This window comes from Spinacia oleracea, mitochondrion (assembly GCF_020520425.1).
Source record: "Spinacia oleracea mitochondrion, complete genome".
Taxonomy (NCBI): Eukaryota; Viridiplantae; Streptophyta; class Magnoliopsida; order Caryophyllales; family Amaranthaceae; genus Spinacia; species Spinacia oleracea.
Genome location: NC_035618.1, coordinates 210308 through 281063, shown reverse-complemented (window position 1 = coordinate 281063; position 70756 = coordinate 210308). Strand labels below are relative to the sequence as shown.

General features: G+C 43.6%; 7 protein-coding genes and 6 non-coding genes across 13 annotated transcripts.

The window, feature by feature from the left end:
• Positions 1-5905: 5905 nt before the first annotated feature.
• trnM-CAT lies at positions 5906-5979 on the top strand. The gene has a single exon. It is a non-coding gene; the product is annotated as a tRNA-Met (tRNA).
• A 636-nt stretch (positions 5980-6615) lies between these two features.
• rps3 (ribosomal protein S3) lies at positions 6616-8298 on the top strand. The gene has a single exon. It carries the CDS (start codon positions 6616-6618, stop codon positions 8296-8298), a length of 1683 nt encoding a protein of 560 aa, YP_009414562.1.
• A 3364-nt stretch (positions 8299-11662) lies between these two features.
• Positions 11663-12142, top strand: atp8. Its single transcript has one exon. The coding sequence runs from the start codon at positions 11663-11665 to the stop codon at positions 12140-12142; it is 480 nt and encodes a 159-aa protein (YP_009414561.1).
• Positions 12143-13118: 976 nt separating this feature from the next.
• On the top strand, positions 13119-13916 carry cox3 (cytochrome oxidase subunit 3). The gene has a single exon. The coding sequence runs from the start codon at positions 13119-13121 to the stop codon at positions 13914-13916; it is 798 nt and encodes a 265-aa protein (YP_009414560.1).
• Positions 13917-22003: 8087 nt separating this feature from the next.
• On the top strand, positions 22004-23785 carry ccmFn. The gene has a single exon. It carries the CDS (start codon positions 22004-22006, stop codon positions 23783-23785), a length of 1782 nt encoding a protein of 593 aa, YP_009414559.1.
• A 2040-nt stretch (positions 23786-25825) lies between these two features.
• Positions 25826-28065, top strand: ccmFc. Its single transcript has 2 exons — positions 25826-26593; positions 27502-28065. The coding sequence occupies exons 1-2, from the start codon at positions 25826-25828 to the stop codon at positions 28063-28065; spliced, it is 1332 nt and encodes a 443-aa protein (YP_009414558.1).
• A 7271-nt stretch (positions 28066-35336) lies between these two features.
• trnC-GCA lies at positions 35337-35409 on the bottom strand. Its single transcript has one exon. It is a non-coding gene; the product is annotated as a tRNA-Cys (tRNA).
• A 5652-nt stretch (positions 35410-41061) lies between these two features.
• nad4 (NADH dehydrogenase subunit 4) lies at positions 41062-46606 on the bottom strand. Its single transcript has 3 exons — positions 46146-46606; positions 43640-44577; positions 41062-41150 (listed from the first exon to the last, which is right to left on the bottom strand). The coding sequence occupies exons 1-3, from the start codon at positions 46604-46606 to the stop codon at positions 41062-41064; spliced, it is 1488 nt and encodes a 495-aa protein (YP_009414557.1).
• A 2995-nt stretch (positions 46607-49601) lies between these two features.
• On the top strand, positions 49602-49675 carry trnD-GTC. Its single transcript has one exon. It is a non-coding gene; the product is annotated as a tRNA-Asp (tRNA).
• Positions 49676-59818: 10143 nt separating this feature from the next.
• trnC-GCA lies at positions 59819-59889 on the top strand. Its single transcript has one exon. It is a non-coding gene; the product is annotated as a tRNA-Cys (tRNA).
• A 2349-nt stretch (positions 59890-62238) lies between these two features.
• On the top strand, positions 62239-62310 carry trnN-GTT. The gene has a single exon. It is a non-coding gene; the product is annotated as a tRNA-Asn (tRNA).
• A 438-nt stretch (positions 62311-62748) lies between these two features.
• trnY-GTA lies at positions 62749-62831 on the top strand. The gene has a single exon. It is a non-coding gene; the product is annotated as a tRNA-Tyr (tRNA).
• Positions 62832-63391: 560 nt separating this feature from the next.
• Positions 63392-67197, top strand: nad2 (NADH dehydrogenase subunit 2; one part of a trans-spliced gene, as the record gives it). Coding sequence (YP_009414537.1) covers positions 63392-63550; positions 64964-65518; positions 67006-67197 — 906 coding nt within the window.
• Positions 67198-70756: the final 3559 nt, after the last annotated feature.

Genomic DNA, 70756 nt, shown 5'->3' with positions numbered 1-70756 from the left:
CTTTGCCCAAATAAGAGTTAGCACTAGTAGGGCTAGTGGTGATCTTTGCCCAGGTCACACAACTCATCTATAATACGAGACACCAGCCTTTGAGTTCCACTTTCGGACATGACAGAACGAAGATGAGATTTCATACGTGAGATCATCCTTTCAACCAAGGGGAAAGAAACCCTTATTCTGGAATTACCCTTTCTTAGCAGGGATAGGGAGAGTAGGAAATTCACCAAAATAGAATAGGAAACAGTGCTCAAACACTGCATAATCCATTCAGTGAACCTTTCAGGGAAGCCAAGTTCACTCAGCATAGTTTTGAGAAAAGGCCATTCAATAGAGTCATAAGCCTTTTTCAAATCAACTTTCATCATGCATCCAGGGGAGCTATTCTTCCTAGAATAACCTTTTATCAGTTCAGAAGCTAACAAGATATTATCAGCTATGGATCTTCCAGGAATGAAACCAGCTTGAGCACAATTGACCACATTACCAACAACAGATTGCATTCTAGCAGTGAGGATTTTGGAAATGAGTTTATAGACTACAGAGCAGCAGGCAATAGGTCTATAATCCCTAATACTAGAAGCATTCTGGATCTTAGGAACCAAACACAGTGTTGTTGACTTGTTTAAGCATTTTACCTGATTCAAAAAACTCCTTCACAGCAGCATATACATCATGTTTAATAATACTCCAGGCTTTCTGAAAGAACAGACTATTCAATCCATCGAGCCCTGGTGCCTTATTGATATCAATACCATGCAAAGCTTCATCAATTTACTGGTTTGAGACACTTCTGATCAGAAACTCAGCATCAGCAGCTGACAGTTGATTACCTCTCCTAACAACTGATCAATTCCCTGCAGACTCTTAGAAGCTGTCCCAATCAAACCTGTGTAGAAATCCTTAATTTCCTTTTTAATCCGTGTATCAGTTGTGAGCTTTGTACCAACAGCATCATAAAAAATGTCAATACTATTCCTGGTATGCCTCTCCTTCATAGCACTGAAGAATAATTTTGAGTTTGAGTCCCCACCAAGAAAACTATAGCGCGTGAGCGCTACTTCGCCCCAAAAGCTTCGCCTTAGCTATTACATTCGTTGCTTGTTCCATTGTATTCTCGATTTCTGTTTCAGAGCAGATTCTCAAATAAATAACCATTTCTTCAACTCTTGACTAATGTTCTTTTCCTCCAAGTGAAGGTTACTATGATCATTTGAAGCTGAGACTGTACCTCATCTAGGTCACTTCTGAGCATCTCAATTCTATCATGAATGTGCCTGAATTCCTCCTTATGCAGCTGCTTCAACTCAGCTTTCACTCTTTTCAGTTTATGCCAAACTTTTGCCATCGCAGAACCAGAGAAAGGACCAGCCCAACAAGCACCAACCACACTATCAAAATTGTTGTGATCAGCCATATAATTTAGGAATCTAAAAGGCCTCCCTCCTTTATCTTCCTCCACTGTACAATTCAGAATCACTGGGCAATGATCTGATAATGCAGGATTCATGTACTTAGCATGAATATCACTATACTTCCCCATCCAAGCATTATTACCCAATGCTCTATCGATTCTACTCTTCACTCTTCCAACTCCAAGGCCTTTATTAGACCATGAGTAATACCAACCTGAACTATGAAGTTCCTTTATATTATTAGTGGTAACATATTCTAAAAAGTCTCTGGTTTCAACCTCTTGACCATTAATTCTATCTATCGAGTAAAGAATAGAATGAAAGTCTCCAAGAGTAACCCAAGGCTCGTTTATCATACTCCCAGAGATTCTCTTCAACTCGTTCCATAGGGAAGTTATAGTAACAATTGAATGCAAACCATAAACTATGGTAACAAAACAAGAAAACTTTTCTTACATTGCACATAACAATGAAGGATCTGCTCATGAACAAACAAAACTTGCACATCCACATCCTAGCCACCCTCCACCCTTCATTAGCCTCCTCTATAGGGACTTGAACATGGTGATTAGGTTGAGCACCAGCATGCTGAGACTTCTTAGCCACCCAGACCTTCTTAGTTTTAGCAGCAACACCTTGTAGGAGCAGGAACCCATTTCTCACATGAGTGTCCTACCATTTGACAATCCTGACAGAACGGAGGGGTCCAATCATACCTCTTGCTTGAACACATTCCCTTTCCCGTCCTCAATCCAAATACACTCAGGAAGAGCGACAGTAACATCCATTTCGACGAGCAACCTAGCAAATGAAACTCTAGCCTGAGTAGTAGTGCACTCATCTGCATACAACGGCACACCCAACAAAAAATTCGACTAAGGGAATCACTCCCCCAACAGTTCAGTGGTAAATTAGGGAGTTTCACCCAGATTGGAATCACTTTAAGAATCTCCTCATAGAAAGAAAAATTAGCAGACCATGGTAATCATTGGTTGACCAAAAAACGGATGAGGTCCAGAATAGACAATCTCATTTTTATCATCAACAGAACAAAATTGAATGAGAAAATTGCATCATGCAGATACACAGTAGGCTTCTTAACATGAGTCCAATTGCTTGAAATATATCGATTAACAGATGCAATTTTAGGAATATCACCAACCACATACATGACAATAGAGGCAGCCCATTTTTCCGCAAGCAAATCTAACTCACATTGTTGTAATTGCGCTATTTTTTTACCATCCAAAAGCATAGCTTTAGCTATTACAAACCTTAAGCACAGGAGCAACAAAACCAAGAGGCATACCTTTGGAGGCCAATTTTGCCCCTGCAAATAACCCTGACCATGGCTTCTCAGGCAAGCTAGAAGGCCCCTCCATCTCCAATCGTCGATTCACCATCCTCTGAGAAGGCATAGTGGCTCTGTGCATAGCTTCAATCGCATCTAGCACTTCATCAGATACCTGACCTGCACTGGGGTGAGGAGGCGCAGCTAAGCGACTTGATTGCCTTGGATTCATTGTTTTCCGAGTTCGCACCAGCACTACTCGAAGAACTACGCCCTAACGCTTGATCAATCGACCCAATCATCACTCGTAACTTCTCTACATCATCAATAATCGGAGGATTAGCAATGGTAGCGGAATTGGGGGTTATCACGGAACTCGCAAAAGTGGGTGGCATCATATTTTCTCTCTGAGGGTTTTCCGGCACAAACTGGGGTACAGTGGGTGTAGGAATTGCCGTCGGAACTACCATCGTAGGATTCTCAGGCTGATGTTTCTTCTTCCTCGCCATTGGAGATTGGGCGCACGATAGCAGAGCACCCTAAACGTGCGCTGCCAGAGCTCCAAGGAGAAGAGCGTGGATTTTCAAAATGATAGAACTGGGATTTCATCCCCGCTAGGTATAGATTTACCCTGGGAAAAGAAATGCTTTAAATAAGCTTTAACCTCAGGATCACTGCAATTTTCTTTTATCTCGACTAGAAAGATTCCCCTTCTGTGCAATCCCCGTGAATAGTGTCCCCCACCTTCAAAGAGAATCAATAACATCTTCTCCTGGTAGGAAGTAGGTTTCGAAGCGAAAAGACAGAGTCAAGAAAAGGTTGTGAGCAGTCTCAAGGGAAGCCCTAATAGCGGATAGTTTGAACGGTGGAAAGCAGCCTAGGAAAGACCAGGTAGGATATATATAGGATTCTATAAGCGAGCACGAGGAACGAAGTCGCTTAAGCGAAGCTTTCGGGTAGTGGCGTCGACTTTTGGAAAGAAAGTAAGCAGTCGACTTCTTAGCTGGTCTTCAAGTAATAGTTCTTGATTTTACTGTGTTCTTATTTCGCCTTACCATCTTTCTATAGTCCTGTCCAGCACTCTTCTTCTTTCCTCCCCGTACAGCCATACGCAAGTCTACTTCTCTTCTTCCTGTATCTCCGCTCTTCCAGCTGTCTTCTGCTTGAACTATCCTATCGGATATGAAATGCCCTTCCTTTTTCCCTTTACAGATCCAAAAACTTCGCTTAAGCGACTACGTTCCTTTACCCCATAGGGCAATAAGAAAATCTGCTTAAAGAAGAATTTTCATATCGCGAATGGTACGCTTTTAGGGGTGGAGTTCCTGTTTATTACTCTGGTATAAGCTTTAGCATCCACAATAATGGGTAGTTTAACATACAACTGGCCCCTAACGAAATAGAAAAAAATGAGGTATGTAGTCGCTTAAGCGAAGCTTTTGGACAGATGGAAAAGAACTGGAAGGCTTTTAAGAAAGATGAGGACATTGTGGGCACATCCTCCTTGGTTGTGTTCCCAATGCTGGGCTACCCCCGAAGTTGAAAATGCCCGACATGGACAAGTTCGATGGAACGGGATGCCCTAAGACACATCTCCTCATGTATGCCGGGAACATGCAACCTTTGGGTGCTTCCTTCGGAACCCTTGCTCAGTTGTTCCAAAGGACACTGACCGGCGCTGCCTTAAGAGGGTTCCTCTCCCTGGATGACAAGTTCAAGAAATTGGGAGGACATATGCAATGAGTTCAACAATAAGGATAGTTATAACATCGAGGTAGATGTAACCAAGCGTGACTTAGAAAGCACCAAGCTGCAACCTAACCGAGACCTTCTCTGAGTACATTACCATATGGAGGAAAAGGGATTCCCAAGAACTCATCGCTAAACCTCGTTATAGACCTCTATAGGGGGGGCAACCGGAAATTTGAGTGAAAACCCTCTTGCCATAGTATCAAAAGCATATGTATGCCCAATACCTACCCGACTTCAAAGCGATCATAGAGATCGGGTAGAGAATTGAGGATGGAATCCAATCAGGCGTATTCCAAGACAAGTCCTCTAACGCCTCAAACAGGTATAGGAGTAACAACAACTCCAGGAATTACAATGCTCAGACTTCACAAACCGAAACCTTTATTGCTCTTGTGTTCGCTCCAAAGCTTAGTAATCGATTCCATCGCTCACAGGAAGAAATTGAATTCCCGCTTGCTTTCCATCCTCTGCCTACTCTATGGTCTTGTAGCCGTTCACTTACATAAAATCAAGATGTATTCGAGAAATTCATCCGCAAGAAAAGAAGAAGACTTTCTCATTGCATTTGCTGGCCTATCCCTATCTGTCGACCTTAGTCCTCTGCGAGCAATCTCATACCTTTTAAAGCAAGCGATTGAATACCTTGAAGGAGAGGTTACGAACTCGAACAACGTACGTAGTCGCTAAAGCGAAGCTTTTGGGGAGAGGTCAAACAATTTTTCTTAGGCGCGGACCAGCTTTAATCGAACTCAGGTTCAGCTAAAGAAGATCCTGTCAAAAGATTGAGTCTGGAAGGCTATCTCTAGAAAGTCTTACCGCGTTTCCGGCTCTGCTTGCGGCATCGTCCCACACAGAAATGCCTTAGAATAGAATCAGCAACTCCCATCCTCTCTCTTCTCTTACAACCAAGTCAATCTTAGCGCCCTTTTCAAGATTGAATTCCATTCCAATAAGAAATGACATCATATATTAATAAGATTATGTTCGTTAGCTCCGTAAATAAAACAAGCTTCTTTCTTTCTCTGTTGCTACGCCCTTTCCAAAAACTTCGCTCCGATCGCTTAAGCGACTACGTTCCTTCACATAACTTTCTTTCCCACGTAACTCAGAATAAATGAGTGAAATTCTTAGCCACATCCCGGGTCAGCAGTCTCATCTCTTTCTTAAGGGAACTTTCCTATCGTAGACCCATGCCATCTTGTCCAAAGCAAGAGAGCCCCCGCCCGTTTGAAGTCGTTGCGAGCCGGAAAGCGTACCGGCAGTTTGAGTCGCTTACTTTATTTAGTTCATTTTTTGGTTTAAGATTGATTTATATATTATAAACAATTGAAAAAAAAAATAGATTTTCCAATTGTTCATTCCTGGGAAGCGGAAGAAGCAGATAGAGCAAAGGCCTTCTCTTTCCGTCCGCTCTTCCCGAAGTGAGATAATTGCATGTAAAGATCCATAAGGGCTTATAGTTTAATTGGTTGAAACGTACCGCTCATAACGGTTATATTGTAGGTTCGAGCCCTACTAAGCCTACTACCCTCTTCACCCGAAACAAGCGAAGTCCCCGCCACCCAAAAGCTTCGCTTTAGCGACTTCATACCTGCAGATCTCAATCTAACGGAAGCTCCTGGAACTGCTGCCGCTGTCCTTCGGGCATGCCTCCTACGCTTACCACTTACCTACGCTCTTTCAGCATCCCCCTTCGGGGAATATTTCGTAATACGCGAAGCAGCTGAGCGATAGCTCTTCGATCGCTATATTCTTGCAATAGCGAAGGCATGGTTCATCCTCTAAAAAATAGTAGATGCGAAGGTTCGGATCGAAGATCTTCGCGAGACGGCCCAAGCGAAGATCGGCACTCGATTGAGGAGCAGCCCTCAAAAAAAGGGAAAGACGCGGAGACGGCAGACTCGCCAGTCAAGCAAACCGTTAAGGCTGACTACAGCAGACCGGGGGTTCCAATTCCTCTTTTCCCGTTTCAATTCCCGGGAGTGAATGTAGGACGTGCAGACGGTGCATAAAGTGTGAACATTCAACCAAAAGCGTTTTAAGGGAGTTGACTCGCTAAAGCTATGCTTTTGTTTACACGCTAAAGCTATGCTTATGGAAGACCTTCGAAAAAAATATTGAACCGGGAAGAAAAAGGGGAAAAGTCAAGTCTAAGCATATATGGCACGAAAAGGAAATCCGATTTCGGTAAGACTTGATCTGAATCGTAGTTCGGATTCAAGTTGGTTTAGTGATTATTATTATGGTAAATTAGTATATCAAGATATCAATCTGAGATCTTATTTTGGTTCGATACGTCCACCTACGAGACTTACCTTTGGCTTTCGCCTCGGTAGGTGTATTATTATACATTTTCAAAAAAGAACATTCATTAATTTCTTTCTTCCTCGTCGACCACAACGACGGAAACGACGCACAAAATCCAGACCCGGAAAGAAGAAGGGCCGGTGGTGGGAATTGGGGAAAGTCGGGCCAATCGAGTGTCTTTATTCAAGCGAGGGTAGAAAAGAAGAACGAAACGAAGTGAGAGGCCGAAGGGCCGGGAAAAGAGTCGGGTCGATCAGGCTCGACGACCAGAAAAAGCAAAACGAAATCAGGGTTTGGCCAAAAAAGAAGCAACGCTATGGATACCATGACCGATCACCATCGATAAAGAAGAATCTTTCTAAATCACTTCGGGTCAGCGGGGCCTTCAAGCATCCGAAATACGCCGAGGTTGTAAATGACATAGCCTTTCTGATAGAAAATGATGATTCCTTCAAAAAAACGAAGTTATTCAAGTTCTTTTTCCCCAAGAAGTCCCGCTACGACGGCCCGACAAGACATCTACTTAAAAGGACCCTCCCTTCAGCGCGCCCTTCCTTGAATTATTCGGTCATGCAATACTTATTGCATACAAAGAACAAAATTCATTTCGATCCCGTCCTAGTTCTCAATCATTTCGTGGCACCGGGCGTGGTTGAGCCATCCACGATGAAGAGAGCTAATACGCAGGGAAGACGCTTAGATAAGAGAATACGTTCTCGCATCGCTTTTTTTTTGGAAAGCTCGACCAGCGATAAAAAGTGTTTGGCCGAAGCCAAAAAGAGGTTGACCCACTTCATTCGCCAAGCGAATGATCTTCGCTTCGCGGGAAGAAGAAAAACCGCCATCTCGCTCTTTCCTTTCTTCGGTGCTACCTTTTTCTTTCCAAGGGATGGAGTTAGAGTTTATAAAGCCCTCTTTTTTAAAGATGCCCGGGAACAACTCCTAGGTCAATTAAGGAGAAAATGTTGGAACCTCTTGGGTAAGGATAAGGTAATCAAATTGATAGAAAAATTCATAGATCTAGGTGGGATAAGAGAATTGATAAAGGGAATAGAGATGATGATAGAGATCATACTGAAAAACAGAAGAATTCCTTACGGGTATAACTCTTATTTGAACGAAGTGAAAAAAATGCGATCTTTGTTGTCTAATAGAACAAACACTAATACCTTAATTGAATCGGTCAAGATCAAATCTGTTTATCAAAGTGCTTCTTCGATTGCTCAAGACATATCTTTTCAACCGAAAAAGAAAAGAGGATCATTTCGTTCTATTTTTAGTAAAATAGTGAAAAAGATTCCATTAGTAATGAAAAAGGGGGTAGAGGGGATCCGTATATGTTGTTCAGGTCGATTAGAAGGTGCAGAAATTGCTAGAACTGAATGCGGAAAGTATGGAAAAACATCCTGTAATGTATTACACCAGAAAATTGATTATGCTTCTGCGGAAGTATCTACTCGTTACGGAATCGTAGGTGTCAAAGTGTGGATTTCTTATAGTAAAAAAGAAAAAGGACGTGCTATATCCGAAACGTAAAAAATAGAGTCAATCTCGTAAAGGCGGATGTAGTAGAGGTTGCAAACCGGACGGTACACAACTTGGATTGCTCGTGTGTCCACGGGACAAATCCCATTTTTAATGTATGGTGCGAGTTTGTAAAATGCTCGACAAGCCCAACAAGTGGTCGATGGAAAGAGATAAGGAAATGAATACGGCTCAAGACTAAGAAATCGGCAGAAGGCCGATCTTCGTTCTAAGATAGAGCCTCTTCTCACCATGGAGAGGGCCCGTCGTGACCTTTTCAATTTCCTCCCGAAGCCCGCGAGCAGTACGAGCTCGACCGGGAAAAACAAAGAAAAAGATTCGAAGGCGGGGCGGGCGAATCTTTTTCTTTGTTTTTAGGAGTTGGCAGGCTCCCGACCCGCAGATGTAGGGATGAGTTCCGAACTGCGTTACCAAAGCGACTCCTCTTGCCGGAAGATAGGAAAGATTCTTTTTCTGCCAGTTCGAGCCCGGCGAGTCGCTCCTTTCTCGTGTGGGCAGTCTTCAATGCGAGTTGTGCGTGGAATGCCGCCTAAAATGAAGTGACTCATGGGTGTGGGGCACAATCGTGTTTACAAGGAAGTAGTGCTTTTTTATATTGTGCTATTCTATGGGTATTCTCTAGCCCAGTGGCAACGAAAGCGGACTTTGAGTTGGTGCTACCTAAGGTGTCGCAAATTCGCTTCAGCGGATCAAGATTTCTTATAGCAAGCCAGTCACAGTTCCGGTCAGCTCAGTCACCTTCTCCTATTAAGTTTTCAGGCAAGTAAGCCAATATTATGTAATAATAGAAGAAAACTAATAGCTTTGAAACTCTCACTTCTGGTTGAATCTGTTTCCTTTGGTATATAGGATCAAGGCAGATTAAAGGAAGGAATTGATAGAGTCAGATTCATCTGCAGCTCCTTACTTATTCTTCTAAGTGAATAGGAATTACCTTTCATTTAATCAGTCTATTACTTCTGAGTAAGGCACTCTCCTAAAAAAAAGGAAACAAGAGTTAACAGCAGGCACAATAGAAAGTTGGAAGCAGGCGATAGGCTTAGATCAGATGCAAGCAAGGAAAGCTGCCCATTAGAGGTATGAATAAAGCTCTTGGTATGAAGTCGCTTATGCGAAGCTTAAGGACCAAGAAAACTATAGCGCGTTAGCGCAACGGCTTTCGCGGTAGCTCTGCCCTTGCTTGTTTTAAAGCTAAAGCTCTTCGAGCTTTTGAGCTTAAGCGACTACGTACTTCGACTTTACTCAACTCAACATCCTTCTCTGGGTCCAGCCAGCTAGGTTCTCTTCTCTCTACTACGGGCGGAGCCAATGCTTTAGATTGTTGCTTTCTATTTCTCTCGTACTGAGAAGGAAGATAAGCGAATTTCAGTATATAAGTGCCAGTCACGGAAATGCGATGATCACAACGCGAAACGGAAAATCAAACTGCTAAGGAAGTTGACCCACCTCAGAATTGGATTTCCTTGATAATGGGATGTATTACTACCACCTAGGAATCTTTCACACCTGGCAGGGGCCTAAGATAGGGAGATCCCCCGTCCCCCCACCTGTTTGTATTATGTTTCGAATAATTTGAACATATGATCCAAAAGGGAGTTGTCGAGCTCCCTAGCGTCGCGCTTCCCATGGTACTTAGGCGGCTCGAGGACTTTCATCCTCGGTCCCTCCCGCACAGTGGCACCCCCTGCCACAGCCGCCTTACAGAGATTGACGTCCGCTCGCACGGAGTCAAGTTGCTCCCTCATCGCCTGGACCCATCAGAGTTTCCTTGAGTTGGGTCATCTCGGACCGAATAGCATCAGCCACCTGATTGACGAGCAGTTGTGTCTCGCCCTTTGTTTCCACAGCCCCCAACTCAAGATCGTTGACCCGGCTATCGAGTCCCTCAACGTCCTCCGTGACGCCGGCAACCGTCCCATTGAATCCAGCGACGGTCTGCTCCATCTCCAAGACGCTGTCTTGAAGATCGGCAACAGTGAGCTCCGTCTTAGCAACACGCTCCTCAAGCATGGAGGTCCGGCTTACCTTCCTTCCTGTCTCCTCAATCACGGACCCGATAGCAGCACTCTCCTTATTCTGCGCCATAGTATTGCTCCGCACTTACTCAAAGTATGCACAGCAGCTAGCACACCGCAACGTCAACGACACCGCCCCTACGATCGTCGCTGCTCTGATACCACGTGTCACGTGCTGACTATTTTCCTTAGTCTCACACGCTGCCCACTAGCGTCACACTCCCGTCGGACTAACTAGTCAAGGCACTTGGATGCTTCGGCTAAGCCTAAGTGATGCAACGAAAGCTAAGTGTGGAAGAAGAACGTAGGCACAAAGTATGTAGGCTTTTAAAGAATGCTTGTATTGCTTGAGTTTGTTTACAAATGCTTGGATGATATGTACAAATGAATGAGGAGGCCTATTTATATTATAGGCTCCTTGGATCCCTAGAAAGTTCTACTCTAGAACAATCTATAACCTCCTCTTAAGGAGTATTCTCTAAGATTCTAGAAAGTTCCCACCTCCCAAGGAACAACTAAATACAAGGAGGCTTCTACATCCTTCTATACAAATCTGTACAAGGGAGTTCTAGACACTTCCATGCTAGAACCTTCTAGGCAAAACCAAGCTAGAATGCCCAAGATAACTCCGGAGCACCACCGAAAAGCTTGCTGCACCATCGGTCCGGGCCTCAACAATTCTGGCCCGACCATTCAAGGAAATAGACAAGATTGAAGCTCCTTGCTTGGGTTCGGTTATCATTAAATGTATAGCTTTGGGTATTGAAGTGAAGATACTTGCATAAATAGAAACTTCGGGCGTAGAATAAACTTTCTGATACGTCAAAAAAGAGATTCTACGCCGTAAAGGAAGCGCGTGCCCAATCACTAACCAGGAGGTGGTGTTCATCAAGCCCTCTCTCCGGACTTAACCTAGACCTTTATCCGGCCTAAAAACCCTTTCTATCTAAGCTAGAGTTCCAAAGGCGAAAACTCAAAAACTAGTAAAGGATGCTCGTGTTGTGGTTTTGAGCTCTTTGGCTTGTGTTCTAATAGTAAGCACAGGAAGAAAGCTGAGAGCCTTCTCTAAAAAATAATGAAAGAGCGGGTTCATGGTCCCTAGTCTCCTTTTTTTCTATAATAGAAACCTTTTTTAATTTGATGATAGCAGATATATAGAAAGTGTGCGGTGAAGGATGTTTCGTCAGAAGCAGTCTTTCTTAACTTGGAAAAAGGGCTCAAACAATGCCTGTCCCATTCCGTTGTTGGTCAACAACCAACAAATTTGAACCACCAACTCATTCTAGAGGCTTGACGGAGTTAAGCTGTCTGGAGGGAATCACTAAAAAGAAAACATTATTATGCCTCAACTGGATCAATTTACTTATTTTACACAATTCTTCTGGTCATGCCTCTTCTTCTTTACTTTCTATATTCTAATATGCAATGATAGGGATGGAGTACTTGGGATCAGCAGAATTCTAAAACTACGAAATCAACTGCTTTCGCGCCGGGGGAACAACATCCAAAGCAAGGACCCCAAGAGTTTGGAAGATATCTTGAGAAAAGGTTTTCACACAGGTGTATCCTATATGTACTCTAGTTTATTCGAAGTATCCCAATGGTGTAAGGCCGCCGACTTATTTGGAAAAAGGAAGAAAATCTCTTTGATCTCTTGTTTCGGAGAAATAAGTGGCTCACGAGGAATGGAAAGAAACATATTCTATTTGATCTCGAAGTCTTCATATAGCACTTCTTCCAATCCTGGATGGGTGATCACTTGTAAGAATGACATAATGCTAATCCATGTTCTACACGGCCAAGGAAGTTTCAAAATATGACCATCAGAATGATTTTCTATTGGTCACCTTCTTGGTTCTTTGACTTTTGACTTATTTGAGGTATTACCACAGGGTACTTTTTTTTTTTTCCAAATAACTCTTGAATTATATTCCCCGGTGCTCTTGCTGTTAATTAGTGTAATTTCTAATGTAGCTTTCGCCGATCCGCGCGGGTCCTCTTATGACCCCGCGGAGTTGAGGCAGCTTATCCAAGCTCAAGTCAACGAGCCCTATAGAGTGGGGGCAAGATCCTGTTGTTTTTGTTCCGGACATTCCTGTATTGGAGCAGCCCTTACTGAGCGATGACCTTAGACGAGCTCAACTTTCTAATATAATAGGCTAGCTCCGCATTCTTTCGTGCAGCAGCTTCCCCTTAAGACTCTCGTTGATCTCGTCTATCAACAGGCGGAGGTCGAAAAAAAGATCGAGGCTTCCCAAAAGCTTCGCTTTAGCGACTACATACCTTATTATCGACGGAATTCGTCCAATACGCTTTTTAGAGGAATTGAACCGCTTAAGGGGAGTTTTTTTTTATCCCCAGGGTACTCCCCTTTCGCCAGCCACTTTAGCTCATTATATATGATAAACAAAGTCCGTCAAAGCATTCCTTACCGACGGGTCTACAGGGCAATTCGCAACTATGAATTGTTCATTCAAAAAATGAATAATAATCAATAAAAGGCGTATATGTTGTTCAGGTCGATTAGAAGACGCTTCCAATACTTGCTTGCTGAAAATAAAAGAAAGAAGGTCCATTTTCCCACGTAGTTCGTCGGTCAAACCAACGATTTGATTCTCAAAGTAATAGAGAGATCTTTTTCTAGTTAGACTTCTATCAATGCAATGAAAGAACCATCCCTTCCTATTTCTTTGTCTTGTCAGATAGAAAGAAAATGAGACCCCAAAGAGCCCCTCTTTAACACTTTAGGGGGTGGGGGTGAAGGGGGGTTTACATACAACTGAGACAAAGTGCTTTATGATTGAATCTCAAAGGCATTCTTTTCATTTGGTAGATCCAAGTCCATGGCCTATTTCGGGTTCACTCGGAGCTTTGGCAACGACCGTAGGAGGTGTGATGTACATGCACTCATTTCAAGGGGGTGCAACACTTCTAAGTTTGGGCCTTATTTTTATCCTATATACCATGTTTGTATGGTGGCGTGATGTTCTACGCGAATCCACGTTAGAAGGACATCATACCAAAGTCGTACAATTAGGACTTCGATATGGTTTTATTTTGTTCATCGTATCGGAGGTTATGTTCTTTTTTGCTTTTTTTTGGGCTTTTTCTCATTCTTCTTTGGCACCTGCGGTAGAGATCGGAGGTATTTGGCCTCCAAAAGGGATTTGGGTTTTAGATCCTCGGGAAATCCCTTTTCTTAATACCCTTATTCTTCTTTCATCCGGAGCTGCCGTAACTTGGGCTCATCATGCTATACTCGCGGGGAAGCAAAAACGAGCAGTTTACGCTTTAGTAGCTACCGTTTTACTGGCTCTAGTATTCACAGGCTTTCAAGGAATGGAATATTATGAAGCACCCTTCACTATTTCGGATAGTATTTATGGTTCTACCTTTTTCTTAGCAACAGGCTTTCATGGTTTTCACGTGATTATAGGTACTCTTTTCTTGATTATATGTGGTATTCGCCAATATTTTGGTCATCTGACCAAGGAACATCACGTTGGCTTTGAAGCAGCTGCATGGTACTGGCATTTTGTAGACGTGGTTTGGTTATTCTTATTTGTCTCTATCTATTGGTGGGGAGGTATATGAAGGAACGAATCAGTGGATTGAAGAATGAAAGCTCGAAGACAAAGAGAATCGGGCTTTTCCAAAGAATTACTGCAGCTTTCCCACTCCCTTTGATTATCATATAGAAAAAAGTCTCTTCCACTTTCCTACCCAATCTCTCTGTATTCTGGCACATAAATGAAAGAATCGAAGAGATTATGGCAGATCATGTTCACCAAGAAATGACCCGAAATTGGATCTTGGTCTATTTGATCTTTTTTTTTTAATCGTAATCAAAGATGTTTTATTGTCTCTGGTTTCTTTTCTGAACAAATCGAAGAACCTAATGGATCGAACTCATAGAAAAAACCCTCTGTTATAGCTATTCAAGATAGGAATTAACCTATCTCCACTTTAAAGCATATAACGGCCGGTAGGTATATTAAAAAGGTCGAACTACTATACTAAGCGCTTACCTAAAAAAGAAAAAAGGTATGTATATGGTATATCTCATTTTCCAGATTCTATCTACGGAATGGAGATAGGGCAGAGGGGGGGCATAAGCGCGAGAAACGAACTCCGTTAGGACACCTCCTTCTTTTCTTAATACTCGAGTTACTCTAGCTGCTGCCATAAGCTTTGAGTTTAGTGCTTGCTTTCTCAGACTCTACTATCATGGATAGGCTTACTTTGAGAGGCGCTTGCTGGAATAGCTGCTAAGAAGATAAGCTGCAAGAGCGAACTTCCCGCTGCCCAACTCCATAACTAATCTAACCGCAGGGGGAGGAGGGGAATAAAGTGCAAGAAAAAGGAGAGAACACTCGTTTGCCTTAGTCAATCTAACAGTAAGAGTAAGCGCCTTTACTCTTCCCCAAAGAATTTTTTATGCGAGTGCTTGCAGGTTAGCTAAGTTTAGCATTATTGAGCGGGAAAGCTGGAACCGTGCTATCTTGAACCCCGGCTTTCTCACTTGTTTTGGTTTTGTGCCTTTTAGATATTTCTTAAGCTTAAGCAAGTAAACTACCTTAATGCACTAAGCGTGTAAACAAAAGCTTCGCTTAAGCTCAACTTCGAGCTTTAGGGAGTCAACTACCAAAAGCTTCGCTTAAGCTTAAGCAAGAGAGAATTTTGAGCATCAGAAGCTCTGCAAGCTACCTTAAACATGATATCATTCAGAATAGCCTCTGGATTCCTACAGCTTCCTTTTCATTTTCATTCCTCTGCAACCAGAGATGATAGACGGTCTCAGCAAAGAACATCACGTACAACTTATGCCTATCACCAGTTTTCTTACTCATTTTGATCACAAAATCCAGCTCAACAGTAAAGCTATCAGCTTTTCTAGAGAAATTCTAGAAGGGTAAGAACCTTGTTCCAGATACCAGCAGAAAAGGAACACGAGAAAACGAAATGGTCAACTGATTCAGTTACCACACAGGCAGCAAACATTATGACTCACCACTCTCCATTCAAGTAATCTATCAAGGGTGGGAAGTCTTCTCCAAACAGTAAGCCAAGTAATAAACAAGCTTCTAGGTGATTGTTATTGCAGATCATTCTACCCCAGTTTAATGTGATCGCCGAGCAAATTTCTATACATTGCTTTAATTGAAAATGAGTCATTCTTCACAACCTGGTCCCATCCACCAGCATTAGTCACAAGTGCGAAACTGCCAATAATTTTCTTCAAAGCCCAAGAGCAATTAGTAGGACACGTCAAATCATGAAGACTTCTACCTTTAATGTAATAAGTATCGACCCACTTGCACCATAATCTGTCCTTTTTAAAAGTAATGGCCCAAAGTAGCTTAGTAACTGCTGCTTTGTTCCATAAGCCTATGTCTTTGATATTCAGACCACCGGCAACCCTTGGAAGACATAACTGAGCCCATGAAACTAGAGCTTTCTTTGAAGGATTTTTTTCTCCGGTCCAAAGGAACAACCTGCAAAAAGCTTGAATTTCTTTCATCTTAGGGAGTATGAAAATTTGACACCAGTAGCATGTAAACAACCTAAAGCTCGAAGAGGTTTTGAGCTTAAGCGATCGGAGCGAAGTTTTTGGATTGCAGACTGAGAAGAATCACTTTAACCAACTGTAACCGGCCTGCATATGAAAGAAATTGGGTTGTCCAGCTTTTAGCTCTACTTACCACCTTGTCAGCTAAGGATTTACAATGAGCATACGGAAGCTTCTTAGTAGAAAGAGGCACGCCTAAGTACCTGAACGGGAATTCTCCCATAGGAATCCTAAGAGCATCCAGAATCTGCTGTTTGTCATGAGTAGACACCCCTCCTAGGTAGATGTTACTTTTCTCAATATTTGCTTCCAAACCAGAAGCATGAGAGAAAAGTTGGAAGGTTTCAAAAAAAAAGCATTGTTACTGAAATGAAATCAGCTCTAGCAAACATCAAGAGATCATCAGCAAACATGATGTGATAAAAATTTCTCACATTTTGGATGGAAGTTGGGATTTTTGTACAGTTGCTGCATGAGACGAGTGAGGTATTCCATTCCAATTGCAAAGAGAAAAGGCGCGGCTTGCCTTAGTCCTTTTTTTGCCTCAAAAGGAGCACAGGGCCTGCCATTGATGAGAATGCTGTAGGAGACAGTTGTGATACACGCAAAAATCCACTGCACAAAAGTCTCAGGGAAACCCAGTTCCTTCATTACATCGTGAAGAAAGGACCATTCCAAAGAATCATATGCTTTCTTCAGATCAATCTTTAGCATACACCTAGGAGAAACATTGGCCCTCCCGTACCCTTTAAAAAATTCCGTGGCAAGCAGAATATTCTCAGAAATTGGTCTCCCTGGGATGAAACCAGCTTGACAGTCCTGAACAATCAATAATGCCTTGCATTCTTCTAGTGAGAATCTTAGAAATAATCTTAAAATATTGCAACATGCTATAGGTCTGTATTCCTGAACCCTCGTTGGATTAGGAACTTTAGGAACAAGCGTGACAGAAGTGACATTAAACAGTTTAGACATGATACCAGTTCTGAAAAACTCCTGAATAGCAGAGTAGATGTCACCTTTAATAATGTTCCAGCTCTGTTTGAAAAAAACAGCATTTAAGCCATCCAATCCCGGAGCTTTATCATCTGCAATACTCCACATAGCCAGATCAATTTCTTTTCCAGTAACCTCTTGGGAAAGGTATTCTCCAGCCTCCTTACTTAATCTAGGGCCACTTCTGAGAGCAGGAATATTGACAGTAGGCAGAACAGAAGCACATGAACCCAGCAAAGATTTCTAAAAGCCAAAAATTTCACGTTGAATATCATCTGCATCTATCAGCCTATCCCCCTGATCATTGATAAGCACTGACATCCTGTTTCTTCTTTGCCTTTCTTTAAGAGAGGAGATTGCGTTGAGACAATTTTAAACCAAGCAATCCAAAAGCATAGCTTTAGCTATTACATTCCTTGCCTTTTTTCTCAACGCAATCTCCTCTACCTTTGACCATTTCCTTAGCTCATGAATACATACCTGCTCTTCCTCATACAAATCGTTGCATGTTGCTGAATTTGAGTTTGCACTCAAAGAACTCCTTGCGTGTTCCATTTTTGCAACAGTGCCTCTAAATTCTTCTGAGTGTAAAGTTCAGTTTTTAACTGCACCTTGACCTTTTTAAGCTTTATCCACAGTTTATATGATTACCATGATTAACAGGAGCCTGCCAAACATCCTCAACAACCTTAAAAAACTTGCTATGAGTAGCAAGATAGTTGAAAAATGGGAACTGTGTTACCTCCGCTAGCTTCAGGTAAACAACTAATAAGAAGAGGAGTATGATCTGAAATGGAGTGATTCAAATACTCGGGAACAACATCAGTCAAATTATGCATCCAATCAACATTTACTAAACACCAGTCAATTCTGCTTGAAGTTTTTCCTTCACCAATTCCTTTCTGCCAAGAAAAGAGATTGCCACCACTACTAATAGGAAAGAGAGCTGCATTTTCAATACAATAATGAAAATCTCTGATTTCCTGTAATAGGAGCTCCATGAATTCTGTCTTCAAAAGAAAGGACAGAGTGAAAGTCTCCTGCTAAAAGCCACGGCCCTGTGACAGAGTTTCTCAAACCTATAATATCATTCCACATAGGTTTCCTTGTGTCGATAGTATGCAGACCATAAAGTGAAGAAGAGATAATTGCTTCCATGCCTATCTTTTATGATGCAATGAATAAACTGATCAGAACTAGCTAAAATTGTCATATCAACATCAAGATGTTGCCATCCAACCCAAATCCTCCCCTTATCACTATGAGCGTAATTTGTTTCCCAAGTCCAATGCAAACTTTTTCTCATTTTTTGAGAGACTTAACTCTAGTTTCTATCAAAGCTATAATTTTCATATTGTGAATATTAATAAGGTGTTTAACCTCAGAGACTTTGAGAGGCTCATTTAAACCTCTCACATTCCAAGTGCACAGATTAAACCTCATTTGACAAGGAATTGCAATCCAGCTTGCCCTGAAGCAACGCCCCCACTATCGAAATCTCCTACATCTTCATTTTGCATCTCACCTCCTTGTTGTTCGTCATCAAGAGTAAAGAAAGAATTATTAGGACTTGTTCTTGATGGTACTGGCATAGCTCTACTACCTCTCTTGGTAGCAACCCTCCACCCAGCATCTGCTCCTGATTGAGCCACTGTTGGAGCCTGAGTAGGAGTATCAGTGGCAGTAGCAAATGAGTAGCTACTAAGTGGCTAGGAGGTGCGGCTGGTTGAGTAGTCTGCTTTGGCATCCATATCTGAGTGATCTTAGGCTGAACCCTCGGTTGTTGCAAAGCAGGTTGCTGATCACAATTGTGCCCAGCCATATGACATATTTTACAGTATGAAGGCCTCCAGTCATATTCAACCTTTTGCTTGAACAAGTTCCCTGCAGCATCTTCAATCCAAATAACATCTGGGAGAGGGGAAGTAATATCCATCTCTACAAGCACTCTAGCAAACGAAACTCTTAACTGAGCAGTTGTACACTCATCAGCATACAAAGGGACTCCAAGAAGGCTACCGACTCTAGTAAGGGAATCCGGTCCCCAACAGTTCAGAGGCAGATTAGGAAGCCGTACCCAAAGTGGTATCACCTTAAGTACTTCATCACAGAAATGCAGGGGACCAAGGTTTTATTATAACAGGTTTGTTATAAAATGTATATGGACCACCATAAACAATTTCATTTTGATCTTCTTGAGTCTGGTAATGATGAAATATCCATCATCATGAAGATAAACAACAGGCTCAGCAACATGATTCCAGGTACTAGAAATGAATCTATTAACTGATGCTATAGTGGGTGTATCCCCAACAACATATAAAACCACAGAGTTCAACCATTTTTCAGTCCCAATATCAACATCCGTTTTTTGCAATTGAGCTATTTTCTTTCCTTCTTTATAAATTGGAGCCAAAAATGCAAGAGCAACACCCTTTCCAGCTAACTTGGATCCTGTAAACAAACCAGTCCAAGCATCCTTTCCCACAGGCACAGTTGGTTCACTTGCAGGTTGGGCATTATGAACCTTAGCATTTAACATAAATCTACGATTCACAGAACGAGGCATAGATTGAGATTGAGTACCTGTATCAGGTTGAGGCGGCCCCTTAAGAGCCTTATCAATTTCAGCATTCAGCTCCAGTAATCTCCTCATTATAGGGACCATTGCTTCACCATTTTTATTCAAGATAGTATTGCTAGGTTGATTTCCATTTTCCCCCAGGGGTTACTATTTCGTTGGCAACTGTAGCAGGTGCACCTCCATTCATCCCTAGAGATCGATTAATCGCAATAATAGCATTATGCAATTCCATGGATACCAATCCAGCACTTGGATGGACAAAAGGAGAATGAACCATTATCTCTCCAGATTTATTTGGGTTCACAGAAATGGGTTTATTCGCAATTACTCGAGGTGGCTCCATTTGTTGATTACTCATGGGATTACTTACATCAGGTTGTTTAGAATACTCTAGTTGTTCGGAATTGATAGTAGCTTTCTTCTTCTTCGCCATTAATGATGATGGCGCAAGTTAGTAGAACACCCTAACCTACGCAAATATTTTAGGAGAGAGAATCTTACCCTTTAACGTTTCAGAGACTTATATCGACTAATTGATCGAAGGATAAGAGGTCTTTTACACGTGCCCGAAATAGAATAAGAGTTGAGACCTCCGCCTGTGTGCCGTAACCTGTCGTTAGGCTAAGTGACTTCAATAGAATTAAGAGAAACCCAATGTTAGAATCTTCCCCTCTACTTACCGCTTGCTTCACTTTATTTAGTTGGATTTCAAAGAAAGGGTCTTGTCCGAACCCCATAAAAGAAGTAGAAAAGTCTGTTTCAGCTAGAAAGATTTCGGTTGGTTTGAGGCACAGTACAAGAATCCAGAATTGAAAACAGAGCTTGAGGTAGACTTTCAGGGTAGATATGAAAAACCTAGTGCTATTTAAGCAAACTGGTACGCACACTCTTGGTTTGGCTATGAATAATAAGAGGTTCATGAAATTGATTCCTGATTCAATAGGTGAAAAGATATGGATCAATAGTGAGCCTTTATCTATTATAGACCTATCTAGTATAGATAACGCAAGTAAGAAAATTCTGCTCAAAAGCTTGGGTGAGGGTATAGAGAGTCTAAAGATTAGACATCTAATTCTATCTGAGAAATATGCACAGTCCAAAAAAGAGAATGAGATGCTTAAAAAGCAAAGAGATATGAATAAATATTCTATTGATACAACGGGCAGTCTTACGGAAGACAGAAGGATACTAGAAGAGGTAAGCGAGGGTACTAACCATACAAAGGACTGCTACTTTTTTTTCCTACTTTTATAACCACCCTTTTTTGTAAGAGACGCTTTGTCCACTTCCTAGCCAACAATTCACCACGTGAAAGTTCGTCACTATCAATAGCTCCTTACTTAGACCCTTCCTTCCCCATAGCCACTGGCTCACGCCCTTTCGACTCTCGCTAAAGAAGAGAAATTCACCCTTAACTTCTCGTACCGGAGAGGCTCTTAGACTTGGAGCTCACAAATGTTTGAGTGAACGAATGTTATGAGCTAACGAGTTTGACTTTTTTTCTTCTGAACTCGGAGAAGAGGAGGTAGCGGTTCGTGCTTGAGTTGAATCACTTGACTTTGGCCCTATCTTTCTATTTAGATAAGTAGTAGATCCCCTTAAAGGGAAATGAACTAGGTAAAAGCTATAGGCAGCTACCTGGTAGGCAACTCGCCAGGAAGAGTCTATATCACCGATAGGCCAATTAGATGGAATTACAGAAAGCTGTATAAGTTAGAAGAAGGAGCAAAGGGTTGAAAGCGGACAGATCGAATCGGATGTCTTCCTTCAATCCGCTCTTAGAGTTCGAGAATCCAAGCGCAGTCAAGTCAGTACAATTCGGTCGGTAAGTCATTAAGGCCTGCTCTAGGTGACTTGGAAGTGCCTGAAGCTAAGAAGTAAGTCTACTTTGACTTCTGAGTTCTAGGTCTTAGAAGCACAAGCGGGAGCCAGGGGGAAGGCCTTCAGGCCGCTGGTGGAACTCCCAGGGAATTTCTACTAACTAATAAGAATCTCTTTATAGAACCACACTAAACAAACTATCTATAACCTCATGGGCTATAATAGGAGTCGCTAGTTTGCTTGTTCTGAAGAAGGCAAAACGTTGCCAGCTCTTCTTTCCGATCTTGATTGCTTTCCGGTCCATTGTTCGATTCTATAGCTGATGTAGCTTAACTCCATCTCTCGTATCGGCTAATCAATGAGTGGGGACATGAGAAGTAGGCTTAGCTGCCGTCAGAACACTTTCTAGCCTCCTAAAGGAAGTCTTAAAAGATAAGGCTATGCGCACACAAGCTAACTTCAGGTATGCAGTTAGTTCTCAAGCGATTCCCTTGTTCGGATCTGAGGTGCGACCTTAGCCTTAGAGAGCTTGTTTTGGCAGCTACTCTCTTATAGTGAGGAGACAAGGCGCTGGGTAGCGAAGCGCATCTGTTTCGAGTACAGAGGCGACGAGGGGTGCTAACCCGGCCACCCAACCCAGCAGGTCAGGGGTGGGCCGGCCATAGGTTCGAATCCTGCCACCTTTCTTGTGGATCATCCTGTGGTTACCGGATGATGGGAATAACAAAGCAGAAATTGGGAAATGAGCACGAAATGTCAATATATGAATTGTTTCATTATTCGTTATTTCCGGGTCTTTTCATTGCATTCACTTACAACAAGAAACAACCACCAGCGTTTGGTGCAGCACCCGCATTTTTGTGTATTCTTCTTTCTTTCCTTGGTCTTTTGTTCTGTCATATTCCTAATAACTTATCCAATTACAACGTATTAACCGCTAATGCACCTTTCTTTTATCAAATCTCAGGGACATGGTCTAATCATGAAGGTAGTATTTTATTATGGTGTCGGATCCCAAGTTTTTATGGATTCCTTCTTTGTTACCGGGGTCGATCCCAAAGCCATAATGTCTCAAAACGAGGAGGCCATAGAGAAAGTCTTCTTTTTTCCTTTGTCTTAAACTTCGTGAAGAACTCCATTCTATCTCTTCCTCGTTACGAAAAAAAAAGTAGAGTTCTTCACGAACCCCAGTTGTACACTCTCTTCGTTCTACGAACTCTTGTTGATTCAGAACTTTGTTCGCGAAGGAACCGGACTTTTGACGGGCCAGTTCTTTTTTACGCGCCGCTTTACCCTGAAAGGAAAATGAGCTTTGCTCTTCTGGGCGCTAGGCGCTCTCGTGGTTCGCGGGAAGGAAAAAGGACTCATCCTTTGTTGCATCTGGCACGAGATGATAAAGAGAGAGCTTCGTCTATCGATGAACAGCGGATTGACGGAGCTCTTGGCATTGCTTTCTTTTTCTTTCCTTTCCTATCAGCGAGTTCCGATCCTTTTGTTCGAAATTTCTTCGTTCGTACCGAACCGCTTGCAGAATCAAATCCTGTTCCACAAGATCCTATATCAGCTATACATCCTCCTTGCATTTATGCCGGAGACGTCGCCAGTGCTATGGGCTTTGCCTTATGTAGATCAAAAATGATGAATGGGATTGTGGCACTCCACTCGCCGCCAATGCGGAAGGATGTCGCCGAAAAGAATGGAACGCTGCTTTGCTCTGCTGGATGCGTCGGATCCCGTATAACAAGCGAGCTCTTTACCCTTAAATTCAAAGATGTGGGCGCCAAATGCTATCCTGCTCTATTGTTGCGTAGCAAAAGAAGCCTGCTCATGCTGCTTCGGCGGCGCTTTTTCGCCTTCTCTTCGCTCTGGACAAGAGCGCTAGTGGACACGGGGAGGGAGCGGGCGAAGCGTTTCTTTCGTAATGGAAAGACAAAGACCACTACTTTGCCTCTTTGTTGGACCGCCGGCGCGAACACAGTGGTCTCTGACCAGGACCAGGAACCAATTCGAATTTGGATCTTGACATGTCGGTGCTTTTTAACCGTAGGCATCTTGCCAGGAAGTTGGTGGGCTCATCATGAATTAGGTCGGGGTGGCTGGTGGTTTCGGGATCCCGTAGAAAATGCTTCTTTTATGCCTCGGGTATTAGCCACAGCTCGTATTCATTCAGTCATTTTACCCCTTCTTCATTCTTGGACTTTGCTTCTTAATATTGTGACTTTTCTATGCTGTGTCTTAGGAACCTTTTCAATACGGTCCGGATTGCTAGCTCCCGTTCATAGTTTTGCTACAGATGATACACGAGGAATCTTTTTATGGCGGTTCTTCCTTCTAATGACCGGCATATCTATGATTCTTTTCTCTCAGATGAAGCAGCAGGCATCGGTCCGTAGAACCTATAAAAAAGAGATGGTTGTAGCGCGAAGTACTCTTGTGCACTTACGTCACTTGGCTCGCGCGCAACCTCGCCCCCTTATGTTATGGAAGAATTGAGCTTATTGCTGGGCTGGTTATTCAGAGCCAACAATTGGCTGCCAGATTTCGTCCCGCAACTAGAAGAAGATCACTGCGGCGTGACTGAATGTAGAGCAGTCCGCTCTTACTTTGATCAGTAGATTATTTAGAACTTCGGAAGATGGTCAAGGTAGCTTACTTCCAAGCCACTGCACTAGATGCGCATGGAGTCTACTCGGCCCAGAATTCTTCTTCGTTCTCCACTAGGCGAACCCGCCGGGTTAACTCAACGTAAAGAAAGCTCATTAGGTCAAAACTAAGGGAGTACTTACTAATAGCGAAAGGCTAACATCTCTCCGCCTTTCTTAATAGAAGAGTAGCGAACATCTGAGAACTTCGTGCTGTAAGACGACAGGTTGGTAATGAAAGGCAATGTACTAAGAAAGCGCAACTCTATTAGCCCTTTATATGATATGGATAAATCTTGAATAAGAAGAATCATCCTATAATTCTTCGTATCTAAAAAGTATCCTCCTCCCAAAAGCATAGCTTTAGCTATTACATTCCTTTGGTCCATTACCTTTCCAATAAGTCTTGGACCAAAGCTTTATCACCGTGCCCGCTTCTAGTCGCTAGTAGGTCTTCCCGGATCGGATAAGGCTTCGATAAAGAAGTGAATCAGTCCGAAATGCTATGGATAGATAGTTTTAGCCAATATCGATCCGATCGGGAATGAGAGTACCTGACCTCTTGCCTATTCAGCAGTATTTTATATACCGCCGCACTCTTTATAGTCGCGACTGTTGTCATGGAAAAAAATCGATTTTCTGTCAAAGAATCATGCTTAACACAGCCTATAGCGTAAATTCGAACCGCGTCTAAACTAAATTAAGGGTAAGGCCCGTATTCTCTCTTCTGTAGATACGCTATCCTTTCTGGCTATGGGGGTATGAAGTCGCTAAAGCGAAGCTTTTGGAAAGGAAGTGATATCTACAGATTGATTTGATATTAGATGAGCGATCGTACTATGATCGTTCGGAAGACATGGCCCCGCGCGCTACACACAAGAATGAATTGTTATGCGATCGCTATTTCTGCAGGCAGCCTATCAAATCGGATCTGATCGTAGCTTCGAGTTCAGGTGCCGTACCGCGGCCGGACCGGAAAGGAGGGGGACAGCGAACCTCCTGCCAAGAGGCAAAGGTTGCTTGCTAACTCTCAGCCACTTGTTAGAAGGAAGTGCAGCTTGATTGTCGAGGAAAAAAAAGAAGGCAGCCAGGCTGTTCGATTTCATTTCCTCCTTTGGTAAGGATTGGCTTTAAGTGATAGGGGATGTGATTGGAATTCGTCTTTTTTTTCTTTGTATCATCGAGACACCCGAAGGGCCGGCCATATGTACCTCGGGAGACTCGGCCCATTCAAATCAAAATAGAATGAGCACCTACGACTAAGAAGAATAGAATGTCGACCACAGGGTAAGATGATCTTACGAGGGCGAGTGACTGGTAAAGTCATTCAATTTTATCAACATGGCTGCAAGTGGACTAAGTTTATGTGTTTAAACTGACTACGACCAAAGTCGTGGCTACTTCAATCAAAAAAGATCCCCTATTCAAACCGAAAAAACGAACCTCACTTACGAAGAAGTAGTTGGAACAATTGGAAAAGTGGAGTTTGATTGAGGAGAAGATCTGGCAACAGAAGTCCAGAGTTGACTGGATTCAATTAGGTGACTCCAACACTCAATATTTCCATGCTTTCATAAAGCATGTAAACAACCTAAAGCTCGAAGTTGAGCTAAAGCGAAGATTTTGGATTTGTAATAGCTAAAGCTATGCTTTTGTTTACACGCTTAGTGCGAAGCATTAAGAAGTCGCTAAAGCGAAGCTTTTGGAGAGTTTGCTTTTGTTTTCTCTTTCTAAGAGCGGTCTGATCAAATAAGGGATCAGACCCCTCCTCGTGTTCAAACTAGTCATTAATGGTCGGCTTAATTGGTATCCTTTCGGTATGCCTTGCGAACACTTTCTTTTTTAGTCTTTCATCTTAGAGAGAAAAGCGAAACTCGAACGGATAGAGCAGATGGTAAAACTCCAGAACTTTTTCTTTTTCATTACTTCCATGGTCGTGCCTTGTGGCACGGCAGCACCCGTACTATTGAAATGGTTCGTCAGTAGAGATGTTCCCACAGGTGCCCCTTTTTCCAATGGTACTTTAATTCCTATTCTTATCCCTTCATTCCTTCTTTTGGTTTATCTACATTCCAGGAAATTCATACGCTCTATGGACGGAGTCAAAAGTGGAGTCTTGGTCAGAGCAAGTTGCCCTATTTTATTACCAGACATAATTGGGAGAAGCTCATCCGAAACTAGAGCTAGAAACGCCTTATTTCGTTTCGTTCCCATTCTTCATTTTCTTCTTCTCGAATTAAAGGGGGACTTACCCTATTTAGAATCTTTTTGCGGTGTGCTCCGTTTACTATTCTTTCGTACTTTCTTCTCTTTACCACGCGATAGGTCAGCGAAGCGTGAGCGGGCGCGGAGAAGAAAAGGCCAAACACTTCGGCCTAACGGGAATGAGCAACGACGAAATGAAAAGAGAAAGTGCCCCGGGCGCCCCCATTTAGAAAGAAGGGTCGAAGGGTTTGGGCCTGTAGCTTTCCCCGTCCCCCCTTCGTCGGGTGGTGCTTGCATGGGGGGTGTGCTACCTGAAATCGGGCTTGAAGCTCCCGCCTTACCAACGAGCCGACAGCTGATGGCTGTTGGTCGCGACTACTACCAAAAAGTGAACATGAAGATGAATATTTCACATGGGGGAGTGTGCATCTTTATGTTGGGTGTTCTTCTGTCGTGCGACCCGGCGGCTTATGTGCGACCTGTGGCCCACGCCTCCTATTTGTTCAGGGCGGGCGGCGTGAACTCTGATTCGATCCGGGTATTCAATCCCGCCGCTGAGGTGCTCAGTTGAATCCTTAACCTTGATAGGAAGATGGCTTATTCAATAATTCGTGCATAAGGGTAAGGAACTTTGGATGAACTAATGCGAATGGGTGTAAGCTTCGCTGCTCGAAAACACCCAGTGCTGACCACACTGAGAGACACGAACGCGCAGGTAACGCCAGTTGGCGAAGTGGCGTTCAGCATCCCTAGCGGTACGAAAAGAGAGGTCGTGATGATATCATCTACGTCCGTACCGCTCCTCGTGGAGTAGATCCCGCATCCAACTAAGTCTTTGACCAGGGAACGGGATAATTCCCACTACCGCTGGCAGGCCAGCCGGGCCGTGAGCGCAGTGGGAAAGGGCTTCCCAAAAAGCCAGCCCCGGCCGGGGTCAGCATAGAATGAAGGGGACGGCCCTAATGTTGTGTTGGCTTTGCCAACTTCTTGGGTTGCGGGCGGAAAAAGCGGACGTGGGGACTCGGGTCGGAGCGCAGCGTAACTAAAAGATTCCATTTAGGACGAGACAGAATGGGCGGGCACGAGCGGTCTAGTGTCCGAGCCGATTGATCAGACGACTACTTAACTTATTAGATTAGTATTAGCTGCCTATCCCGGAATGGGATAGAAAGAACGCGAAGCGCTAGCGCTATAGGGTCGGTTTTTGGGAAGCTTGCTTCTTCACAAGCTTATCCCCGCCCCGACCGGCAGCTGCTGGGTCTCCTCATCTCTTCGTAACTTCCCCCGGTCTTCGGCCTGAGCTGTATGAGGCAGAAACTCGTCTCACGTACGGTTCGAAGGCCGAGCCCCACCCCAGCAGTAATGGTGCGGCTTAGGTCAACTAACACAAAGAAGATACAGTTCACTCAACGATTGCCTTTGGGTTCCGAACTCCATATGGGGAAGGAACGTTGTTGTTTGCGGGGTCTCGATCATTTACATGGACCCACTTTTCATTCCATTTGTGGGAATTTGATGATCTATAAACCGTCCTTAACGAATGATCGGCTCATCTTTGAGCATGAGGAATCACTTCGTGCCGACCTGTTGTCAATAAACTTTTTGCTTGAGAATGGAAAACTGGAGCATTTTCTGCATCGGTGGATGAAGAATCGCGAACATCCAAATTTCTGGTTAAGCATGTTCCCAGAAAAAAGATACTTTCGAGAAACAACGAGCACGACTGAAGTAGCTATCCATACAAATCCATTTACGGATCTATATGCTTCGATTGGAACTGGAAGTTCAAGAACAGGCGGCTGGTATACTACCATAATGAAACTGCCTTTTCTTTTTTTTATTCGGATAGGATTTCTGTTGGCTTCGTTGGGAGGCTCGCGTAGTTTGTTACGTCAACTCCAAAAGGATAAATTGCGTTGGAATTGAGAAAGTTACGTAAAGTTCATAATTGTATAAAAGGAGTCAAAGTAGTGACTGCAGCGCATCGAGGCATTTTGCCCGTATCTTCGCTATGTATACTAGTTCAAGTGATTATCCATTTGAATTATGGCTTGGTCTCAGAGATCCTACATAACCGCTGCTAGGAGTTAGCACGAATCAACTGTGGGGACTTGCCTAAACTGGATTGGATCAATAGAATATGAAACATACGGCACTGCCTCAAAGGCCTTACCATACCACTTAGCTCAAGCCAGTCTAAGTGATTGGCTGAATACCGAGAATAGAGTCTCCTCTTGGGGTTTCTCCCGTATGGGGTACTACACTGTAACGTCGGCTGTTGCTTTGGAATGGAGAACTAATCAATCGAGGAATCGGAATCCTACCTCTTGCGAGTTGACCTCCGTTAGTGACTGTTCACTTTAAAGTGGGAGAAGTCGTAATTAGTTGGTGTACAATTTCAATAAATCAAAAAAGAACCTATTGAATGCGAAGGGGGAAATGGGATATCTTTCAATCAAAGCTATTCCTTTAGCTTGGCGTTTAGCTACTAAGCTATGCGGGTCATCGACAAGGAGAGCAATAGACTACATTGGTGAAGGAAGTATAGCATCAAAGGGCGCTTATCCTGCTAATCGTGGGTCTTGATAAGTACCTGACAGACTGAAGGCTTGGAACTTAACTCAATGCTGGGAAGCTTTACTTAAGTGGATTCGGCCCTACCTTGGCTACGAACCTATTCTCGCTAAGAGCTAAGAACTGGGCATTTCAAAGCAATTACCTTCTTAGCTTACAGAATCTCTTGAAAAAAGAAAGTCTAGCTACATGCTTAACACCGGAAATTCTGACCTTGGTTGGTGATATTCGACCAAGACGAGGCCTATATCTGAGAGCTTGAACTGGGCTTGGATGAAAGAGTAGCAGAGTCAATTCCTGAAGCCGGTTATTCAACTGGTTGTATATGGAAGGTGGCTAACTAGCAATCCTCTTAGGGGGATATCCTTTCAAAATGAGTAGTAGACTGATCGTCTTTGGAAAGTAATCCTTGGCATAAGCTCTAGTTTCTCTCTCTTATGTCCCATCTGCTTCCTAATTCCTATATATTTATATATTTCATATAGTGCTATACCATTACCTCTCTCCTTCTTTCGAACTTTGCTCTTAAGTTAGTTTGCTTTAAAGCCTGAAGCTTATTCAATCCAAAAACAAAAGCTTTAGCTACTTCATCAAGTACCTGCGGGAATGAAATGAAAGACTGGTGCCGCTTTTCAATATACCTCCTTGCCAGGTCATGGTTTCAAACTGGCTCGAAGACATTACGAATAAAAGAGCTAAGCACTAGAAAGAACTTGCTTTTTTATAGGGGCACGCTCCTAAGCCAGCTTTCACACTATCTTAAAAGAAAGATAACTGTCGATACATCTCTAAGGTAAGGCTTTCTCACAGCACAGGTAGTTGACTCGCTAAAGCTCTAAGAGCTTTTGGGAGGAGGGATTGCATTTACCATTGACCTCTTACCGAAAGCTTCGCTTAAGCTCAAAAGCTCCATAAGCTTTAGGTTGTTTACATGCTTGAAGGAAGGAATTCAAACCCACCCGGTTACTGTCTCGTTCTAAGGATTTGAAAGCTTTGAGCTGGGGTAGAACAAGCCCTGATATTCAACCATTCCTGCGGCGAGTTTAGCCATCCTTGTGGTGTGGGAGGAGCCTCTTCTGACTTGAAAGAAAAGAAATTTTCTAGTTTCTTGCTACGAGGTTGACTGATGCTCTTGAACTCGAAACCTACCGACGAGCCTACCAAGCCGAGATTGACGACTGGAAAAACTCCTTGCGATTGAGGCAACGGAACCGCCCTCATCTGACGAATCTCTTGGAGAGGCCTTTACATATATGAGCTAAGCCCCGAAAATGCTCTTCCTTTGTCGTTGGGGTTCCATCCCAATCTTCGATATCGCAACACAATTAAGTAGGTGTGGTGCGGAGTCACTTTTTTCATTCTATTATCGCTTGTTTATGCCACGGGGATTCTTCTTTGTTTGGAAAAAAACTTCGAATTGGGAGGAAGATAGAATGAATGGTCTGGTATAGAGGTTGTTGAGGTTCATCCACATTGATATCTTGGAAGATAAAAGGGTTTGCTCTGAACCTGAACCTCGTTAGACTCAGAGTTCTCCGAGAAATCTGCTCATTCACCGCCTACACGGGTTTCCGCGAGAATAACCAGTCCCGGTTTGTGATATCGAAAAAAACTAGCGCCGGAACTACGGATTAGCCGCGCATCTCACATTCCTAATTATTCTCTTTTTCATTATTGGAAGGCTTGGAGGGGTACATTCTTACGGGTCCTCTTCATCCGGGATGATCCATCCCAGTTCTTTCAGATCCTCCAGTCATTGTCTTGGATAGAGGGATATCACGGAGTCCATCTTCTGTGCTTCCGGATTCGATCTGGTTCAGATGGACATTCGGAACCTTTTCACTTCGTCGTTCTTGTGCTTTGTTTTCGGATCCTTGGATCAATCTTTTTTGTTAATTGACAACAGTTCTTTTTAATGAAGATTTTCCATTCTTAGTTCTGCTTGACTTGAGCTTGTCACCATCTCCATTCCTGGCGCCATTCACTCAGGTCAGAAAAAGTTTCTCGGTGTCCATATAGCACTCTTTATCGCCGGAATCATAACATTGTGTTCCACCATCGCCGCATATCACTTAGTGGTGACAAGTTGACATTCAGAGATGTCGCAAGAATGAAGTTCCATAGGGATGCCATGTATGGGGCCCATACATCTGGTTTGCTGGTTCGCTTTGTGACAAATCAGTCTTTTATTGTCCACCAGCCTTATCCTTATTTCGCCAGTATGGACCGGCTCTTTTCACGTCTTTTGTTCTACCTTGGCGAGAAAGAAATTCCTTGCAGCAAACTCTATGGTCTCTCTTCATCACCTACGGACCAACCACCGGCATAAGGAGAGGTTTACTTGCGGCATGCCAATCTATTCGACTGGTCGGATCAGCTCTAATAGCCGTCTTAGTATGAGAGGCCTCCACCCACAATGCTTTTCATTAATGAATCCATACTGGTCTTGGTGGTAGGGCGGGTTGTCTCCTCTCTTCCGTACCGCTCTTATTCTTCTATGTTCTATGTCACTTAGAAAAAAAAAAGGAAACAGCTTTTTAGTTTTGACTTTGCTAAAAGCATGTCTCCCGAACACGGAACAGTACATTTTTCAAAATACGATTCCAGATATTGAGTTCGGAATGGATCTTAGGTCAGATACAAAGCATCATTCGGTGTCCCTTTATTTCTCTCACACTCATTTTTCTGGTTTGGAATCACAAAGATCGGTCAGAATGAAGGTTCTTCATGTTGAAAGATACCACCTCCCTTCGAAAATAATACACAATGTTAAATGGGGGGAGAGATTGGTAATGAGAAACGAAAAAGGAGGTCTAATCCAAAAACTTCGCTTTAGCGACTTCTTCTCCTCCAGTAAAAGATCTGTAAAAGAGGCACCTTTTTTTTCCATGAAGCTCTTCTCGGACAAAAGCGGAGATGATAAGAATCTGCTTCAAAATGAAGCACGAACTCTAAACTGTCGGGTTTTGCTTTTTTGTTATCTGTGATGGCGGTTGATGCCCTAGGTTTGGCCGAGGATGGTGATTACTTATCGCCCGCTCCCATTCCTTAGCTTGTTGGAAGGGCGCTTTCCCGGAGCTTATTCCAGGCGCGAATGCAGCGGATGGGGATCCTAAGACCAGGGCCTGGATCTGCTTAGCCAGCATTTGTGAACCTAGGTCTGGAAGTATAATAGGATCTGTAATGAAAAAAGCTTGCCTCGACCATCTGAGGATGCCAATTTTTTTTTGTTGGCAGCTCATTAGCTCCCGAGTCTCTCTCTAAGGGTTCTCCGGTTGACCTTAACTCTTCTGGTCAGCACAACTTCGGCCGATGGCAAGAAAGGATTCAGGATCTGATCTGGACTTGAATCGAACCTAGATTGAGATTTTTGGGGGAGAGGGCACTAGAGGCAGCAAAGGCGGGTTCCTCCGTTGAGGAGAGTGACGGATACCCCTTCCTTCCGAAGAATAGCGGGTAGGTGAAACTTTTTCCGGAAGCATAGATGAGATTAGAGATGAAAAAGACGCTAGCATTAGCAGAAGATCATTGATCATACTTTCTTGCCTTAGCCACTATTGAGTAAGAGGGATTTATACTTGCCTTAGATCACTATCGAGGAAGAGAAACTCATAGCACAGACGATCCTTACCCGTGAAGGTAGTTTACTTGCTTACTTGTTAAAGTAAGGAAGAAACACTGTTGTTAACAAAACGGAGTCTCAAACTTTTATCGCACTGGTCTCAAAAACTCAATTATCGTATTTTCAGGCAGAGCACCAGTAAAAGACCACCTAGAGGCCTATGAAAGTCACGTTTTTTCTTAAGAAAGATGGCGCCTCTAAACTAAAAGGATGTCTTCAATTTAATCAGCAGCCAAGGCGAAGAGAGAGTCCTACCATCACGAGGGATTCGAGATATAAAGAGATAGCAAGCCGGAAGGACGACGGGAGATGATCGTTCGGACAGGAGATGTGTACGAGTTTTAGCCTAGCTCCAAGAAGAAGGTACCGGGACCTCATTGAGCACAATATTTTTGCGGTTAATGGAGAGCACCAAACTCATGCGTTGGCTTTGGGGCGAGGATCAAGGAGGCCGGATTTCCCTTTATGAACCTCAGCGTGAAGTGGTCCTTTTATCTCTCTGCCTGCCTTTAACCAGCGGCAAGACGCGACGTTTTGTCGGAAAGGTCTCTCGAGCCTCTAGGAGCCGAGGAATCGCCCCAGACTCTATCTATCCAAAAGCTTCGCTTAAGCGACTACATACACATACGTGCTGTCAAATTGCAAATTATAGTAGCCGCGGCCAAGCGAAATCCGTTTCCAGTTGCAGTTGACAAAAGAGTATTTCATCCAAAGAATTCGTAAAAGTCGCTCAAAGCTACGGATGACCCTTAGCAGAAGAAGAAGAGCTAACACGGGCGGGATACCCAGACTTTCATACTTCCCCGAACACAAACAAAATATTGATTTTCAGTTGAATGAATTGTTCGATATCTCATTCCAATCTCAGGGATTGGATTCGGGCCTAACTCGCACTGCTTTCAAGAGCTAGCTTTCACACTCCTTCTCTATCTAAGATCCATAGCTTGAACAAGACAGCTTGGGATACTCCGAAAGAAGTAAAGCGCATCCGCAGAAAGAACAGGAGCATCTATCCGAAAGAGCCACATCAAGAACAAGAGCGGGTACCGCATGTGCCGCAGGAATGGGATAACTATTTGAAAGCAAGGAGAGGACCAGATGAAAGAAGAGCCGACCTAGGTTGAATGAATTATTCCACCTGGCAACAGCAAAGGTAGAGTTTGGCACAGGTCAAAGGGGAAAGGAAAAGGGGAGTTCCAAACGAAGGACCCAATCTCAAGGCTCGGCAGACCTCTCTTAGCTTAGTAAGTACACTTCTAGTCTAGTCGGCTCCTTCCTTGACTTCCGAAGTGGAACGATCGAAGAAGGCCGCCCCTATCAATAAGGGGCGTATGCTGACTCTTCTTTCCGGTTGGACTTCTACTTCTCAATCCGTAGTCGAGCCGTAAGCGGAAAAGGCCTAAGGGGCAGATCTCTCCAACTCGGATTCCGAACCTGGTCCATCGCCTTCCCGGATCCGGCAGGCTTTTCCAGCTCTTTCTCTTGCCGCTGCTCTCGTCTCCGGTCTTGACTCTTTCCGGCGCTTTTGGGGCCGGGGCCATTTTCTAAGAGAGAAATTCGAATAGCGGACGAAAGACCAGAAGATTGTATCTAGGCACTGCACTTAAAAAGGGTTGACGGCTGTGTGGCCCTCATTCAGCTGGAAATAGGAAATCAATTCCGGCACGACCGATGCCTTAGTCTCCTTCTACGCTTCGAAAAAACCACCTACCTAACCAAAAGCTTCGCTTAAGCGACTACGTTCCTTGCGTAACAGACCTTACTTCCTCATCCGAACCAGCTTAAACAGCTTATGCCGAAACAGAAAGAGGAGCTGGCTTTGTTGCCGATTCCGAGCCAACTTTTGACCGTGCTGCATCTTTGGCCGACTTTAGCGCCTCACTTTCTTGTCTTGAGCGCGAGGGGCTACCTTGTCTTTAGCGAGGGACTCAGGCTTTTCGAGGGAATCAATCATACTACGATCGTCAAATCCTACGCTGTAAATAGAACCGTCGGCATAGAACCTCTAATCAATAGGAGCTAATAAGAGTCTCCCGGGTAATTTGACTAAGACTCCCCTACTCCCATACTCGGGACGAGTAAGCAAATTAGCACTCCCAACAGCTTCGCATAAGCGATTACATACCAGAAGATCTACTACGATAGTTCGAAGAAAGCAACCTCCAGAACCGAAGGAAGCTACGATTGCATCTTTAATAGCCAAAAGCTGGTCACGAAATCAATCCTGTCACCAAGACGGGAAGGATCTATGCACGACCTGACCCAAGAAGAAAGGGTTGCCGATCAAGCGGAAAAGGTAGCCACACAGCCGGAGTATGATCTTCTCGGTCATCTCAGTAAGTTACCTGCCCACATATCTATCTTGGAGTTGCTGAGAACGTCTCCAAAGCTTAAGGTAAAGCAATTTTGCTTACTTCGATCTGCACATCCAAGATCGATTCGATCCCCTTTCCTCTGTCTTTGAGCTGTCGGAAGCAAGATTACCTTCTCTGCCAATTGACTTGTTCATTCCATTCCCCGTCTCCTCTGAGTGACAGCTGCCTTCTTGCATGCGAAAGTTCGATAGATCGGTGGAGCGACTTCTTTACTTACCTGATAGGAAGGACAAGATGTAGTTTTGCCTGAACTTTCCGACAGATAGCAGTGCCTAGCTACTAAATGGGAGTAGGGTTGAGTTCCAACCATGTATACCGGAACTATCAGATGCCGGAAGAGATCGAAGGTTACAGTCGGGTGGGTCTTCTTATCTAGACTGCTTTATCCTAAACCCGTAAACGATTCACCTCTGAGGGTAAGGAAATGAAATTACTTAGTGCACTAAGCTATTTCATAACCTTAGCTAAAAAAGGATAAGGAAGGCTAACAATAAGGGGTAGATTTCTTTCCAAAATCTTCGCTTTATTCAAAAGCATAGCTTTAGCTTTAAAACAAGCAAGGGCTGAGGTTTGTAATAGCTAAAGCGAAGCTTTCGGTATGTAATCGCTAAATAGAATGGCGCTGCAGGAACCGGTCGGATTCGAACCGACGAATAGAAGTTTTGCAGACTCATGCCTTAGCCACTTGGCTACGGTTCCCTATCAATTCTATGTCCGACTTTGCTTCACAGGGAGAGACCAAGAATAACAGATGCCGGAATGCTTTGGGAGAAAGGACACAACATAGGTGGAGATGGATTTTCATAAAGACTATATAAAACTTGAGAATATAAGAGTTCTCCCTACCTGAACCTTTTCCGTGGCGACAGTATAAAGAAGCATTTAGGGATTTCTTGATGATCCATGATTACACAGTTGATCAAGCCTCTGAAACCGGACTCTTTCTTCCCTCTCGGTTCCATCTATACCCCGAACCTGAAATCTGAATGACCTGGAATTCTTTTCCAATTTAGTATATTAACTAATGGGGGCGCCGGGAGGGAGGAGATAAAGGCCCCCTACTTTAGAAGCAGAGACAGGAATTGCTACTTGAACTAGAAAGCATACTACTTAGATAAGAGTTCTTCATGTGCACATCCCGTAGGCAAAGAAAGAGATTAGTTGAAAGCCATCGACTGACCGATTTCTTTGTTTCAACGAATCAAGTACAAGCCAGTATTTTCCCTATATGTTCAAAGTGAAAACTCCCTTTCATTCTTGGAACTGCCTTCCTTGCTTTCATCCCTTGTGGCGAACTAGACTGAGAATTTTTTATAAAGAGGTATGTAGTCGCTTAAGCGAAGCTTTTGTTTACTCGCTTATTAGAAGCTTTTGGAAAGAAAGGCAAGTCTTTAACTCGGGTACGAAACAAACTACGCTATTCCTCCCATCTCATAAGAGTGAAAAGAAATTTCATACTGTTCCTGACCCATACCCATGAGTCATTCTCTCCCTAAAGAGATTGGATAAGAGTCACTAAGATAAGAATTCTGTCTTACTATATGATTTAACGAAAAGAGGTTTATAGTAAGTGTGCCGCTAATTGGCATATCTCTCTGTTGTCGATTAGAGACCTTCCTTGCCCTGCTTAGGGCTATGTGATAGCACCCAAAGTGATTCTATTTGAACAAGACCACAGGAACCATAGTCACACGGTGAAGCGAACCAAAGCCAAAGCGAAATCTCTTTCCCTATGCTAGGCCTTTGAAGGAAAGGAGCTCTATACCCAAATCCTTCTAGTGTACGAGTGCTGCTGCTTCTTGGCCTCGCTCTTGCTTTGCAAAGATGGGTCGCAGCCTGGCACTCTCAGTCCCAGATATTCAATATCCTGGAGCCGGCACTCCTAAACTAAATAAGCTTAACCAACCGAAAGCTTCGCTTAAGCGACTTCGTTCCTTCTTAGTTCGCAAGCAAGCTCAAACTAAGGAATGAAAGTTACGCGAAGGGGACCAGAAATCGGAGGTGCCCCTCCGGCATCGCAGTGCGTCAGGTTGTTATAGGAAGGGGCATTCGTCTATATCAAGGAGGAACGGGATATAAGCAGAAACGTCGTACCCGCCTTCTGCCGCTCTATCAGCAAAGGAGGCAGCTAACGTAGTGGTATTCGCTTTTGCAGCTCTTCCTGAAGAAGGAGCTGTGGCATCTCTATCAGCTAGTTAGCTAGCCGCTCTTGCCGCAACTAATTCATCTAGGGCAGCTCTCTCAGTTGGTTAGCTAGTGTCATTGGCCTTCGGCTTCTGGCTTTCGGACTAGTAGCTAAGTTGCTTTCGTTTTTAGGGGAGAGCGGAACCAGGCATAAGGAGCTTCAATCGCTATTGGTAGTTCACCCGCTAGGGGAACGTCAGTAGGAGGTTGTTTACTTCCACTGACTCTGCTGTTAGTACAGTATAGGAAGTCCTTGTTTGAGTGAGAGCTTCTAGAATGCCATTCATTTCGAAATAAGAAACTTTTCCACATAGAGGTTTCAACCACTTAAGGGCGAGAGTGCACCCACAAATTGGATTGGATCGAGAAGAGTGCTCGGCCTTGGTGAAACAATTGTAGGTGTCAATGGACCGATTTCACTAGCGGAGCACTTTCTCCAATGTGCGCAAACAGAGATGCCACTTGAAATGATGGACACCGGCCCTTGTGTTAAAGTAGCATCGAGTTGCGCTTGGAAACCGGCAAGTTTTTAGCTGCCAGATAAGTGGTACCTGTCCGGTAGGTCAGTTAAGACTCGTAAGTTGCCTAAATCTCTTCCAAAAGCTTCGCTTTAGCGAATCTCCAAAAGCATAGCTTTAGCTATTACATCTCCTCATTTTTTTTAGGTAGTACTTTTTTATGGCTTTTCCATAGATGGGCTAGCTTTTTTATGGAGCGGCCCGGGCAACGGATTGGTGCCGACGGCCCCTCGGCTCCACGCGGGCCAGCCGAGCCCGGCGCTCCGGAAGACGATGACGCAGAAAAGGTACTACGTCGCTTAAGCGAAGCTTTTGGTCGGGTTCAAGATTCAAGAATGGTCTCATCGGGGTATTCACCTTTCCTATATTCCCACTCGAGCGGGATCAAAGGAGATGATGATGAGTTCTTCTCGTAGCTAAATGCCCAATTCGGGCAGGGATAGAGGATCAAGAGACTGTACTCGCCCCCCAACCATTCAACAGAAGCAATAGCAAAGAAAGAGGAGCTCTGATTCTGATAGGAACTACACAAAGAAAGGCCTAGACCCGGTATGAACGTATGTAATCGCTTAAGCGAAGCTTAAGGACTGATTTTCTCTATTAGAATAGAAAGAATTCTTAACCGCTTTCACACCTTTCCTTTTTTGAGAAGGTCTAAGATCTACCGACTGATCCGGGGAGTATACATAGTCAAAAAAAGCGGATCTAGTCTTCGACTTATGAGCGGATTCCCTTTACTCTAACAAGTAAGTAAGTAAAAACTCCCTTACTCTCAAGAGAGTAAGCAAGTAAACTACCTTTAAGAACTATTATTGATTTCACGAGATAAAGCACTTTACAAGTCTATCAAGGAGCGACTGATCGAAAGCAATGGGATCTGAGACTGGAGGAGCTGTGCCAATTCGATCAAGTAATTTAAGTGATAGTATTAGTTTAGACTCGAAGGCCTTTCCGAGTGGAACCTTCTCACTCATAATTTTTTACTTAGTCTTTGACTAAAAAGCAGAGCTTATCTACGACAAGTCTCTTTTATGGGCAGCAATTGGTTGATGAACCGGAAGCATTGAGGAAATTTGATACTAAGAGTAGTCTCAACGAAGTAGTAGAAGCGTTTTGGCTTTTTGACCCTCAGAACCTGGAACTGCAGCTCTATCTGAGCTCTCCTTTCTTTCTATCTATGAAATAGAATCTGGGAATGGGTGTAGCTAAAATACCCCCTGCATTATGAGTTTAGACGTAGGGCTGGGTGGAGGAACGCCGGTCTTTATATTCTGCTTCCGCTACCTGTCTGATGAGGTATTACAGAGGCTCTTTTGACCGGTCTGAGGCTTTACTTTACCTCACCCTATCTCGCTTACTCGTTGTGGTTTACCCCGGAATATACCTGCTTTTCATCGTAAGATGATCAGGCGTCGTGACAATAAGGCCGACCAATTTGTTCAATTATACCTGTCCAAAAGCTTCGCTTTAGCGACTTCATATCCTCCAACTCTTATTAAATAGAAATAGCATCGGAGTCGTTCACAAGAACTTACTATTCTCTTTCGAAACCTAGAAAGCGAGATAGAGAAGTTCTTTAATTAAGCAGAAGTGATCAACGAAGACCTAAAAACGGTTATGTTATAGAAAGCACTGCTGCCATTTCCTTTGCTACCGGCTTCTTTCAGTCCTAAAGTAAATCTTTAGGGGAAACTCGATCCATCTTTCCGGCTTAGCCGAACTTCTCACCGGTCCTGGATGCCCTACCATAGGAATCCTGGAGTTACGGAAATTCTTATTCAAGCTCTGAACAAAAGCTCATTCTTTTTTCTATTGTACCCTCATCGGCATCTCCTTACGCTGATTCAATAGCAGCTGGATTGTGAACAAGAGCTGAAGTGAAAGCTCAAAGCTACTGGTTCTGTCATACTCTATTCGAGTTCTTTCTACTCTCGAGTTACCTTTCGAGCAGACTCAGAAAAAAGAAGAAGCCCACGGAGCGGTAGCAGCTACTTCTTCTGCTTCTTCGGTTGTAGCCGCCTAATTAGCTACGATCAATGAAAATATAGTAAGAGTCCTTCATATGCCTAAAACTCCCATTTCTTGGTAGGAAAAAAACCAACTGGCAATTCAATTTCCTACAATACAAGTCTTTATTCTTTCTTTTTGACTGTAAAAAGGCCGGTTAACTCCTACTCTAGATAGATGGGTTTACTCGCTATTTAGTACCCATCAAACCTAATAGAAACAGCCTGCCTAGTCCGAAAGCGATGAAGTGACTTCTTCCGCTAACTTCTTTCTTAACCTGAAGATGGAAAGAGTTCGTTAGTCCTATAGATAGAAATATATACATATTACTGTCTAAGAAAGTAGTCTTTTAACTAGAAACTCCTGAGTACCCAACTCTGCATTCTGTTCACGGTTAGCAGGGAAGGAATGTGAACCAATTGTTGACAGAGATGATTAGCTTTGGAAGGTAGGCTTTCAGATAGTCAATATGGTTTAGTGATGGTCTTGTTCAAATGCTTTCTTTCCTCCCGAGGGTCAGGAGCGGTCTAATAGGGATAGGCTCATTTCCACTGTTAACAAAAGCTTCTAATAAGCGATTACATTCCGATCGCTTAAGCTCAAAAGCTCGAAGAGCTTTAGCGAGTCAACTACCGAAAGCTTCGCTTAAGCGACTTCTTACCTCAGGCTTTGCTTGTTTAGTAGCTAAAGCGAAGCTTTTGGAATGGGTAATGGAATGAAACAGATGACTTTTTCGAACATATACGCGGTTGGGCAACCTTCCATTGCTGCGGCTGGCCATTCCCTGTTAGCTGTTTCAGCAACCATCTTTTGATCCCAAAACCAAACACAGACTATCCCCTCCCTCCTCCGGGAGATAGAAAGAACCCACTCAATCCCTACTTTGTTTGAGAATGATGTTGGGAGAAATAAGGGTAATGCGCATTTTTTCGATTAGCAAGTTTACGTACGGAGGTCCTAAGTTTCTCATTCCTCGGCGAAGTCTGATTTGAGCCCCGGTCAAACTGATCCCTCCGGTAGAGGGTGGTCTCATATTAGCAATGTTTTGATCGCGCCTATCTGTCGTTGCCAATGAACCGATCAGCAAGAAAAAGTCTCTCTCTTAAGGTGAAGCACGTTTCAGCCAGCTGAAGGCGGGTAGCTGTTAGACTACCAACTCAATCAAGTTTCGCCTTTTGTTTGAAAACCTTACTAATAGAAAGGGCAAAGATGCGCTCAATCCGTTGCTTCTTGTTCCAACTTAAGAGTAGGGGCTCTATTGCCTTTTCCGCGGGCTGCTATGCTAGTTGTAGCGCGCTAGCTACTAATAGAATATCAAGTAAAGGGGACTCTATCATGATCTTCTAAATTGACAACTCTCTTTATTGAGTGAGACTCTATCCAGATCTAAAGAATTTTTCAAAGAGCCCTCTTCTAACTAGGAGAGTAAGCAAGCTACCGGAAGCTAAGCTTCTGGCCCCCCCTCTTTTTCTTCCTTTTAGTTCTACTTAGGTGGAGCAATCTTAACTCCCGACAGAATATAAAAGAAGACCACAGGCCTGTGTATACACCTGAACGAACTCATGGGGACACTCTTCAGCCCGAGGACAATCTTTCAAATACACATTAATTTACCCTTTTTTCTTTTCTTTGCTGATTCCTCTCAATGAAATTTTCCATGTTGCACTAAGTTACTTACGGATGTATGCATGCGGTCCGGGAACACTTTGGGGTGAACACCCATCCAAACAAGTAGAGTCAATAGTTCAGCATTTAGGCCATAACATCTAGCAAAAAAAAATCTTTCACCCAACAAGTGCTCTCCGAACCAAGCTAGATAGTTTCCTATCACTAGGCTCACCAACCAACCTGGACTTTGATTCTTATTATTCCTACCGGATATCAAAACCATAAGGATTGTTTCCAGCCATGAGTTCCCATATGACATAAGCGCTCTTGGGTGGGGCGGGCCATTCCATCCAATTTTTGAGAAGGGTTGATGGTCGGCGGGGCGATAGGCTTCGCTTCTACGACTGCCTTCCCAGCCGTTGCAAAGACTGAGCGAGAACGGTCAAGAGCGATGTCGTTGCGCGGGGATGCGATTCGCCAAGCTAAAGCTGCCCGGCCCTACCGGATTAGGAATGCGAAGGCCTTTCCTTCCGATGTAATCGCTAAAGCGAAGCTTAAGCATGTAAACAACCTAAAGCTCGAAGTTGAGCTTAAGCGAAGCTTTCGGTTGTAATAGCTAAAGCTATGCTTTTGGAAGGTACTATAAATCCTTTTTTTTTTAAGGGCTGCTCGCTCTACCGAAATACCAAATTCGAGGCTTACACGACCTAAAAAAAGCTTTCAGTAGCGCCCTTACTCTATCAAGTAAGCAAATAGGAATTACCTGAAAATCTAAGCCTTTTGAAGTGCCATTAGTTGTAGCTGTGGGTAGGGCTTTCGTTCTTATCGCTCCGGGTTCCGATCTATATGACCTCCGGACGGTACAAAGTAAACTTCTTCCGTAGAGGCAGGTAATAATTCTGTTCAACGGGGGGCCCTACGTACTTGTCCACAGTCCAGGACAACTGAGATCTTCCGTTCTGCGTGCGTGGGAACAGCTCAAACAAAGAAAAGTCTGGTCTGAATTCAGGCACGGCCCGCCCGTCTGCTGCTAGGTCGGGGAATGGCGCCAGTCGAGGGCGCCGCTATGCCCCTTAATCAATCGAATGGTCCTTCGACCCTCGTTTTCTTTTTGCGGCCGGCATAGATCTCATGAGACCCGCCCACTATTACTACGAAAAAAGAGCCCTGCCCTTTTCCTTCGCTACTAGGAGAGTAAGCAACTTCTATTAGCGAAGGACCTTGAGTCGAATTGATCGTGTCATGTGCAACGTCCATCAATGATGGTTCATTAATGTCCATTGATTTAGACTCCTTCCCTCTTCCCAACTACGAAAAAGAGCGAGAGGCGAAGAGCAAACCAAGAACGGAAACGGAAGTCTTTTGACTCCCCAGTCTCTCTTAAATAAAGCTCGCCAAGGCGACCTGGGCAGGTCGGCCGGGTCTTTCCCTGTTGTTCTGTTTCCGCCACGAGAAAGACGCACGGAAGAAGTATGCCCAGCGCGCAGAAGATCCGTTGAGAGTTTCTGTTGTCTCGGTAGGGAACTGTACGATCTTTTCCCCTATTGAATCAATAAAAAAAGAGGTCAGCGCTACGGCCTCCTATTGTTTGATCCAATATTGACCAGGGACGAGCCCCGACTTCCATAGGTCCTTGGTTTGACCTCCTTAACAGGGGTCACCTTGCTTTTAAGAAAGCGGAGCAGGGCCAATTTCTCGTACTTGCTTAGTGTGTCCTCCTTTCGTCGAGTGCTCTTCCCGGTTCACTGGGCTGTTAGCCTACCAAGCACTTGCCTGCAGCTCCTGCCGCCCGCCAAGCGGGCGGAGCGCTCGTTATCCTTACTGTTCTCTCTGCGGGGGGCCCCTCCCATTGCTCTAGCCATAAGCAATGGCAGCTCCAGCTCGCAACCACGGGGGCTTGCCCTTCGAGGCCAGAGTGGGCTCAGCAGTCAGCCTCCATTCGAAGTTAGGGGGTCTTTCGCTTTTGCCAGATCTAGAGAGATACTACGAGTCCTCCGTCCCAGATTCTATCGCCGCGGCCATCTGGTTCACCGGTACTACCAAAAAGTCTCATGCTTACGTTACTCTTATTGATGGTTTTCTTATCTTGGACCACGAAGACTCCGGTCGTGCTTCTGGTTTCTATTCTCATCATCATATTGATGAAAAATCTCCTCGTGCTCTGCCATAAGAACTTGGAGTCTGTATCATGGTGAAGGTAAGGTAACGCTGTGATTCTTGCTCAAAAAACAGACCGAAAGCGTTCGAGTTATTGGCTCGTTCGATCTGGCAGCATTCATGAGTCGCTCGTTCAACTGTCCCTCGGAGACACGGTCGAGAAATGCCATTACCAGGGTAACCTCCGTCCTTTCTTTCTCTCGGTCTCACCCAACAAGATACGGCTCAGCCAAAAAACGTGAGCGCCCCTGCGCGAGCCTTATTTGAAAAGTCAAGCTTTGGCTCCCTAAAGACTAAAGAAATGGATCAAAAAAAAGGGGGGGGACTTCCGCAACGGGCTATGCCACCCAAACCAACTGAGGGAAGTCGCATCCGTCCCATCGCAAGCACCTACAATGTCATGATCACATTGGTTTACCCTTTTTTTTCTTTGGTAGTTTAACGGACGGTCGCCCCTCCAACAAGAAAGGGTATAAATATGAAAACTTCTCTGCCATTTGGATCGGAGAATTTATGGAGGAAGTCGGGTTTTAAATTTCCAGAAACCACACGATTATATAGCCAAAGGGAATAGGCCGCGCCTAAAATCATCCCAAGCGCTGCTAATGTGGCTACTAAGCTATTTCTTTGGAAAGCTCCTACTAAGATGAGAAATTCCCCGATAAAGCTGCTAGTACCAGGTAAACTCATATTGGCTAAAGTGAAAAAGAAGAAAATGGTAGAGAAATTCGGCATGGTGCTCACTAAACCTCCGTAATATCTAACAAGTCGAGTCTTATGTCGGTCATATAGAACACCAACACATAGAAAAAGGGCTGAAGAAACCAGTCCATGACTTAACATCGGTAGAATGCTACCTCCAATTCCCTGTATGTTCAGACTAAACATACCAATAGTCACAAAATTCATATGGGCTACTGAGGAGTAAGCAATGATCTTCTTAAGATCGATCTGTCTTAAAGTGGTCAAGGAAGTATATATTATAGCAATCGCGCTTAGAGTATAAATGAAAGGAGTGAAACAAAGTGTCGCTTCAGGAAACATGGGTATTGAAAATCTTAAAAACCCGTAAGTTCCCAATTTTAAAAGAATTCCTGCCAAGATAACGGATCCTGCCGTGGGTGCCTCTACATGAGCTTCGGGTAACCAAATATGAACTGGTACCATAGGAACTTTGACAGCGAAAGAGGCGAAAAAAGCAATCCATAAAAAGATTTGGCGCCGCTCACTAAATTCTGTGGTTAATAATATTTGTAAATCGGTGGTTCCTGTTTGGAGAAGAATCAACAGAATAGCTAATAGCATAAAAACAGATCCAAGTAAAGTATAAAGGAAAAACTGATATGCTGCCTTGATCTTTCTTTGTCTCGAACCCCATACCCCTATAATAATGGTAGAGTAAGGGGTGGCCCCAAAGCGGAATTGACCGGTAGTGGTTGGTCGAAGCTCCAGTAGGTAGCCACTCCCTTCTCAGGGAACCGTACGTGATACTTCCGCATCATACGGCTCCGTCCCGAGCTTCCGTCGTCGGCCCTTGTCATTAGACCACTATCTATGCATGTATTTTCAGCCTGGACTCTCGAATCTTTTGCTTTTCGGGTAGTGGCGAACAATGCTGCTTGCGTTGCGGGGGATGCCCGCGCGTAGGGCCCGGCCTGCTTCCCGCCCGAAAGAACCGCTCACTAGCTAGCCGGACTAGTGAGGGGGCCCCATTTTGAGACATACTCAAAACCATGCCTTTCGAACCGAACGTAAGGTAGTTGACTCGCTAAAGCTCTTCGAGCTTTTGAGCTTAAGCGAAGCTTTCGGACCAAAGCGCGTTAGCGCAACTCGCTAAAGCCCTTGCTTGTTTTATAGCTAAAGCGAAGCTTTTGGGCCGTCTTCCAAATAAAAAAAGAAAGTCGTTGGGAAGAAAGATGGAGTGCGGCCTGTAGAGCACATGTAACGCACCGTCGGGTTGCTCACGCAGGCGGATCTCTCTCTCTAGATATCTATGGATCTCTAGAGAGAGATGTGAAAGTCATTTTTGTTATGGCCGCTCCCCGACTTACGGCCTTTACGCTACTACTACTGTGCTGTGAGCGGTTCAAATTCCAATTTGGTTGATCTTTCCCAATCATTCTGGCCGGAACTTGTACGCAGCACTTGTGAAAGGTTTAGAACTCTTTTTTTATCTGAATCTAAAGGACAGGACCTTACGCTATTCTCGAACCCTCCGCGGAGCTCTACCCTGCCCGCATTTCCTTTTTTTTGAAGGGGGTCGCAGAAATGTCTCCACCTCCCGCCAACAGTCTTTCTTCGGAATTTGACTGAACGGGTCGATCCTCTCCTTACAGTCGAGTCACTTCATACCTCTCCTCCCGTTTGTTTTATTTTAGCAACTTATCCTAAGGTCTCCTCGCCAAGAGCTCCCCGGTGACGACAGAGGAACCAACCCGCCTGCTGGGGCGGGGCGGCTTTTTTGTTTCACAATAAGACCTGGACGATTATCCCTACCCTCGGTAGCTTACGAGTTTACGTCCATCCCTGGTTGGAGTTTCCTTTCGATTTCTTCCTTGTAGCCGTTACCAGAATTCGCGCAAGTGTGTCCACACCCTCCAAACTTACTTGACGAGGAATCCATTCTCGCGAACAAACACAACTCCTACACACACCTAGGAGCACCCCTTCCTGCATATTCATACAAGACCCGAGTAGGCGAGTCGAGGTCCTACAAGGTACCCACTACTCAGAGTACCCTCCCCAAAAAGGGAAAAAGATGTGTCTGTCAGGTTCGGTTCTTCTTAGTTAAGTTGGGCGGGTTCGACCAGAAATGCTATGCTTACACACAAGACTACCCCTCTTCCCGAAAGCTTCGCGGAGACTACTTTACGACGACGGACGACCGCCCGTAGGGGGTTTACTGCACAAGGCCCCTGCAGAGGATTTATCCTAGCGAATAGAAGATGCTCAGCTCCGCACAACATAGGGATTGGCACGCTTTCGAAAAGAACATAGAATAGTAGAAGATCCAGCATGCAGAACACGGCGATCATTAGAAATTCTAAAATTAGAGATGCTGTAATATACTCTTTCCCATAACTTCTCATACCAGACCAACCCACTAAAATGCAAATAGGGATCAAAAATGTGGTCAATATCACGAAGAATAAAGAGATACCGTCTATACCCAAATAAAAATTGATGTTTTCATAAGGAAGCCATCGAAGGCTTTCCACAAATTGAGATTTGGCCGTAGAAGGATCAAATTGTATCCGAAGAACAGGAGAATACAAAAAAGTAATAAGAGAAGCGCACAGACCAATCAATCGTATCGATCGTATTCTTGAATTTGGAATGAAAAGAAGAGTAATGCTTCCTAGCACGGGACACAGAATAAGACCACTTAGATCAGAATAGCATTCACAGAAATGTTCTAACATAGAGCAAAATCGAACATTGAAAAGATTAGTTGACAACAGTAAAAAGATGAGCGCCTAATTCTAATACAATAAAGGTCTATCAGTGCAAGTCAGCTGAATACCGTGATTGATGAGTAGGTAGGTAAGTTAGGTGTACCTCTCGCCCAGTGGAAATTGATTCCTCCCCCCTGAATGAAGAAGTAGTGGGGCCTCCCGCCCCCCTGAGCTTTATTTAGATTCTTTTTTTCATTCTTTATCCAATGTAGAATCTAAATAAATAAATCAGCAAGAACTAGCACTAAACTTCTTTCCCTCTTTCTACTTTTCTTCTCTCCAAAATCTTCGCTTTAGCGACTTCATACCTTTTTCTTTTTGCTTTCACCCGGGCTTTTCATTCTCTTTTCTAGAGACCCGGTTATTCTTTTTTTTTTAGTTCGGATGAAATTAAGGAGCGGCTCCCCCATGCTGTGGCGGTGAAGGTGGGGGCTGCTGCCTCCCCTGGTTTTGTTTGGGAAGGATCCTCATTACGGGCCCGTCGAATCCAAAAGCTTCGCTTAAGCGATTACATATCCTTCCTCTTGGGGAAGCGTGGTAGGTCTTGAAAAGCCTGATAGAGGCAGAAGCCGAGGTCACCAGAGCTATCTGCGTTGAGTGTGCCGATTGAAAGAAAAGAGGAGATAACTCAAATGCCGGCGCAGAAATGAAAAGAGTCGCGCCATTCAAAGCGGAATTCTTTTAAGATCCATTGCTCTATTTTGCATGCTCTGCTCTCAAAATGCGGAGAGACTTTCGAGGGCAGATCCGCGTTGGTCCAGAAAGTCCAAGTTATGGGAGAAGCAGGCTAAGTGAAATAATCTACTGATGCTATTATAGAATCTTATGAATCACGCGCGGCACACTTTATATATCTCCTCCGTCTACAAGGTGAACAGCTTAGCTTACAGCACAGCGTGTTCGCCACCACACTGGCCGGCTAGTGCATTGGCCTTACCGTAATAAGGCCGAAAAGTATGAGCCTTCGATTAGAACGCCCCATATCTCGTGACACGCGGAGCGTGGCATTTCCTTTTATCCTCCTAACTTCTCACCAAAAGATTCATTCTTTATCAACATTCAAAGGTTCTTTGAGTGAAGAAGATAAGGACTTTGTATAGACACTCTTGAGCCATGTTCGTTGCCGTAGGCTCACTACACTATTTATTATTTGATTCTATTGATAGATTCTAGCTCCAAAGAACATATACATGGGACTATGTCGACTTTACGTACGTACGTCTCGTTGACCAAACGAGAAAGTATACTAGGCCACATATCATCCCCTCTTTCCATACAAGAGAGAAAAAGAAAAGATATAATGATCGGTGCCTCTGGCCCCCTTGTTCCTTTCTCCTTGACGTTATTTTCCTCGTTTTTATTACAATAAGGTAGCTTGCTTACTTAGCGCCTGCGCTAAGCATCTAATCAGAGTCAAACTTGGATTCAAAAAAACCCTTTTCCTTATTAAGTACAAGCGTACTCTTTGATCTTTAGTAAAATTAAGCCAAAAAAGCATTTTTTCGAACAGTCTCAACGTCCTCGTTGAGAGTCGCTCTGCGAGACGTCCAGTAGTCTCTGACTTGGTCTTCGGAATCGTAAGTCTCAGCCCGTTCCCAGCTTGACTTGCTCTCAGGTTGGCCCTTCTACTTTACTAAGTAGTATTCCATTCGTGCAGTCGGTCTATGGGCTAGCCCATGGTGCGGTCAGCTATGATATACTCAACTTCTTCTTTAGTAGGTTCATCTACAACATCTGGTGGTGCCCTCGTGGGCACGTTCCTTTCTGGGGCGGTCTGGTCTAATCGAAGTCAACTGACTTACATGGAATACGGGGTGAGTTTTCACCGAGCTGGTCGCTTGAGTCTATAGGCGATCTTTTCTATCCGCTTCTCTACAGGGTCTACTTTCTTCTTTCTTCAGACCGGGCTAAGCCTTTAGGTTGTTTAAGTAGGTTGGGTAGCTTCTGCTATCCTCCCGCCACCTCTTGGCAAAGTAGGCTGATGGGCAAGCTCCCTCCTGTCGCAATGGTGCGGGGCGTCAGAGGCTGTTGCCCCGTGGCCAACTCGAAGGAAGTTCGACGCAGAGCTTTTTGGTTGTTAAGTTATAGTAGTACTGAGCAATATCCAACAGCTACAGTCCTTCTGGTTTGCATTAAAGTTCCTTAAGTTCGAGGAATCCTTTTTTTATCTCCGTCTGAGCTTTCAAAGATATACCGACGGTCGTCTTCTAACATTACCTACTTTTAAGGGTTTTCAAAAATTTCACATAACATAAAAGCTCTTTTCATCATAAGAAACAACCTGATTTCCGGCCTCTTGCATTGCATTACCATAACGACAAGAAAAATTCATTCAAAAAAGAACGATTGCTCTTGTGACTTGGAATGAACCTTTCTCGGTGGAGGAAAGGAATAGCGATGGATTTTGATAGAGCATCCAGGAACAAGAAGATTCAATCGGACGACGAATTCTTACGTGGTCCAAGGAAAGAAAAGGTCCGCTTCCACGATTTCATCTATATTGAATCTTAATATCAGAATTGCTTATATAGTCATGATTCAATTCAGGGCCACTTACTTTTTCTTTATTTCTCATTTTTCGGATCTGATTGGAACAATGGAGAAGGAGGAAGACTTTAGCGATTCATAATAGGATATCTTGAATATCTATGTCCCAGAACATAAAAAATGAAGACTAAGACAGGAGTTTCGTGGAAGCTCTTTATCGGATTTGAAGTGATCACGTAAGCCTCTTTCTTAGGGCCTTTAAAGAGCGCGACTCTACCGCTTAATAAAAAAAGAAAAGGCCTATTTGATTCATGAATTAGCCTACTATACTATGAGTATGCACTAATTTTCTATTATATCTAATAAAAAAGAGTATATCATTCGTGTTTCTGTTACAACACGGCGAAACTAAATGGTTATAATAAATAGAATGAAAAAAGAAAAAAAAAGTGGAGGCTATAGACCTAATTTTCCTGGGATTGTAGTTCAATCGGTTAGAGCACCGCCCTGTCAAGGCGGAAGCTGCGGGTTCGAGCCCCGTCAGTCCCGACCTAGGCGCTGCAAGCGATCAATTCATCTCTCCAGATTCTTTGCATTGCAAAACCTATATGACTAACATAAAAATGAATTGCACACTAGATTCTCAATGATTGAAGAAGAAGAAATGAAAGAGATCAAACAATTCCAAGTCTTTCTAAATGAAATGAGTGGACTGGATTTAATCAGCGGTATATAGATCCAATAGGTAAGAAGCACAACACCATGTTCCCTCTTTCCTGCCGAAACTAGTCCCCTTCTTCATAGAGCTAGGTCTATGGTTGCTACTTTTATCGTTTCTGAAAAAGGTGAAAAATGAGACTATATGGTCAGTCACTTCGGGCTACTTTTTGGGTATCGTGATACTAGGGCTTATGAATTGAAGGAATTTCTTATTTTCTTTTCCCCAAATACTTGCGGTTTCTTTTTTTCGATGGCTTAGTCAGTCCGTTTGGAACTCTCCCCTATAAAACAATCGTAGCTGGAGCGAGTAGAAAGAATAATGGGAATGCCCACCTATCGAGGAAGATCGGAACGGGCTAAACAGGAGCATGGGGTAGGGTTATTTTTTTATATAATGGAAAAAAAGTCTTGTTTATGTGAAAAATGAAGCAGTTACGAGTGCTTATGCCGGTTGGGGTATAGGGACCAGGGAAGAGGAAGTTTTTTGTTTAACCACAGGGGAACTGGTTTCCGGTGGGGTGATTCATGTTCTTCCGGTTACGGATGTTGTGCCACTTGATGTTTCGGGGATCATTTTGAAAACAACAACCTAATCCAAAAACTTCGCTTTAGCGACTTCTTCTCCTGCCGACGCACTGTTCTCTTCAATAGTTCTTCACTTTTGTGGAGCCTATCCCCTTAATCTTCGGATTAATCAGATTGAAGAAAGTTTTCTAGCAACTGGAAATCGAAAGCGCATCACGTGCTACATAGCAAATCTCCGGCAATGGAGACAGAGGGTGGTAATAAGAAGTCCCCCAAAAAAGAAAAGGAGAAAATGTATCCTATCGGATTTTAGCTTCATTTTTGGCAGACCGGGAGGTGATCGCTTTCATCAAAGCAAGCGACGATCTTGCTGTTAAGAAGAAGAAAGGAGCTTATTCTATTCCGAGCAATCTCTATGCGGGATGTGAATTTGAAATATCGTTACTACCGGTCATGCTAAACCTCCCTATGGTATGCATCTTGATTGGACCAGCACGCGTAAAGAAGGCCCTAGAACCCTGTCAGATCTATCTGGTGGATATTTTAGTAATCCAACAAGCGAAATGTATCATCGTTACGTTAAGTTCAAGTAACATAAAATTTTTTAATATTGTAATTAGTCCTGATTGGTTTTCAGAGACTGTGTGATGTAATGAACATGCTGCAGGGTCAGGCCTTTCAGATCAACAGTGTTTGGTTGAAATTCAAGATAATTATAAGTTCTTTGTTGAACATGGTTTACTCAAGCCAATATTTATGATCTCCTTCTCATCGAGATTGGCTATAGCCTTATGGGAGCTTCCTCCTATCTGGAAGACAGCTATCTTGAAGCTTTAGAAACGAAAGATGGCGCTATTAGAGATGATTATGACGATTGCGATTGAAGTTCCCGAAAAGATCTGGTTCGGAAAGACAGACGAGAAGAAACCTGATAGGATGAGCTTTGATGAATAAAAGAAGAATTGGTAGAAATTAATAACATCAGGGCCAACAGAGTTCCAAAATTGATGAAAAAAGATTGCATCAAGAAGGCTGCAAAGCACACATGAGTGAGGTTCAGAAGATTGTGGAGCAATCTTACCGCCCTTACTGGGACTGAGGTCAAACCTATGATGAACGGGAATAGCAAATTATCATTCCCTTACTCGAATGAGGCTCGGCCGCAAAAGGACCAACATCAACGCTTCCTTCTCGTTAGCCTTTTCGCCCCGTGCTTTCCCGGAAAGACTTGCTTACTTTTGAAAGTTTTTAAAGTACCTTGACATCGGGATATGTTCTAACTTAGAACTTCTCCGCTCCGAAATTGACTGACAATTACTGGCTGTACTTTAAAGGATAGGTTCCATTCACTCCCTGGAAATAAGATCCAACTGGTATGCCATTCATCTTTCTTTACAGTACGAGAACAGATTGACAGTGTACTGGCCACACATATCTTCTTCCCAAGATATCCTTTCCTTCTCAGACATGGAACTTTCTATCCTCTCCTTACAGTTGAGAGATTACTTTCCTCTCGCTTCGACGACTCCGCTCTTACCCTTTTCTTTCGGTCGAGCTAGGCTTCACTTTTTGTGGATTTTTTGTCAAGTAAAAAAGAATTGAATCTGGTACCAGCTTCTGAAAGTTTGAAAGTAAAAACAAAAATGCTTTGCAAGCACTAAGTAAACTACCTTGCAGTGCAAAGTCTAAGATCAAGAGGTCTTTCGCAGGAAACTTTAGCCTCTTTCTTTCTAAGGCGGGGTGTGAAGACCCTATTGATTCCTCTAAAGTAGGATTTCCGCTAACGAGTACTTCTATCAAAAACTTGACTGACTCTGGAGGTTGGATCCGAAAGACAGAGTTCAATCTTCTTATTTGCATGAAAGATGCCCTTATCATACTAAGGCGCTAAGACGCTGTTCACAACCTAAAAAGAAGATGTTGAACCCTGTACAGAGTCTTTTCTTCAGGGCCTCCCCTTCCAATTCAAGAGTTAAGAAAGGAACGTAGTCGCTTAAGCGAAGCTTTTGGCTCGTATTCTTTTTAGTTTAGAATGAATATAGGAAAAAGCTTCGCTTAAGCTCAACTTCGAGCTTTAGGTTGTTTACATGCTTAAGCTCCAAGAGCTTTAGCGATTACATACAAAAAGCTTCGCTTTAGCGACTTCTCCTCCTCTATCAAACTCCATTTTTCAAGCTCCTGAAGCTTTCTTCTTTCCTCTGCAATAAGATCATCATTTGTGTTATCATCAGCCAGTCTCCCTTGAATATTAATTAAATCCGCTCTGATAGTAGCAAGCTTCAAAGCTGTGTTCTTAAAGTGATTTGTGTTAAGCTGCTTCAGTCTATACCAAATGTTCAAAAGCTTGTTCTTATGCAGATTTAGATGCCAACTATTGCTCAGAATAGTTTGGAAGTCAGTGTGATCAGTGAGAGCATTAAGAAACTTGAAAGGAGTATTTCTGACCACATTAACAGCATAAAAATGCAAGAGCAGAGGACAGTGATCAGAAACCATCCTCTCCATCACCTCAACAACAATAGAAGAGTACTCAGCAAACCAAGAAGCATTGGCCACACATCTATCAATAAGAGAATAGATCCTATCCTCCCCAGATTGGTTATTACACCAAGTGAAAGCATTTCCAACCATTCTAACAGGAGTAAGATCATTCATCTGAAGACAATCTGAGAAATCTTTGATGTCACTTTCAGTAAAAGGACTTCCATGAAGCCTATCCTCAGCACTAAGAATAGCATTGAAATCACCACCAATAAGAAGAGGATCACTAGAGGCACTAGCAACATCAGAAAGAAATTCCCACAAACCAGTTCTCAACTCATTAGTATTGAAAGCATAGACTGCAAAAAACTTTCTCAGAATTCAAATCAGTGACAGAGCAGTGAATACCTTGAGCATGAGTATTCCTAATCACAACATTTTAGTAATGACTTTTAGCCTTCCAATCCTCTAGTGGATGACATCAGTAAGATAGGGTTTCTCGTTCATTCAAATGAGTTTGAACTCAATATCCAGCGAAGTAACTAAGCCAGTATGGCATCTATCTACCAATCTATCAAGCAAGGACAGCATGGAAAGAGGTTTTTCTCTTGCCTTTGCATGGGTTGTCGGATTATCCGCACCAGTTTGATCTAAGTTGGTTCAAATTCAAAAAGTGAGCGTTTTCTCGGGATTTTTGCTTGTTTTGGATTTCTCTTCCTAAGGTCTCAATGGGAGAAAAAGACCCAAACCCCGTAGGCTTGTTTTTGAGTATAAGACTCGATAGCTCATGATACTGGTCAAAGTCACTTTGCCTGTAGAAACGGTCCTGCATATTCTAGAAGTTACACCCGTCCCTGCCTTTTGTTCTTTCCAAAAGCATAGCTTTAGCTATTACAACCCTTATTGTGTGGTTTATAATGAGTAAGGAGCAGCTTTAAGAATAAGGTAAGGAGGAACAAGGTAACCATATGAACTTTTCACTTGCTTCTGAGCCCGGCTAAGCCCTTTTGAGCTACTGGTTTGAGTTGAGCTTAACCTTTGAGCGACGTACCGAGGACTTTTCCCCTTGGGCCTATATATGCTCTAGCGCCCCAGAGCTATGGAACAAAGGATTCTCCCAGATCTGCCGCCCCTTTCGATACCCGCCCTTCTTTGTTCTTGTGGGTTCTCTTTGAGATTTCTTTCTCAAGAACTGACTTCTCCAAAAGCTTTAGCTATTACAAATCCGAAAGCTTCGCTTAAGCGACTTCGTTTCGTGCTGAAAAAAAGAATTTCATTGACCTACGGCACAGCACGGAAGGAAAGCACCGATGCTAGCTCGCCTTGTCCACGGAACTTATCCTGTTGAGAATCCTATCTTGCTTGACTGCGCTGGGAAGTCTTTCCTTAAAGCATTGATTTGACTTTGAGTATCCGCTTAAGTGAGAAAAGGAACTTGATTTAGCTTGAACCTTGAGCCGTAGAAGAGGATCTTTCAGAAGGACGACTGGCTTTAGCCCTTGAGCATGGAACGAGAGTCAACCTATTTCATTTAAAGGGGGATTATCCATTTACTCTATCGTTTACTTTGATTGTGGTGATGGGAATATCTATGGTTGATTGTTGTAGAAGTTTCCAGCCTCACAGGCTTTAGATTGGACTATGGAACCGAGCGAAGAAGCAGGAAGCGGTTCGAAAGAGTCCTGTTTATGAACTCACTCCCCGTTTTTCCCACTTCTTGTCGAAGGGGGCTAACTAACAGCATTTTTGCGGAAAGCGTTCAGACTTTTCCTTGCGCTGCTTGTAACGTTATTAGTCTAGTCTGGTTGTCATGACTTTGCGTCTGTGTCAGACACTTTATGAACTGACAGAGAACAAGGTGGCTACAGGAGACGGGAGCTACCCACGTGAGCTCACCATCTTCGTTCTGAAGCTTAAGAATCTAATGTATCGAATTTCACTAATTCTTATAATAAAGAAAGGTCTTGGCACTGAATAAAGATCAGATTGAGCGAGAACCCTTTATTTTATGATTCCCCTGCCCATAAAATCTCCCCTTTTTCCCTTTCATTCCTCATGCACTGAGAAGTCTCAAAGATGCTTACTTTGTCGGAGGGCCTTTTGCCCGCACATTCAAGACTACAGCTTAGCTTACCTGTGATTGCAGGGATATTCCCTGTTGATCCCAACTCTTTCCTTGGCTTCGGGTGCACCATGGAAATGAATCGTACCGGGGTGCTTCTTTGTGAAAGGGTGGGCGAATTTCGAGGAGCTATCAAAATCCCTGGTAGATCTTTGCTACCTTTATAGCTATGTATATCCCAATATCCTGACTTTTTTCCTCGCCCCTGGCTTTCTAGCCTAAGGCCAATTAGACTGAATTAGTGGTATTAGTATGCCTTTCCTGATTCCTTTTTTGCTTTGCTATACCTTTACTGCTTGACTTCCTTTCTTACTTGATTTCCATTTCCTGCTTTACCGGTTGGAGGAAGAGACTCCGCTGTTTCCGTTTGTGAAAGAAGTGAAGTCTACTTCCTTTTCTCTTTGACGGACACCTTCCCTTTTGAATGTACTCGAAGCAAGATGCCCACAATCAGATGCTATAGGAACGAACTGAACTTCGAATATGTATAGCAAGATCTTAAGTCTGAAAGGTTTCCCCTAATTACCCAATCTGACTCAATAGGAACTGCACTTAGACTTTCCTCTATGGCTTCGCATGTCTCTCTAGTGGACGGAGGGAGCGAGCTATAGTCTAAAGAAAGGAAAGAAGCAACTCACATACTGATGCGCTAAAAGCCTAAAAAGAGAGCTAGTGTCCTACCTAAGTGAACCCGAAGCGAGAGCACAGGTAGAGCCAGTTGATTTTTGTGACCAAGAAGGAGCATTAGCAGGCACGTATCGATGTGCAAATGATGGGCAATTGACTCTTTTCACGAGTAGGCTGCTGTTAGAATGCTCTGTTGGTTCTAGGTTTGACACATCTATTATCATTCTCTTCTCTTGCCGATATCGACGTGCCTTCTTTTTGTTGGCTTTCTTTCAATTTTGAGTATAAAGCTCCCCTAGCGAGTCAAAAATTGACTGTGTGCCTGATTCAATGTAGCAATGGCAATAGCATTCTTTATAAAATGTCAAACTTGAGAAAAAAGCTTCCTTACCTACCGCCCATGCCTGAGGAGTCACTTTTGTGCACTTGGAATATTAGAGGCTTTAATGAGTCTCTAAAACATACTGAGGTGAAAAATGGAGTCAAAAAAATGAATATTAAAGTTATGGTTCTTTGTGAAACTAGAGTTAAAGCTCATAAGTTTGATGCAATTACTAGGAAATTTGGTAGGCATTGGAAATGGATAGCCAATTATGAGCACTGTAGTAGAGGTAGACTTTGGATTGGCATTACAATGAAATTGATCTAATTATTCTTCAAAAACATGAACAATTTGTTCATTGTGAGATTAAAGACTAAAATGGGGATCTTTCTTTTTTCTTCTCTGCTATTTATGGTTTACATACCATAGAGGATAGGAAAGGGTTGTGGAATGGGCTTTCTTCTTTACAATCAGTTCATCATTCTTTTTAGAGTAAAAGCAAGAAGAAAAGAAGCAGAGAAACGAAAACTCAGTTCGCCATTGAAGCAAGCTCAAGCTCAGTTCATCATTCTTTTTAGAGAGAGAGTCCCAAAATTACAGAGAAGATAATGATGATGAATGAATATTACAACTACTAATATGAGCAGTAATAACTAATTTCATCTAACAAACTCTCTAAGACAAAGAGCTGAGCTGGCGGGTTCGTAACCGAAAGTTGTTACGACTTGTGGGCTGACCCAATCAACATTATTGGATTGGACTAGGTGATTCAACACCCCCCCTCAAGCTGGGGCTTGTATCAGACATGCCTAGCTTGGACTTGAGTAGACAAAACTGTGGTGATGGCAGAACCTTGTATATCAGCAAGTTGCAATTTAGTTGGCAAGTATGTCATCTGAAGCAGACCTTCCAGAACTTTCTCACGTGTAAAGTGGCAGTCTATTTCGATGTGTTTAGTGCGCTCATGGTAGACTGGGTTCTTTGCAATGTAGAGTGCTGATTGGTTCTCACAATGGAGCGTGATAGGTTTCCCATTTTTGACTCCAATCTCCTCAAGCAATCTGACTAACCAGGCAACTTCAGAGGCAGCAGAAGCCATCGCCCTATATTCGGCTTCAGATGATGACTCACAGTAGGTTGCTCCTTTGACTTCCAACTTATGGGAGAGTTGCCAAGCATCATAAAATAACCAGTCACAGATCTCCTTGTATCGGGACAAGATGCCCAGTCAGAATCGGAAAAGGCCTGCAATTTCAATTCATCACTGCCTTTCCACTTTCTTCCCTGCCCTGCAGTTGCAGCGATGTATCTGAGAGTATGAACCAAGGCATCATAGTGTGGTTGTCTTGGTTGGTGCATAAATTGACTTAAAGTCTGCACAGTGTATGCCAAATCAGGTCTGGTGTTAACCAGAAAATGCAGTTTACCAACCAAGCATCTGTACTTTTCTGGTTCTGCAAATAATTCACCTTCATCAAGTGAGAACTTCAAGTGTAGGGGCAAAGGAGTTGCAACAGGTTTGAAATCCTCTAAGCCACTGTCATGTAGAAGCTCATTAGTGAATTTTCCTTGAGTCAGAGTTCTTCCATCCGAAGAATATCCAACCTCAATTCCAAGAAAGTAATGCAGAATACCCAAATCTTTGATGCTGAATGTCTTGTGTAAGTGAGATTTGAGATCAGAGATGACTTTATGATCTGTTCCAGTGAGAATCATGTCGTCTACATACACTGCTGCCAAGGTTATGTCAGAACCAGATCTCTTGATGAAAAGAGAGTCATCATTCTTGGATTGTTCAAACCCTTGCATCTTCCATTCTTGAGTCAACTTTGAGAACCACTGTCTGCTTGCTTGTTTTAGTCCATATAAGGACTTTTTCAGCCTACACACTTTGTTTCCTGGGTTCGGAATACCTTCCGGAAGTTTCATGTAAACCTCCTCATGCAAATCACCATGGAGGAAAGCATTGTTCACGTCTAATTGAATTTCCAGCCTTTGCTTGCAGCTAGTGCAATGACACTCCTGATTGTAGCCATTTTTACCACAGGTGAGAATGTCTCCTCGAAATCGATCCCATACTTTTGGTTGTATCCTTTTGCCACCAACCTTGCCTTGAACCTCTCAATTGATCCATCAGACTTCAACTTCACCTTGAACACCCATTTACATCCAATGGGCTTCTTATCCTTGGGTAAATCAACAATATCCCAAGTGTTGTTCTTGTCCAAGGCCTCTCACTCTTTCTCCATTGCAAGTATCCAGTTATTCTCTCTACATGCCTGAGCATATGTCACTGGTTCAACTATCTGGGTTATCTGAGCTACAAAGGCTTTCTGAGATGATGGCAAGGATGAAAATGCTCTTAGGGCTGGCATTGTTGTTACACAGCAACCTTTTCCATAGAACAGGAGCAAAATCCCGTTTATACAGTTTGCTAATAACAAACTGACCTTGATGAACAAAGGCCTGAGCACCAGCATAATCTCCCAAAACATCTCTACTCCCCAGAATCTTTTTGAACATCCAAGACAGGCCTGGAGGGATGTTCATACTCCAGATATCTTTCCTCTTCACATAGTAGGTATCCACTTAATCCACAATTTCTCCTTCTTCATAGCAACCAAAAGAGCTTTGCTGTTGCAGCTTTGTTCCAAGTGCTTAACTCCTTCAAATTGAGCCCACCTGCTGTTTTTGGCTTGCACATTTGATCCCAGGATATAGGAGCTTTTTTAGAAGGGTTATCAGACCCTGTCCAAAGGAACAACCTGCAGCATCTTTGAATCTCTCTTAAGACTTTCTTAGGCAAAAGGTCCAGTAGGCTTGACAGTAAGAACTTATTTAACTAGCTGCATTCTACCAGCATATGAAAGTCATTTAGCAGACCAAGACCTGATTCTGCCAACAATCTTATCAACTAATGGTTTGCATTCACTGAAGTTGAGCTTTTTAGCAGATAAACCCCTAAGTACTTAAAGGGCAAAGAACCAACATCCATATGCACAATACTCTGAATGTCACAAGCCACTTCTGTAGAAACACCCCCTAGGTCAATATTCCTTTTATCCAGATTCAAGACCAGAGGCCTTAGAGAACTTCAGGAAAGAATCAAACATAAGCTCAACTGGGATATGATCAGCTCTTGAGAAAAGTAGCAAGTCGTCCGCAAACATTAAGTGAGTAATGTTGAGCTTTTCACATCTTGGATGAAAATGAAAGTCAGGATTGTGAGTGAGGTCATCAAAACATCTAGATAAATATTCCATACCTAAGGCAAAAAGAAAGGGAGAGATAGGATCTCCTTGCCTTAGACCTTTCTTAGCGGGAACAGTAATACTGGGATTACCATAAGAATAGAATATGAGACAGTTTGAACACATTCCATGATCCATCTAAGAAAGAGAAAAGCCTAACTCACTAAGAACAGTTTCAAGAAAGGTCCATTCAATGGAATCATAGGCTTTCCGAAGATCCACTTTTATCATGCATCTAGGAGAAATATTCTTCCTAGTATAGCCTTTAATAAGTTCAGTTGCAAGAATTATATTATCAGCTATATGTCTTCCAGGGAGAAAACCGGATTTGAGAACAATTCACTACTTCACCAACAACAGACTGAAGCCTATTTGTAAGAATCTTTGCAATTCTTTTTGCTGAGCAACATGCAATAGGCCTTAAGTCCCTAACATTAGAAGGGTTAGAAACTTTAGGAACTAAAGTAATAGAAGCACAGCTGTCTCAACATTTTTGCAGAATGGAAAAATTCCAACACAGCAGCATAAATTGAAGGGTTAACCCAAGGTATGTAATAGCTAAAGCGAAGCTTTTGTTGACTCGCTTAGTGCTTGCAATTTTGGAAGGAAGAACATTTGACTTTGACACATGAGGTGGCGAGTTTGGCTAGGTAACATAATGGAAATGTATCGGACTGCAAATCCTGGAATGACGGTTCGACCCCGTCCTTGGCCTCGGAGAGTAGCGAGCAGCACGGAACTTGAATCAAATCAATCAAATGGCATAGCTCTATATTTTGCATCTTCCCTGAATAAGTAAGGCCCCCTTCTTTCTAATTCGAAATTGAGGGTCCTTTGTTTGTTAAAAATCCACAGACAACATTCTGGAACTTCCAAACCAAAAAATACAAGGATGAGAAGGAGCTTTTACGTTACGCTTCAATAGAATGAAATTTGGAAGGGTAGAATACGCCCCATGGTCGATCGAAGATCCTGTACTACTTGAACTCAAATGAATCTATCTTACTTTCAATCCATCTTTGTCCAGCCAGCTCATAAGAAAATGTTAGACCAATCTCAGAGCTGACACAACCGAATTGGTTGAAGAAAAGGAAACCCCAACGACCAAGTACTCCCGCCCCAAAAAGCGGAAACCGAACAACCACCAGGCTCGTCTGAAGAGGAGGCGGGCGCCCTCTAAGTTTACCACCCTACCCACTAATGGACTATGAGGAGAGCAGGCGAACCGGAACCGACCGAATCACTGTAGCAAACCCTCCCTTTACTCAATAGATAGCGCTTATCCAAAAACTTCGCTCCGATCGCTTAATCTTTCCAAAAGCTTCGCTTAAGCTCAAAAGCTCGAAGAGCTTTAGCAAGTAAACTACCTTAAGCTCTTCGAGCTTTAGCGAGTCAACTCCCTCTTTCAAAAAAAAAATGAGAAATGGAAAAAGGTCTTTATTGAAAAGGCTTTGCACCTGAAATAGGACTCCATAAGAATGAGTCTGGGCTTTCAAAAATTTGAAAATGCAAGGTATGTAGCCGCTTATGCGAAGCTTAGGGGGTAAAAAGAAAGTCTTTTGAACAACCAACCTGACATAAGGCAATGCAATTGCTCGCCCACTTAGAGCAGATGGAGATTCTCGGGCAGGGAAAGGTGGCACTCGACATCTATTAAACAACACCAAGAACAAATACCATGTCCTCGAAAGAAACTCGTGATGAATGAATGCTGCCCTCGAGGACGTGTAAAAGAAGGTCTTTGCCCATGACCTCTCAGTAGAAGGAAAAGGCCGTGGAGACTTTGACCGGATGAATAGGCATGCTATCATGATAGAAATTTGGATTCAGGAAAATAATCCAGGATGAACGCTTTTTTCGTTCGCTATGTGCTGACTGGATGCGTACTCGCGCGATCGATCGATGGCCGAGGAAATTGCGTGAATGACGAGACCGGCCTAACCTAAAGTAAAGGCTCTTCCCTCTCTTAATGGTGAATCTTTATTGACTGACACTAGGAACCAATTCGGAGAAACAAGAAGCATGGCATGAGATAGGCGGCGGAACAATTTCCGATAGCGAATTACTTCACTCGATGGAGGGAGGTTTGGAACTCAAGGACGAAATCAATGTTGAGTCAACAATCATCGAGAAGGGCACCACCGAGCGAGATCGAGACCAGCACCTTGTATAGGGTTCCAAAACTGCCCTTCTTCCAACCAATATCCTATGCAAGCTTTAGCTTGACTAACAAGCGAGAAACTTATGGAAAGGTCCCCTTACTATAGATAGGCTCGAATTTGACTTTGATTGCAGGGAATGTAATAGCGAAAGCTATGCTTTTGTTTACACGCTTAGTGCATTAAGAATGAAGCGAAGCTTTCGGACCAAAGCGCGTTAGCGCAACTCTCCAAAAGCATAGCTTTCGCTATTACAAACCAAAAGCTTCGCATAAGCTCAAAACCTCTTCGAGCTTTAGGGAGTCAACTACCGAAAGCTTCGCTTAAGCGACTTCTTTCCGATCGCTTAAGCTCAACTTCGAGCTTTAGGTTGTTTACATGCTCAGCCCTTGCTTGTTTTAAAGCTAAAGCTTATTAGAAGCTTTTGTTTACTCGCTTAGTGCATTAAGAATGAAGCGAAGATTTGGGTATGTAGTCGCTTATTAGAAGCTTTCGGGTCAGATACTCCTTTAATAAGATAGAAAGGGCTTTTTCAGCTTGATCGAAATCGATTCTATGATTGAATAGCAGATACTTAGTAGTATAAACTCGGAGAGACAGAGAGGGGACTCTATCATACCTGCGAACTCCTAGGATGAGAAGTCAGTCTCTTGTTTTTGGCAGGAAAAGTTCTACCTTCGGTAGAGTGGGTCTACTTAGCGAACTGGAAGGACGCGGAGATCGATTGATCAATATGAATCTCGAGAGTGGATGGTTGACTGCCGCCCCCTTGTCCTGGAGTCTCTCCGGCCGGGGAGAGGCTTGCTATCGTAACCTTTTCCCCGGTGTATGTGAAAAAAGTGACGAACCCATTTAGGTCATAGGTTAGTCCAAAGAACGAGAGTCGGCTTCCTTAAGTCCGTTGTTCCTCAGTAGCTCAGTGGTAGAGCGGTCGGCTGTTAACTGATTGGTCGTAGGTTCAAATCCTACTTGGGGAGAATTTATAGTTCTCGCTTTTCTGACCTAGCGACCCCCGTCCTTCTACTTCGTTTCTAAATTAGCAGAATCGTGATCCAAATTTTGGGTTGGTTTTTCTTCCTCACTTTCCAAAAGCTTCGCTTTATTCATACCAAAAGCTTGCTTGCTGTAGCCCTTTTTTAGTAGACTAGGCTTAGTCATTTAAGTAGGCTCGCAGCTTCGCCAGAAGCGACGAAGGGGGGCTGGGGAAGAAGGCCGACGACTACATGAGAGGGAAGCTGTCTACGAAGCTTTGCCCCTTGCTTTACAGAGATTGTTATGAACTGACTAAATGACTCGATTCCCCCGGAACGCTAGCTAAGCTAATAGTATTCGTTTCTCAATAAGCTTATTGATTGATTCAGCGAACAAATCGCCTCCTTCTTAGAACCCATTGAGGAGGTCCTCGGCCCGGGAAGGGGAGAGTGGCCGAGTGGTTAAAAGCGACAGACTGTAAATCTGTTGAAGTTTTTCTACGCAGGTTCGAATCCTGCCTCTCCCACTTGTTTGTTGTAGACTTCAGAGAAGAGAAAGAAGGCATTCGTCAGCGGAGGAAGGCCAACCGAGCGAAGCTCTTTCTTTTGGCCGTGAAGTTCAATTGTATCGTATGTTAGTTAGAGAGGTTAGCGAACTACTACGATCTATAGATTCTCCATCTATATCCAATCCCAACGAGAATAGAAGCGAGTCGCTTCCGGCTTGGCTTGTAATCGTAGTCTTTTAGCTTATGTAGTGGTCGGCCTTCCTACACGCACGCGCTCGCAAAACTTGCCTTGGTTCGGGACGAAGCCAAGCCGATACATACGATAGGCGAAGGAACGTAGTCGCTTATTAGAAGCTTTTGTTTACACGCTAAAGCTATGCTTATGGAAAGACCCCCATTTCATAGCGCCTGGAGAACGCAAGTTTGATCGAGGATTGGAGAGGAAAGGTGGAAGAAAAGGCTCGGGATGGATTTAGGAGTCTTTGTGCGAGCCGTATGCGGTGAGAGTCGCACGTACGGTAACGAGGGGGGTTCGCGTCTATACGTGTAGTGTGGTGGTTGGGCCTACCCACCCTATTTGTTCCATGATCTATGGGTCTACAGGAGCTACCCATTTCGATCAATTAGCCAAGATTTTGACCGGATACGAAATCACTGGTGTTCGATCTAGTGGTATTTTTATGGGGATTCTTTTTATCGCTGTAGGATCCCTATTCAAGATCACTGCAGTTCCTTTTCGGGCGGCTGTAGGACGGACGGCCGCCTATAAGTGGTAGGGTAGGGTGGGTGGTACCGCTCAGATTGCGGCCAATCTTCCTAACCGCGCGCGGGCCGGGCCGGGCTTAGAGCGCGTGAAACTCATCACTACCTCGTAAGGGCGTTGAGACCATAGCATGTTAAACGAAAGCGCCGCTTTCTCTCCAGTGTTGTCACACAGCTGCCCGCCTAGAAGAGCCACTCGCTCTCTAGTGTTGTCACACAAGATAAGCACGCCGCCCGCCTGCTGGCCGGGCGAATCGAAGTTCTCTTCCGGTCAACTGTCCACCCAGTCAAGTGCAAAAAACACAGTAGAATCACGCAATGCACGCTGCTGGTGTGCTTCCTGCCCGCGAGGAAAGAAAGAAGAGCGACAAGGTTCAGATTTGACTGTTTGCAGTATGGGAGCAGATTACCCAAAAAATCCCTGGGAACAATGAAAAAAATAGATATCTCGGTATCGAAAACTATAGGAGGCTGTATTGGCGAGATCCAACGGTAAACAGCTGCCTAAAAGAAAAACCGCCTGGAAGTCCGAGGACCTTTAGTACTGTACCCTACCCCCGAACCAGCAGCCTTCGAGCCAAGCAAGACCGCCCTTGTCCCTTTCCTTTCTCCATTCTGCCTTCTTCTTTGCTTTGTTCCAAAAGAGTCTAAGGCAAAGCGAAATTCGTATGCCTACTTTACCTACTTTACGTATGTAGTCGCTTAAGCGAAGCTTTTTTTGACTCGCTACTTGGTATGAAGTCGCTTATTAGAAGCTTATGGAGCTTTTGGAAGGAAGGAAAGTCGGAGATCGATATTTTCTTAGTTTTTCATCGAAAACGAAGAAGACCGAGAATTTCCATCTTTCTTTCGAAAGAAGGGAACACGCTTTTTGCGGTGGTATGATTTTCGGGCCTTCTCCTCGTTCCGCTCGCTGGCCTATTGGGATAGCAGCCTTTGTTGCCTGCTCGCTCTTTTCTTTTTTATATAATAAAGAATTCAGGCTCGGCCCGGGAAAGCGCTGGCAACAACAGAAAGGAAGGGGTCCATGTAGCTGCTGCGTCCGCTCCCTTCTTAGTCAATAGAGCAGCAGGTTCGGCATCTACTACAAAAGAGAGAATCCACTTCAGATAACCACGCCTCTGCTAGGCAGCGTGTGGAATGGCCGAGAGCGGACCTTTTTGGATCTATAATCCAAGTCGAGAGTGGAGTTACGGGAACAGCCGTCTGATGGAAAACAACTTTCACGTTCGGTTCAGAGAGCACTTTTTTCGTTGAGAATTCTTCGTTCCCTTTCGTGTGAATTCCCTAGCGGCGAATTCAAAACTTTTGGGGCCCTATCTATTCCATCTATCGAGCCCCGAAGAAAACCCCCCTCCCCTTCGGACTCAATCTTTTTTTTGACTCTATATATGTGGGCACCTGATATCTATGAGGGTTCACCCACCCCGGTTACAGCATTCTTTTCTATTGCGCCTAAAATATCTATTTCTGCTAATATTTTACGTGTTTTTATTTATGGTTCCTATGGAGCTACATTGCAACAAATCTTCTTTTTCTGCAGCATTGCTTCTATGATCTTAGGAGCACTGGCCGCCATGGCCCAAACGAAAGTAAAAAGACTTCTAGCTCATAGTTCAATTGGACATGTAGGTTATATTCGTACAGGTTTCTCATGTGGAACCATAGAAGGAATTCAATCACTACTAATTGGTCTCTTTATTTATGCATCAATGACGATAGATGCATTCGCTATAGTTTCAGCATTACGGCAAACACGTGTCAAATATATAGCGGATTTGGGCGCTCTAGCCAAAACGAATCCTATTTCGGCTATTACCTTCTCTATTACTATGTTCTCATACGCAGGAATACCCCCGTTAGCCGGCTTTTGTAGTAAATTCTATTTGTTCTTCGCCGCTTTGGGTTGTGGGGCTTACTTCCTAGCCCCAGTGGGAATAGTGACTAGCGTTATAGGTTGTTGGGCGGCCGGAAGGTTGCCACGAGTAAGTCAGTTTGGGGACCGAAGGCAGTTCTCCGTGCACCGGACACGTAGCTTACCGAATCAGTTGCGACACGGATGGGAATGCATGCTACGAAAGATAGGGTCGAGTCTGATACATCAACCGTCTGTCTACTCAATATCCTTGTACGAGTCCACAATCACTACACGAGATGAACCCTGGTTTGGTGAATTTTAGTTGGCCTTAGGTGTAATAGGACTCCCAGTTACTGCGCACGATCGTATACTGAGGTGCTCCCCGCCGGTTGTTGGAACGACGCGAGCCGGGCCTCAATTCAGAAAGAGAAACCAAAAGTCTTCATAAATGGGAGGTTCAAAATTCCCCATCTCATTGAGGGCGGAAAACGAATCGACATCTCGATGTGATACAGCCTTTTCTATTTTAGTTGGGAAAGAACGGCGAAGTCCATCCAAACCGTCCAATGAAGAATAAGAAGAGAGCAAAGCGCATGCGGAACGGACACAGAAAAAAAGAAGTGTGGAAGAGAAGCAGCCGAGCTCATTCCCTTCGCGGGCCCAAAGCAGTGCAGTCTTTCCTGGCCAAATCAAGGATTTGGGGCTTCTCTTGCTACGCTACTTCAAAAATCTCTTTTTTTTGAATCTATATGAATAGAAAGATAGATCTATCCGTCTATCCTATCCGATTTCGATTTTGATATCTCAAAAAGAATCGATTTCATTCAACGTTTGATTCAAAGAACTGCGCTTAGCCCCCCCGCTCATGAAACGGCTTTGCTGCAATGTGGATGGCAGAGGGTCCGTAGTACCCGAAGCACTGGAGTGATCCAGTAGCGGGGAAGGGGCCTAGAAGTGCCTACTACTACACCACACTACACTTGGCTCTACACATTTACAGAGCTAACCCCTGTCCAGTGCCTGGCAGAGCTAAGGTAGCTTGCTTCTACTCTTTCTCCCTATCTTCGCCCAGGCTAACGTAACGGGGCCTGACTTTTTCAGGGGGGAGAGTGGAGCCTCGAGAATGTTGAGAGGAAGATCCTTGGCCCTTCTTCATTCTCTACGGGGTTCAAAACCTTTCTTCAACATAGGTGACAACGAGCAGGGCAGGGATGGAAGAGATCAAACACGGGAATAATAATCTTGTGACCTTTTTGATCATTTTGATAGGGGGGGGATAGGGAAAGTGGACAAAAGAGACTCGCATTTCCCAGTCGAAAAGAGGGGTTCCTTTTTCGTCTCGAATTTTTCATCGAACAAATAAGGGAAAAGAATCATATTGAAAACGCTCCTAACCCAAGCCCTTCCTTCGTAGAGCCGTGTATTGTAAGTGATCCGAACCTGCCCGGAGCGAGCCTCCCATAGAGGCAAGTGAAGTTGGTGAGCCGTATGATGGGAAACTATCTCCTGCGGTTCGGAGAGGACTCAGCTGTTAGTTAGTACCCTCTTGGTTTCGGAGTGGACCCTTTCACTCTATTTTATTATATACGTTTAGTGAAAAGAATGTTTTTTGATACACCTAGGACATGGATTCTATATGAACCAATGGATCGTGACAAGTCGTTACTACTAGCAATTACTTCCTCTTTCATTACTTCATCCTTTCCATATCCTTCTCCCTTGTTCTCAGTTACTCATCAAATGGCACTCAGTTTATATCTTTAAGTTCGATCATTGACAAGGTTCAAAGAAAGGGTGGGCCATTGATAAAGAATCGATTCCAAACCACAATGCTAACAGATGGTGGGCCTCCGCTTTTATTTTCATTAATGAAACCTGCCAGTTATTATGGACTCAAATCATAAGGTAATGCCAATTCACTTACTTGGAACAAGTCAGGAAAAAAAAAGGAGGATTTTGCCAAAAGCATAGCTTTAGCGAGTCAACTTAAGCTTCGCTTTAGCGATTACATACCGAAAGCTTCGCTTAAGCTCAACTTCGAGCTTTAGCAAGTCAACTACCTCAGTGCTATAGTTTCATTCAAGTCGATATTGTACTTTACTTAAAAGAGATTCGTAGGCGAAAGCTAGTCTCCTAAACGAAGCTTTGGGAACTCTAGGATTCCTTGCTTCAGTCTGTTAGGCTGGATTACAGGCTAGCGATTGAAGTGAAAAGAGCTTGATAGATCATGATTTGTTCTCATTCATTCTACTTCGACCACCCTACAGTAGCTACTTGGGGATCCATTATGGAACGGGTTTCCCGCCTTTTCTCTGCTTGAACTATGGCCATAGAAAGGAACTGAAGTGGATGGACCCTATCTTCGGTTATCACTTGATCGATTGAATCTCTTCTGTCCTATCTTGTATAACCCGACAGGAACAACCTGACTCAGGGATTTCAGTAGAGAAACTACCGGAGTCATATCTAGCTATCAAAGAAGAAGCTTACAGGCCTTATCCCAATTAAAGTGAGGGAAGGAAGGCAAAGATAGCTAATAGCAGCTCAGCTCATATTGGCCCGGCCTTATTCAACTACCAGCACTGGACCGCTAGTTCCCTTTATATCTATAGAAGAAGGTAGGACAGCTAAGAACGAATTACATCTTTCAAGCCCCCTTTATAGAAGAGAAAGCCAGAAGGTAATAGCTGATTGGCAGTATGAGTGTCAGAAAGCTGCCGATGCTGTATTGCTGCCTGCTCGAATCAACATCCCTCTACGAGTTTTCTCATTCCTGTGGTTGTTCTCTTCTGTTCTGAGAGAGAGTCAAAAGCCTATACTATAGCACTGCAGGAAGACCAAGGTATCGATTCCTTTAAGTCTGGTCAGTCACCGTCAATATTTTCTTTCTACGGCCAATGCTGCTTAATGAGAAACTTTCTCTATTTCCCCGCCCTTCAAAGCCACGCGAATCTTTTCTTCGCCTTACCGCGGCCTCTTTGAATCACACCTAAAGGCGAATGGGATTGAGAAGGAGCTCTAGTAGGTGAATGCGTCCGATCGCTAACCTTTGTTTGAATACTAGGTGTTTAGGAAAGAATATCTTATACCCTTACTCTTCTTCGTGTGGGCAAGCTACGCACCATTGTGCGAGCTCGAAGTGATGAATATGGAGACCGGCAGCTCATCCCAACTTTCCAAGGGATGTCGCATATCCGCTGTCAACAGGGTTTGGTTTATTAACTAGCCTTCGGAAGAATAAGATAGAAGGTAATGCCCGCTATTTTAAGACACGAACTGGTAAGAGATGCTTCAATTTCACTTCCAACACCCATTCTCATCAACAAAATAAGCCATGCATCTTGACAAGTCCTCTTGAGGAACTGCAGCTATAGCTTTATCAAGGGTTTTTCCCATCCACCATGAATCCTTCAATAAATTGAGAATCCGCCCATTGCCAATTACCCACTTCATCCCTATCCTTTCAGTCGAGTCACCGCTTTCAGCGCATTTAATAATCCCACACCTTGAAAATTCCTTTCCAAAGAGGCGAATCACTACTTTTGGCCACGGGTTGAGGAACACCAACCTTCTTTCTCATGTATTTACTACGTAACACCTTAACCCATAGCGCATTAGGAAGAGTCAATATTCCCCACCCGAGCTTCATAAGAAAAGCTTCATTATTCTGACTCATCCTCCCTATGCCTAAACCCCCATTAACCTTTGGTTGGCAAACCTGCTCCCACTTAACAAGATGGGGCTTCTTCTTCTCATTCGTAGACCCCCAGATAAAAGATCTACTGTGAGCTTCAATCTCTTCACAAGGCAATGTTGGCAGCTTAACCGTTTGCATTGTATACGTGGGTAGGGCCGACCTTACTCAGTCAGTCATTTCGCCAAGGAAAGCTGGTTGATTTTCCATCCACTCAATCTATCCCGAACTCTATCAACAATATATTTCGAATTTCGGCGCTCATGGAGTAATGGAACACCAAGATACTTACCTAGGTTAGATGTAAGAGAGAACCCAAACTCCCTACTAATTGCTTATTCCTCTCCTTGATTTTCATTACTATATGCGAGTGGTTCCTACCGCTCCTCTCCCGCAGGTCGAGCGTCTTCAAACCTTGATTCTCCTTTACAGTCAAAAGTCTCATTCGACAGCTGTTACAGTCCTTCCCTTCCTCTCCCTGTCGATAACTTCGTACCGCAGTTAGCTATAGGCTTGAGCTCAGTGACTTGTAGCAAACGTAAGCTTTGGAAGTTTAGTTTACTTGTAGCAAGCGCAGAGTAACATCGTACCTCAGTGATTACATCTGATTGATCTCCAGCCAAAGCTAGCCAGAAAGGAGAGGTATGAAATTACTTACTTGTTAGAGGTATGTAGTCGCTTAAGCGAAGCTTTCGGTTGTTTACATGCTTAAGCTCTTTGAGCTTTTGGAAGGAAGTTTTACTTTTTTGTAGGGCTGCTCTCTTCTGCGTCGACTGCTATGTGCTAAAGGCTGCGGAATAAGAGCGGTAATTCTGGATTCACCCCATCTTCTTTTCTGGGCCTTGAATATTACAATCTGTGGTTTTGTCATACAATAAGATCCAATTTGTTTGGACTCGTTAGGGCCATTACCTTGAGTGAGGCCTAACGTGTACACCTCTTGTTGTGATCTTATCCACTGATGGGTCTTGCTCTAAGCCCAATCCTCTCGTCTTAGGGTAGGATATCCATAAACCTTAAATCACGGGAACTTCCCCTTTTTGGTTGACAACCCACCTATGTTGGGATGACTAAGCCCACTATCCTAATAGGTCCCTCTTGTGTCGGGTTAAGGGCTTAGTTGAACCCAATTTCTTCACTTGTAGTCTAGGGCTTTGCTTGGCATTGGGCTTCGTTGCTTTCCCGGTCTTGGATTGAACCTAAACCAAAGTCTATAGACTGAATTAGGAGAATGGAACCCTATTGGTTCTGCAGAGCTAAGCCGGTAAGCAAGAAAGGAAACTGCCCGAGAAGTGCTATTCACTCTTCCTAAAAAGCTTTTTTTCCTGGCATTCAAGACTGGCATGTACAGTGAGAAGTGCGCAAGACCAGAAAGACTGCTAACACCGGTTAGTTCTTTGCTCTCTGTCAATCAATATCAATAATGGAACTGGCTTGCTAACAGAATCTGTAACAGGGTAGCTTTCAAAATATTACAAACTTGAAATAGCTTAACTGTCGCAATTAGCTTCCCTGACTTGCCTTGCTAGCTTCTACTTTAATGCAGAACTCCCAATAGCAGGAATTACACTCGATGGATTGGTGAAAGAACCTGGCTTTCTAGCTTGACCTTGACTCTTCACACGAAAG